The 71,732-nt window shown below is 41.0% G+C and overlaps 5 protein-coding genes across 5 annotated transcripts in view; 3 read left to right on the plus strand and 2 right to left on the minus strand.

Annotated features, from left to right (window-relative positions):
- Positions 1-19,450: 19,450 nt before the first annotated feature.
- On the plus strand, positions 19,451-28,070 carry znf598 (zinc finger protein 598). Its single transcript, XM_048246840.1, has 12 exons — positions 19,451-19,777; positions 20,808-20,920; positions 21,048-21,177; positions 21,298-21,509; positions 22,104-22,321; positions 22,816-22,933; positions 23,299-23,594; positions 23,755-23,815; positions 24,092-24,969; positions 26,051-26,213; positions 26,500-26,644; positions 26,956-28,070. Exons 1-12 carry the CDS (start codon positions 19,604-19,606, stop codon positions 27,325-27,327), a joined length of 2,880 nt encoding a protein of 959 aa, XP_048102797.1. The 5' UTR covers positions 19,451-19,603; the 3' UTR covers positions 27,328-28,070.
- A 1,231-nt stretch (positions 28,071-29,301) lies between these two features.
- Positions 29,302-40,067, minus strand: syngr3a (synaptogyrin 3a). Its single transcript, XM_048245578.1, has 4 exons — positions 39,885-40,067; positions 38,098-38,332; positions 37,205-37,350; positions 29,302-31,253 (listed from the first exon to the last, which is right to left on the minus strand). Exons 1-4 carry the CDS (start codon positions 39,984-39,986, stop codon positions 31,047-31,049), a joined length of 690 nt encoding a protein of 229 aa, XP_048101535.1. The 5' UTR covers positions 39,987-40,067; the 3' UTR covers positions 29,302-31,046.
- A 488-nt stretch (positions 40,068-40,555) lies between these two features.
- Positions 40,556-42,610, minus strand: gfer (growth factor, augmenter of liver regeneration (ERV1 homolog, S. cerevisiae)). The gene is made up of 3 exons (XM_048245579.1): positions 42,203-42,610; positions 41,281-41,495; positions 40,556-40,952 (listed from the first exon to the last, which is right to left on the minus strand). Exons 1-3 carry the CDS (start codon positions 42,407-42,409, stop codon positions 40,790-40,792), a joined length of 585 nt encoding a protein of 194 aa, XP_048101536.1. The 5' UTR covers positions 42,410-42,610; the 3' UTR covers positions 40,556-40,789.
- Positions 42,611-42,649: 39 nt separating this feature from the next.
- On the plus strand, positions 42,650-49,014 carry drg2 (developmentally regulated GTP binding protein 2). Its single transcript, XM_048245576.1, has 14 exons — positions 42,650-42,730; positions 43,000-43,099; positions 43,233-43,393; positions 43,503-43,592; positions 43,700-43,760; positions 43,883-43,973; positions 44,671-44,743; positions 45,533-45,623; positions 45,806-45,903; positions 46,097-46,173; positions 47,423-47,511; positions 47,915-47,973; positions 48,090-48,143; positions 48,229-49,014. Exons 2-14 carry the CDS (start codon positions 43,036-43,038, stop codon positions 48,313-48,315), a joined length of 1,095 nt encoding a protein of 364 aa, XP_048101533.1. The 5' UTR covers positions 42,650-42,730; positions 43,000-43,035; the 3' UTR covers positions 48,316-49,014.
- Positions 49,015-53,512: 4,498 nt separating this feature from the next.
- Positions 53,513-71,732, plus strand: part of myo15aa (myosin XVAa) — a 61,836-nt gene continuing 43,616 nt past the window's right edge. The window contains exon 1 of the mRNA XM_048244929.1: positions 53,513-53,564. Within this exon, the coding sequence (XP_048100886.1) occupies positions 53,547-53,564 (18 nt within the window). The 5' untranslated portion in view covers positions 53,513-53,546. The remainder of the gene's footprint in view (positions 53,565-71,732) is intronic.

The raw sequence follows: 71,732 nt of genomic DNA on the forward strand, positions 1-71,732 counted from the left end.
AAATCTCATGCCTGGTTGCCAAGCTGATAACCGCTTTTAAAAGTTAATGTTGAGCCCTGGTATAGTGTTTTTGATTGACAGATTGTTTATAGCTTAAACATATAGTTGACAGATCGTTCAAGCTTAAACATATAGTTGACAGATCGTTTATAGCTTAAACATATAGTTGACAGATCGTTCAAGCTTAAACATATAGTTGACAGATCGTTTATAGCTTAAACATATAGTTGACAGATCGTTCAACCTTAAACATAGGCTATAGTTGACAGATCGTTCAAGCTTAAACATATAGTTGACAGATCGTTCAAGCTTAAACATATAGTTGACAGATCGTTTATAGCTTAAAAATAGTTGATTGCCGATGAGTGGCCATGTGGCAAACGGGATTTTTTGACTGCTTTGACGTCAAAAACACACGGGCGTACACCTTGTTATGTGCAGCAGCGTATGGTCAATTGGAAGGCTTGACGAGTCCTCACAAGGTAGGAAAATTCGACCAGTTGAAGGCCCCCCCCCCACACACACACACACACACACACACAAACACACTTCTACCCAAAGCAATGGCTCTCAGTAGATATTGCCGCATTTCCTGATTAGCCCCTGAGCAGTTGGCATTCATTATGCTGTGATTAAGAGGAACCAGACTGACAGAAACGAATGCCAGGGCCTCCGAGCAACATTTGTCAGCACAGCGTAGAGGGTGCTTTTTTGTTCATGAAACACAAATTTGTGGGGGGAAACAAATTCCTATTAATTCTGATTCTTTGAGGACAATTTTGAGCCCATCTTCTGTTCCAGAACACTGGCACAGGAATTTTGATGGGTTGTGGAATACATGAATTTGAAACTGCCCAACTAGCTGCCATGTCTGGAATTTCTATCACAAGTATTGAGAGGTCTGCAACCAAAGAGTCCACAGAACTCAAGAACATGTTAAAAGTACTATCTTGGTTGGAGGGTGTTTAATTAGAGTGGAATTGCTCTTTATCCTAATGGTCCACAGAAAAAAAAGATAAAAGTGATTTAGCTGCAACATCAATGGGCCTCGGAAGTCTGACTGACACACACACAGTCACACATTCGTTCTACTGCCATGGAAGTCCAAGTTTGTATGGTGCAGTGCATTGTAATGGATTTTGACCAAGGAAAGTGCATAAACAACGCATCTGCACACTGATGATTGTGCCGCAATCTGCCTCCACCTGGTTCTGTCTTCACATTCAGCTGCATCCCATGTGTGGCTCATCACCTTCAGTTCATTCCTCCCATCCCAGGTTGCTTTGTTTTGCGCTTCCCAGGTGGTGCCCATCTTAAGAGCAACCTTTGGTATACGGTTCTAGACAAATAGATACTTTATTGATCCCTTTATTGAAGGGGAAATTCAAGGATCTGATTCACTCTGAGGACGAGGCTTTAGAATGGACCAGACGACCAAAATGGCCAAGTGTCAGTGTTTGATCTCCAGCACCACTCCAAGCGCTTTGAGAAACCCAACTTTTCAGGAGTTGTATGTGTGGAAAGTTGTGGATATCGGTGGGGTTGAACTGTGATGTGAGCATCTGGCTGTGGGGAAACCAGGACAGCGAGTGGGTGGGGTGGGCCGGGGTGTGAGCCCTGGCTGTCTCCACCCACCCAGTGATGCCTCAGCCTGGCAAGCTGTCTGCGTGCCACAGCAGATGACACAGACACCTGGGCTCAGGGCCCCATTGCAGGGCACCCAGGGATCAGCTGCTTCTTATTAGCCTGGAAATATATGTGTGTGTGTGTGTGTGTAAGAGAGAGAGAGAGAGAGAGAGTGTGTGCATGTGTAATACTTTGGGTTAACTTGTGTTATGTATGTATGTGTATGTATGACTTGGGGGTGTGGAGAGAATGTCCATGTGTCTGTCTTAGGTGTGTGTTTGTTCATGTGTCTTTATAACATGAACTCTCTGGCAGATGTAATTCCTTAAGTTAATTTCTCTCCCTCTCCCTCTCTCTCTGTGTATGCCTGCATGCTTATTTGCGTGTGTTTGTCTCTGCATGGGTTTGTTTGTATCAGAGTGGATATGCATGTATGTATGTACTGTATGCATGTGTGTTTATTATTTGCATGCATTTGTATTGCTGGGAGTAGAAAGGGGATGGGGGGTTGGGGGTGTAGTCCTTTAGGAGTGCTGTCTGTCTGCCTGTCAGTGCTCATTATCTATCCCCAGTCCCCATAGCAATCCGTCCTGCCACTTAACAAGGCTTACTGTGCCACACAAACAAGCCAAGGTCTCATACGCAGGAAGGATACAGAAAAAACACAGAGCACAAACATCTGGCTAGTTTTCACTGAACCGTGGGGGATAGACATAGACTGCTCACTTTGATATCCCAATTACCATCTTTAGCATCCCCCCTAAGATTAGGCTTTTTCCTTAAAATTACTTTGACTGCATTGGGAAAATGCAGTCAAAGTTTTTAACTTTAAATAGCGATGTCTTGTGTATTCATTTAAGTGTTCTTCTTTGCCATCTTCCTGTAATTAAGTTATTTAATCTATAATTAAATGTCTGATGTCTGCGCTATGAATCTATACAAACTAAAGGGCAAATTCCTTTAGATGCATTTAAATGTACATGTAGACACTTTCAAAACACAATTTTATTAGTGAAATACAGTTATTTAAAATATACTGGTGCACCTGATATTTTGTAGCATACTGTATATATCATCTGGCATCAATGGAGACTGTAAAATGTACACAGCTCACAATCGCATAAAACACATTGAAATATTTTTTTTATTTGCTGAAAAATACGTCTCTGAGCCCTGTTGCCGCTGGCAACTGAAGAGTAATATAAGACGCGATGTTCAGAAACAGCAAAATACTGGAGCGTTGTTGGAAAACATTCCCATTATTTTAACTACGTTTGCACAATGTGTCTATTGTTCCTGTAATGGATACTCTATACTTCAGCACTACTTCAGCATGTTCACGTACTTATGTTGGGATGTTCATGCATGCACATTCCTTACTTCCCAGCAGAAAATTGATGAGGACAAAAGTAATCTAAGAGGAAGTGTTTCCCTCTGTGGTGACTAAAACAGAAAAATCACTTCACACACAGACCACTCTATGGTCGCTCCCATGGTGTCTGTAGGGTATATAATTTTTCTTACAGATTTATTTTTTCAGTAATTTTGTATCAACGACTCCCCGGGATACTGAAAGACCAGGGTGCATGGAGCCCCACATGGATGAAATGGAACCATTGTTTTTCGTTTTGAATATCTCAAAAACCGTATAGGGCCTAGAAGGATCACATTTTTTTGTATGTTGGTCTTAAGCGGCCATGTCAACCTATCCCATAACCACTCATTTGATGTGTAGCGTCACCTAATTAAAATTGAAAAAGCAAAAATTAGATGTAATCGCAGGTATCTCTGGCTGACATGGTCAAAAATGCATAAAATCAAAGGTGTTGGATCAGACCCTGTGAATGCATGCCAAGTTGTGGGGAATTCTGTTCCTGGGGGACCATAATAAATGAATATATGTGTACATTTAGACCCAAGTAGTCAGCGAGCAGAAGTGGTAAAATATAATATAGATTAGTTGTTTACAATATTGAACCAACTTGTATGTAAATCCAAACAGTTCTGCAACACTGCCTATTTAAGCTATGCCAGTTTAAATTATATGAATCCTCTGACACAATAAGCAAGGTGCAAAGACAATAAGCAAGGTGGTTCAATGAGTAGGCCTATTGTGTAATATTGTTGAAGTAGGTCTACTTTTTTTTTTAGCTAGGTGGTCCGTGTTTTTTTTATTGGTTAAGTGGTCCTTGGTCTGAAAAAGTTTGAGAAACACTGAGCTAGAGCCATGTTTCCTATGGGAACTGTTCCATCGTAGACTGTGCTCAGTTTTACAGAGCGGACAGAACCACTACTGCATACTACAAAGTCACATTGCCCACTAGAATGGGGGAGTTGGTATTCGATTAATCTGGGTAGCCTACCCAGAAGTTCGCATCAGTATTCGATAAAAATCATCCATGAAGAAGGCGGCTAAATAATCCATCCATTGCATTGACTTCTCAGCTGTTGTACTTGACTGCTGTTTGTTTGCATTTATGTAAGTTTACAATGCATCATGATCAATGAGTCAAATCTAAGACATTTATCCTTTATTCATTACAATAATTAGCCTAGAAATCTAGACGCACCCTAGCGGCAGCCCGGGCTAATCTAGCAACTCTCCGTTGGTTTACGAGCTGGAAAAATTAAACTTCGATTGGGCCAATCACATCGTGTATATAGACGTTAGGCGGGCTTAACATAATGATTGATGGCAGAGTTGCAACAGTTTGGCTTGAATTCCCTGCTACTTGAAAACAAAGAAGATGGATGTTGCTGTTGGCGAACAGCATGACACGAGTTAAAGGAGAATTCCGGTGTGATATTGACCTAAAGTCTGTTGAAACATGATACCCAGTGTGAAGTGAACGTATGTCTCATAGTTCATCTCGGCTTGTCCCCTGCACTCCGAAATCTGGCGCTAGTTAGCCGATGCTATCAACAGGTTTTCAAAGGCGGTGCCTCGGACATCGGCCTAGCAATGCAAATAAATCACTGTTTTACACCATTTACGAGGCTCAAAGTAGCTCCACACTTCATTGGTAGACTTCCGAGGGCCCTGACATTTAAAACGAGACATTGACAACTTTGAAAAAGCACTGGTAGTTTATTTACAAGACGATTTATACAGACAGTACCTTCAGAAAGTTTACCGTTCGCCTCCATCTTGAATTTATTTAAGATAAATCGAGCAACGAGTATGAATGAACAGGTATGATAAGGGATCAGATTCCAAAAAGAATTCCGTGGAAATGCATGGATTCCAGTTGCTGCTACTCCGCTGGTGGGAAATCGCATGGGACTCATAAGTTGTAGTGGCGTAGCGTGCAGAGGGAATTTGAAAGACAACCGATTATCCCGCTCCTCGGACTGAGCACTGCCAACGGTGAGAGTTAAATGGTAATGGTAAAGAAAGGCTAGGCAATCAAGGACATGGGTAGATGGAGGAGAAATCAAAAATAATACATAAAAAGTGTGCAAAAGTTGGAGAAAGTCAGATATGTGTGTGTGTGTGTGTGTGTTTTGACGTGTGATGAAATAAGAAAATAAATAAAAGGTCTGTAGCATAGGGAGAGGGATGTAAAAGTGCTAAAAGTCTTGTAGGTGTGTGTGTGTGTGGGGGGGTCATGAGTGCTGAGGAGGGAATGAGTGCAAAGTCAGTATAGTGTGAGTTCAGAGTTGGGAAATGTTTGAGAGTGCTGAGGAGTGAATGTGTGCAAAGTCAGTATAGTGTGAGTTCAGAGTTCGGATGGCCTGGGGATAAAAACTTCTCCTGAGTCTCTCAGTTCTGGCTTTGTGACTACATAGGCGTCTTCTTGATTTCAGCGGTAGGAATAATCCATTGTTAGGATGAGAAGAGTCCTTCAGAATCTTTTTGGGCTCTTATGAGTACTCTTCTGGAATAGATATCTTGTAGAGCAGGGAGTTGAGTTCTTATAGTACGCTCAGCTGAGCACTACTCTCTGCAGAGTACTACAATCTCTAACTGTGGAGTTCCCATACCAGGTGATGATGCTACCAGTTAGAACACTCTCAACCGCTGAAGTGTAGAAGGCCTTCATGATGGATGTAGAAACTTTGAATTTCCTTAGCTGACGAAGGAAGTAGAGTCGTTGTCTGGACTTCTTCAGAACATATTGAGTGTTAACAGTCCATGTTAAGTCTTCAGTAATGTGGACACCAAGGTATTTAAAACTTGTGATTCTCTCTACAGGTTGCCCGCTGATCATTAGTGGGGTGTAACTGTAGTTCTGCTGCTGCCTTCTGTAATCCACTACCATTTCCTTTGGTTTTATTGATATTCAGTGTCAAGCTGTTAGATTGACACCACTGTGCCACCTCATCAACCTGATCCAAGTAGAACTGTTCATTGTTGTTACTAATCAGGCCCAAGATCACTGTGTCATCTGCAAACTTGATGATGGAGGTATGACTACTGTTGGCTTTGCAGTCATGTGTGTAGATGTTGTACAGCAGTGGACTCAAAACACAGCCTTGGGGAGCACCAGTGCTGATGGTTAATGAGTCAGATGTCAGACCCCCCACTCTAACCACTTGTGAACGGTTGGTGAGGAAGTCAAATATCCAGTGACACAGGGTGGTGTTCAGTCCTAAGGCCTTCATCTTTGTGACCAAGGTGAGAGGTACTATCGTGTTGAATGCTGAACTAAAGTCAATGAACAGCATCCTCACATAATTCCCATTCCCCTCCTCCAGGTGAGTTAAGGTGGTGTGCATGAGGTTTGAGATGGCATCCTCTGTAGACCTGTTGGCTCTGTAAGCAAATTGGAGGGGGTCGAAGGAGGCTCCCCAGAACAACTGCCTTGCTCAAGGAGACTGTGAATGAACTGAATAGTCTCCTCACATCCCTGGAACTGAGGAAGGTGCAGCTCTTCATTGCAGTATTGGAGGGCATCTGCTACACTGTGACTGAATATTTTATTTATGAGCTCCACCTTCATCACCTGCATTCACCACTCTGTGTCCCATTTTCCCATCGTCTGGTTGACTCAGTCCTCTTTTTAGGGTTTACCCAGTTTCACTATGTACTGCTATCTTATTTGCCCACCTGCTGTCTGAAGCACTTTTTTCTTAGCCAAAGTGTACCCAAGCAATTTTAGCAAGGTGGGAACATACAAAATTACATGCACCAGTTATCGAAATCATAGAACCAACTGCATGACAGTAACCTCTGTCTCACTGAGCCTGTGGAAGACACTCCCGATTCTTTACTGATTGCAATGAACGGGCTGATCTTAGCAGTTTCTAAAATGTTTCTTAATTCTTATTTATTTAATCTCTTCATTGGGGCTGAAAGCTTTCTGTGAACTGTAAATAACAGATGCTGTTGATGAACCCATTGACACTGTACAAGGACAAGTCACCTTTTGTCTTGAATTGATGAAGTTACACTTACTACGCCAAACCAATGTCTGTTTTTTAAGGATCAGAAACAAACCTACAAACTTGCACTTTACAATATTTATGGAACTTGTCTAACAAATGCTGTTGATATTGAACCCAGTTACTCCATTTCCTTTACTTATGCCACACCAATGTCTGTTCATCAAACTTTATTTTTGATGGCACTGAACTGAAAATGTTAATGGATTTTTTCTGTCAATTTAACCCATTAAAACTTGTATCAAACCAGTTTCTGTCTATGCTGTCAAACATGGATTAGTTATGTTCCCAGTGTTTATATTGGATGTCATCACTTTATAATATATCATATATGAGAATATTCTATTACTATTAAGCCCACTATGAATATTAAAATACACACAACCATGTTTCCTGTATACAGCTTTTCTACTGGAAGGTTTACAACTTATTCTGTCAATTTACCCAAGTTTATCACTAAACCACATAGGCCTACTTGGAATACCCCTCAGATGTCTGAATGGCACTGATCTCACTTAAATGTTTATAGAACCTTTCTGTGAATAATGCTGTTGATGGAACTTTTCTGTCAACTGTGAACTATATTTAACTCATTAAACTGGTATCAAACTAGTTTTGTCTATGCTGTCAAACATGGATTATGTTCCCAGTTTTGATATCGGACGTCAGGTCACTTTATATCATATATCAGAATATTCTATTACTGTTAAACCCACTATGAATATTAAAATACGCTAAATCATGTGTCCTGTATCATAGCTACATGTATGACCTTTGCAGCAAAAAAAAACCGAGTGAGAATCTGTTGGTATTCAGTGAGATATGATTAATTAAGTGCGCTGACAGCTCATCTCACAGGCCAAACAGATTACACTGAGTGGAGTGGATGACCGGTCCAAGATGGCGGCTCCAAATCTCGTCAGCGCTAGTAAGGAGTAGCGGTCGATGCGGCGTCTATGTATATTATGCCTATGGACAGGACCACGGGGCGGGAATCGTACCCGGGTCGCCGGCGCACGGTGCAGGTGCCCCAGCCTGTTGCGCCACAGCTGGGGCCGTCAATATCAATAGTTGAATGTAAAAATAAACTCACATGGTCTACTGTGACAAAGTAAAGTGACAAAGTAGCCAACAGTAACAAAGGAAGCTTACCCAAAAGCACAGAGGCAAACTTAACCAGTTAACATAAGCATTAACAGATACACCAGATATAAACCCGAATATTAAAATATAAGATAGAGAATGAATGAGAGAAAGGGATTTTAGTAGGCTCTATGTAAACAAATAACAGGCAATTGTGTTTTTGATTGACAGATTGTTTATATCCAGCCCAGCAATATAGCCTAATGCAACTTAGGCTTGGGCAGAGACTGAAAACATGTCATAATGCTATTTTATACATAGTCTATGATCCTAATGCATCAATTAAGTCAATGAAAGACAAAATTGAATCTGAACTAATCTTAAGGTATCAGGGTGGAAACAAATCTATGGTCTCAAGGGCTGTAATCGCAGGTAGGCTAGCTCTGGCTGACAGGGTCAAAACTGCACAAAATGGAAGATGCAGGATCATTATGACACCTTCTCAATGCATGCCAGTGCATGCAGTTTCGTGGAATTCCGTTCATGGGGGACCATACGATAAATTAATTTATGTGTACATTTAGTGACTGCACTGGCCTGTAGATGGCCAGACACAGTTTTCTGAATATCTCAAGAACCGTAGGGCCTAGGATGACCAATTTTTGTATGTTTTTGCAAGTCAACCCATCTCATATCCACTCATTTGATAGCACCACCTTGTTAAAAATGAAAAAAGCAAAAATGAGACATTGTAATCGCTGGGATCTTTGGCTGACAGATTCAAAACTGCACAGAACTGTATATAGACTGTATATATAGAACATACAATCTATGATTTCGACACCCTCTGAATGCATGGCAAGTGGAATTCTGCTAGTTTATTCAACCAAATGTTGTTTTGAGTTGTCTTGTGTCTCTTTGTGTTGTCATCAGATATAAATCATTGTTTGATCCTTGAATCATCATTATACTCTTGAGTACCGTAGTTTAATTCAGCCATGGCCAAACAATGAAGTTGTAAAAGTAACAACTCATGACACATTGTCAAAATTATTTTCACATTTGGTTATCCTTTTTAAAGAAATGTGAATGTATAGTGCATGGGGAAACATGGTATATGGACCGTGTTAGACTCATTAGCAGTTGTTGATCTCTGTAGAAATCCTCCAGAGGGAGGAGAGGGGATTTTGGGATGTCATGGCAGCCCCTTGGGGCCTTAGGTTTGGTTTGGCTGGGGGCATGCTGTCACCCAGGTGTTCACCAGGGACCTAGAGCTCCAGCCTGCATGCCAAATGTTTTGCCCTCAGAGGCGAAGAACCCCCCGGCTGTCCCATGAGGGCTAGCTCTGTGTGCCAGGGTTGACGTTGCTCAGAATACTAGACAGCCATATAATAAAAAAGGGAAAAGGACAATTTTTATTATTTGATTTTTATCAAAGGTTGTCTTGAAAAAGGCACTTTTGAAAAATTAAACATTAAACAGTAAAAGATCAAATTTCATTATCAGTATTCATGTCCATTTGCCAACCTTTTGCAGGCCATTTCTTAAAAAGCTCAGGAGATAATCGGCAGTCTTCTGCCCATCAGATACCTCAATGCTGCTGTAATCGGCTCCTGTTGTCATTTTCTATGTGATAAATCATTCATACCTCATCATTCTCCCTTTAGATGCTCCCCCTAGGATCCGCTGTCACACCAGACTGTGTACTTATACAGTTCACTCGCAGCTCCAGGGGAGACAGCACCTACCTTTTCCTCGGGAGGCTTTTCGGGATGTTCTTCCACCAGCCCCAGTGGACAGTCAGCAAAGTTCTTCTGGAATGCTACATACTTGGCTTGCTTATGTTATGTACAAGTGTATGTGTGTGTGTGTGTGAGAGAGAGAGAGAGAGGGAGAGAGAGAGCTGCATGGACCTGTTTTTGATGTGCTGCTGTGTGGGAGGTCTGCTCCACACAATAGATCATGATTTCACACTTTCTCCCCCCCCGTGCATCCTTCTCTTTCTCCTCAAAGAGCACCTCTCCAAACATGTACTGATAACGCTGATTTTAATTACCTCCCAGGACTGCTGGGCTCGTGACTATCTGCCGCACGATGGGGGAGATCTTTTGGACTTATCTCAGGGAACACCTGCATGTCTCTCTCTCTCTCTTTCTCTCTCTCTCTCTCTCTCTCTCTCTTTCTCTCTCTCTCTCTCTCTCTCTCTCTCTCAGGAGGCAGATGTGGTTCAGCCAATTTCTTCTCCAAGTAATATTTTCTGTCTCTGATCCCCACATATGAAACAAGACGGATAAAAAAGCAGGATAAATAAAAGTGCTCTATTGCGATTAGTCATGCGATGCCATCATATTACATAACTTGACTTTTTATCCCCCTCTTCCCCTTTTCCATTGTACGCACACCTGCTCAGCTTAATAACTGGGCACAGGCTAGCTTGTTTTGTGAGTTGGCTGTTCATGGATTCATGGGTGTTTTTTGTTGCACAGAAAGTATTCTGTCTTGCCAAACGCGACTTGTTCACATCAAAGTACTTCACAGTTCACATTCACATCAGGAGTGAAATATGGTCAAAGAGGAACTGGTAGTGTGTGTGTGGTGAGCATCTAACTATAAACTGCTTACAATTTTGTACAGGAATGTAATTACCAAAGTTTGAGGAGATTGCACTGGTGCAGATGTATTAATTGTATTGAATCACTCTCTCTCTCTGTATCTCTCTCTCTCTCTCTCAAATGATTACACAGCTACAGCTGGATGAGGTAGGGCGCCAGAAAGGGTCAAAATACACCAACGTCACAACCGAGACCCTGGCACAGTGGAACAGCACAAAGCATGAACACATCTCCCGTGGGACTCATTAGGCTCAAGCAGTGGTTCATTAAGGGGTGTGTGGGGGTTTGCTTTGCAGCGATTGTTTGTGGTTGTTTAACAGGTTATTGCCTACACCGCCGCCTGTATATCACCAAGACTCCGCTTGTGGTAAGAGAGGCTGGCGGTATCACACACAACCCCAATGAGCCTCACACTTGCACTCTCTTTGGCAGTGGGTGTATTGATACAGTAAACATCACTGAGCCTGATTAACCAATGCAGCTAACCTGTAGCAGGTTAGATAAATGCTTGTGGGATAATGTTTTTTTTTGTGTATAAAAATCTCTCCATTGATGAATGGAATCTTTTCTATAATGGTGTTAAGAAATGAGTCCTTTCATTTAAGCTCAAACCTTTATAATTCTTCTCTTGACTTAAACATGTATGGGTGCATGGATTATATTTTTCTAAAAAAAAACAATGTGTAAAAAATACTGCATGAAAGCCACATGCCAATCAAAGCAAACGGTACGAGTTGTTTCATGTACAAATGACAATATTAATGACAATAGCTTAAAATGCAATAGTATTGGGTAATACCCAATCTATACGAGCAACTGGATCTATGGAAGAGTCAATGAAATGAACATTCTAAATTGAGTGCTGTATAGATGTGTCGTGAGCAGCTAGATTGCTGGAAGGCCTTCAAGCAAAGAATGTCATGCCAGCTTCAGAGGGGGAGGGAGAAAGGGCCGTGGACTAGTTCCACCAATTGTATGAGACTCCGTGGGTGGGTTAAGCCTGTACACGTCAGTCATGGTTTCAGTTGGATAGCTGCTGATAGGAAGTTGGAGGAGGGCTAGTATGATGCACCACACTCAGACTACTGGACTCGGAGGACCACAACTGGAAGAGATCTAGAGTCTGGTATTTTTCCCCAAAGGATAGTTGTTACATGGTTGGAATGCAGTTGCGACAAGTGTTTCCCAATACCATAGTTGGAACTAGGTGCAGCTTACATAGTCCGATGCATTGTTTTAGAGACAGGTGTTTCCCGATACCATAGTTCCAATGAGCATTCGAAAATACTGTTGTTAAATTGTGGGTAGTTTCACAATCAGGGAAAGTGCTTTGTTTCATGAGGTCTAAAAAAACTTCTTTGTTTAATCTGTATCCATAGAAGGATAAAAAAAATCATGGCAACTGTTTATTAACAATTATTAGATTTGAATACTTCCAATATTAAATGTTTTCTGAAAAAAAATGACATATGCCATTAATTTAGGAAGGTGACGGTATTTGCATTCAATATTTGTAATGTTTATTATTGTCACCGACTCAGGTACAGACAAGGGGTGTAGAAACAGCAGACAAGGAATTAACCGTTACTGTAAAACAAATTTCATCACCAGCTGGTTATTACAAAATATGAATAACGAAAATAAAAGAAAATGTAAAAGAAATGTATAAGAAGTATATATATGCAGTATAAACACCCGACACCACCACTCAATATGTGCTTGTGTGTGTGTGTGTGTGTGTGGCTAGACGAGCCAATTATGCATTTATGAGCTGCCACAAGCCAAGAGAGGCCTTAAGCTGTCGCTCTAATGACCTCACAGTGCCGTGGATCCCAACTGACCACACATTCCCCCGCTGCGGCCCTCCCACTCGCCCCCTCGTCACAACCTTTCGGAGCTCATCGGATCAAATCAAACATCCACCTCACAGAGAGACGTCACTGGAGCCACAAAGGCCTGCAGATGAAAGAACCAGTGCAGTTGTTTGTCTTGTGTGTGTGTGCGTGTGTGTCTCACAAAAACATCTAGATAGATTGAATGAGAAAGGCAGAAGGAAAGAGACAGGGAAGATGAGAGAGCCATTCATCATAAGAGAAACGAATGTTAAGCAAGTAGAGAGATAGATTGAGAACCATGGCACAGGCAGTATAAGGAACATTAACTCAAAGAAACAACACAGACAGATAATTCAAAACCAGACAGAAAAAGGCACAGCAGAGAATGACTCAGGGCCCAAAGAGAAAGACAGAGAGATTTGGATAGACAACAACATACAAAAAGACAGAGAAAGAGTGTGTGTGTGTGTGAGAGAGAGAGAGAGAGAGAGAGAGAAATAAATCAGAATGCATGACAGTTGATGAGGTAAATAGGTTTAAAAAATTGCACAATGTTGCACAACATGTTAGCTTTTGTGCATGATGGTGGTGAGTGTGTGTGGGTTAGGGGTGGGGGGTGCACTCTTCAATGTGCCTTGGCACTGAGATGAAGCAGCAACATGATCAGTCACTTTCACCCAGCAAAACCAGAGATCCAATTCTGCTTTCTGTCCTCTCCAAGTACTCTTTGATGAGTCAGTCACACAAATTTGTAATGTATCAGATCATGATAAGGACACACACGGCACATAAAAGCCATTCTCTTTCATCCTTTATATCTTTCTTGTGCCTTCGGAGCACAATGAGGGGCTAAGCCGGTGAAAGATAGGGCAAATCCCCACTCGGAGCCGACTTGTAAGAGAGGGAGGGGAGAGATGGAGGCAGAGCCAGCTTTCCCACAGAAATGCCTCTTCTCTATATCACCTCCACCCCCAACAAAAGAAAAATACATAAAATGAAAAATATGAGTCAATGGTAACATGGGTTACAAGTACTGTATGCCCAGACATACACCCTCCTCGCCAAACACACACACACTCATTATGTGATATTGTCCTCTCTGCTAAGGGGAGCCAGAGATCTTCCTCCAGTCGGCAGAGCCACTTCTGGAGTTGTGCTCATGCCAGAGGACTCACTCAGGGTTCAGTCGCAACATGTTTGCTCCTCTCCATCACTGCAGCCTCAGCAGCTGTTTGGATCATATGGGGCTTTTTTTGTGATCTATACGTGCACTACTTTGAGAGGCTTTCTATACTAGTTTGAAATATGTCAAGGAAAATATATGGTAGTGTGTTTGGTTATGAGGTGATAAAGATGTGCCTATATCTATATAAAAAAAACAAATTAATGCTGAAATGTAGCAAGCATTTATGGCTGGCTATTAAAGCTCAAGAAGACATGTAGGCTGCAGGACATTGGCGGTGATATGATATAATTAAAATCCAAATGCCCTGTAATTGGCCATTGTTAAATGGAGGAGGATACAGTTAGCATTCTTTATGTTATATGAAAGAGCCTAATGAGACCAGGAATGATGTTATCGCAAACCCCCAGTATTACCATGAGGTGTCAGCCTGCCATCTAGTGGTGATGAGATGAAAAGTTGACATGTACAGGACGTAAGATTTGCTTATTTTCAGTTTATTTTTTCAGCTTATTTTTATTTTCACCACCATTTATATGTGAAACATTTCAAGCAATTAGATGTTGTAAGCTGTGTCAGTAATAGCTTCACATAGGGCCTAGGAGTGTTTGTGGTTATTATGCTGTTAGCAGACCTCAACATGGCCCTGTGTTTTGTTTGTAATCATCATAATAGTAACCGGTGGAAGAGTTTGAAGATCTAAAAGGAAGGGACAGGGTTTCTTTGCTGCAACCCCTAATCATCACAAAGTACATGACTTCTGCCTTCTGCATCTGAATTCAGTTCAGAATGAAATGGGCAAGCAATCCTTCAGCACCTCAAAGGGTTTGTTGCTGAGATGAAGCCTAGCAGAATTTGCTCAGAGTTTGTGTACAACTCATTTTTTTGTACCCATAACCCACGTTACATCAATAAGTATTTTGTCTGCAAATAAAATATTTGATTAATGTTGTGCCCATACTGTACTTCAGGTATCCACAGCATGAACACAGAGAAATTGGATAAACTAACAATCAGCGCAGCCATTGGTTCTGTTGAATGCACTGCTCTATGTCATCATATAAAGCATGCCCCATACCGGATAAGCTTTCCTGGGTGGAAATTGGAAATGGGTATCAATGGCCTCCTTTAGCAAATTCAAAAATGCTGCAGGTTCGCTTGGGTTCTCCCAGCCATGTTGGAGTAATATCAGGGACTGAAACTACTTTTGGGACCCATTCATGATATAGACAAGTTTGAATAACATCTGATATGGTGCAGCAACAACCTTTTTAGATTTTACATTAAAGACCCTTACTCATCAACAGAACAGCAACAACAGATGCAGTAACCTGTAATGTGTTCCTATAAGAGCAGTTAGCTTCCCTTCAGGTCATACCTGTGAACAAGTAGCTCTTCTAACACTTCTACCCACAAGAGCAATGAAAGCACAACCCTTTACAAAACACTACAATGTGATTCAAATGTCAAACATCATCAAGCAAAAGTTATGGAAGTCCAAGGTCGTGCTGTTTGGTTTATGGGTTATTCCATATCAATTCAACACAAAATTATTGGATTCGACAGCATGGTCTCACATTTTTGCTAATTATGACCGCCGCGCAGCGAAGCGGCGGTCATATAGGTTTAGTCAGATTTTTTTTTTTTTTTTTTTTTTTTTTTTTTTTATGTCCAAATTTCCGTCAATGATTCCCGGGACACTGAAAGACCGGGTAGACAAAACTTGGTGGGCATGTAACCCCACATGGATAGCATGGAACCATCGTTTTTCGTTTTGATCTGTAGCCCCCACGCTGGACTGCACCCCCCGAAAAGAGGGTAGGGCAGACACAGTTTTCTGTGAATATCTCGAAAACCGTAGGGTTTAGGAGGACCATTTTTTTTTTGTATGTTGATCTCAAGGGGCCATGTCAACCCATTCCATAACCACTCATTTCATGTATAGCGCCACCTAGTTAAACACAAAAAGTAAAAATGAGGTGGTGTAATTGAAGGTATCTGTGACCTAACATAGTCAAAACTGCACGAAATTGGAAGTGTAGGATCATTATGACACCCTCTGTATGCACGCCAAGTTTTGTGGAATTCCGTTCATGGGGGGCCACACAATAAATTAATTTATGTTACTATACACCAACTGGCCTGTAGGTGGCCGGAGACAGTTTTCTGTGAATATCTCGAGAACCGTAGGGCCTAGGAGGTCCACCTTTTTTTTGTATGTTGGTCTTAAGGGGGCATGTCAACCCATCCCATTACCACTTATTTCATGTATAGCGCCACCTAGTTAAAAATTAAAAAAAAAAAAATTAGGTGTTTTCATCTCAATATCTCTGGCTGACAAGGTCAAAACTGCACGAAATTAAAAGTGTCGGATCATTATGACACCCTCTGAATGCATGCCAAGTTTTGTGTACTTTCGTTCATGGGGGGCCTTACAATAAAATAATTTATGTGTACATTTAGTGACATACACCAACAAGGATTCCCGACACTGAAAGACCGGGGTACACAAAACTTGGTGGGCATGTACCCCCACATGGATAGCATGGAACCGTCATTTTTCGTTTTCATCTGCAGCCCCCCCGCTGGACTGGACCCCCGAAAGGAGGGTAGGGCAGACACAGTTCTCTGTGAATCTTTTATGGTATGTTGGTCTCAAGGGCCCACATCAACCTGGCTCATAATCACTCATTTGTGATTTGCCCCCGGTAAAAAATGAAAATCAGTAGGATTAAAAGAAAGCCAAAATAAATATTCATCATCATCATCATGGCTGCATTTTCAGTATTGGCGAAGAAGTAGTCGTTTGTCCACTAGATGGCGATCGTTGCAGTGAGACGTAATTTTGTTGGAAGTTAAAAGTGGGTTGGAAAAACAATGGACGCTTCATACAAGGACTGTAATTTACTGCAGCCAACATCTAATAAGGATAGGGCGATGTTCACATGAAGTGTAATTCCCATTTCTTCTTGAAGCCGAAATAAATCTGAGGATGTTTATCGGACATGCTTGGTTTTACTGCAGGCACGTTAATCTTGTAATATCAATAAGGACCTAGGTAATGTTACCGTTAGCGTTGGTTGAGTGATGGAGGCATTTGATTTATTGCATTTGTAGAAAACTATAAATGCGGTTATACCAAGCAAATGTATAGCAGCACTGTTTGTATCTTTCGACTGTCATTTATTGCACGTGCTACAAAAAATCATTCTGTGCAATGGAAGATTTACCAACGCGTTACACCGGGTCTGATACAGTTTTGCCTATACATGTGTGAGACTGAGACGCTGTTTATTTTGTTTTAAGTGCGTGCAGGGTGTGAGAGGGGAATCGATGTGCTTTGATTACAGCTTGGTAGTTGTAGTCTGTGAAATTAAAAAGCACGTGTGTGTGAAGTATCCAAACAATGACACCTTCATTTCATTATGGCTGCTTTAGCAAAACACCTTAAGCTACTGTGTAGTGGGTCCCATTTAGAAGTGGCTACTTCATTCATTCGCTTTCCTTGACTCATGGAGCTGCGTGAATGTTATTACAACTTTTCGCCACGATATGACAGTTTAAGTCCGCTTGATACTGTAAGGCGTAAGCCATTGGTTTCCAAAGGAGATTTTATTTGTGTCGCCAGCATAGCCTATTGACAATTTATGTTGTCAATAGGCCTACCTTATAATCCTACCTGTAGCTTAGGGAAGCTAACAGCTTTCTATTAGGATCTAGTTTGTTAGTTACCGTTTTGTCATAACTCCCTGATGCATTTTTGCATTTAGAATAGCCAGAGCGTGTAGGCTATATCTCAATCGGAAAATTAAACAATATCGGGTGCCTATGGACTAGGCTGGGTGAACCCAGCCTGATCTGCCGCTATTTATTTTTTGATTTCTTAAAAGATTGAGCTTGGTCTGATGAAAGCCAGACTAGCCATGGACCTCAGTTAAACAATGCAAGGGAACATGAATCAGCCTATATTTGCACTAACAATAACGGACAAAAGCTCTTCAACTTTGGCCCGTTAAAATGTGTATGAACAGTCTAGCGACGCATTTCATCAAGGCCCATTTGGACATGTCAGTTATTTGCACCACTGGTTAGATGTAAAACAGCATTTCGTTTCAGACTAGGCTACTGTTACTTAATTTGTGCATTAACAATAACGTTTCAGACTACTGTTACTTAATTTGTGCATTGACAATAAAGTATTACATGAACTAAAGATGACTAAAATCTTATGTAGAAGAAGAAACATTCACAAAAAAATCCATCCATCCAAAAATGACCTTTGTTTTTGATAGCTGTTGAAAACGGCATGGAACTGACAGAGATGTTTTTGTTTAAAAATACATAAAAAATAAATAAATAAATAAATAAATAACATTATGCTGATACCTTTTGCTTTTCCCAAATACAATGTAGCCTACAGGTGTAAGTGACCTTTCATCAATCCAGTTGCAATGGATGAACTGTGATGAACTGCCCTACTTGTGATTGTTTAGAGATTTTAAAGGTTTTATAACAATTCTACATCTTTGGCTATTCTACAATCTATTCACCTTTTCAGCACCAGTAGGGTACTTTCTGTGCAGCCAAGACACACACACTCAGGCATGCCAAACAAGCATACACAAAAGTTTCAAGAGTGGGGGATGGAGTAAAATATGGAGACAAATTGAAGTGTGATTTATTTTCGCAGAACGGATGTACAGGACTGAGCGGCGGTCATATTTTGTACCGCTATGCGGTACATCTAGTTTTTGTACAAACAGTCCCCTGTGTCATGTGAACATTTCAGCCTTATCTTATTTTGTTGCTGAAATATCCCCTTTCAATTATGGATGGACAAACCCAGAAAATTGCCCCAAATATTTTATAATATTTTTTCCCCTCTCTTTATTCCTCTCAACAAAAGACTTATTTTTTGCTGGAAATTTGCACACTGGGCTAGTATCATGTGCACATTTTTAATCTCACATTGAAATTACTGTCCTACCCACAACTGATGTCCTGATTGATACAAACTGGATATGTATTTGTTTCTGCAATTGGAAAAATGCATATTTTTGTTCTCAAGTGATTCAGAATCACTTGAGTGGCTCATGGGATGTCAAACTGTGCAATAGTAGGCTATTCACATCAATTCACATCAATCACAATACAGAGCAAATTGTAAAGCCCCCCACCAGGACAGGTGTGGGCCCTAAGCCAATAGACACAACTTGAACAAATGAAATGATCAGCAATACATTTCAGGGTGAATTCTGGAATAGCCTATCAAATCTCATTCAAAGGACATGAGTCCAAAACAGTGGCGGCTGGTGATATTTTTTTCTAGTGAAGCAGTTCTGAAATTATGATTTTTTTCTGAATCAATCAGTGTCTATTTCGTTTTTAAATGGTAGTTGAAATTTAGCTTCAAGCAGATTGTTCTGAATTGTCTTTGACAAAGTTGAGGATTTAAAAGCCAAGACTTCCACACAAGCACAAGACACATCCATAACATAGGCTAATGTTATCATAACACATCAGTGAACTTACAGGACGGCTACGTTGAGAAGCTGCACTTTCTAAAATAAGACTAGGAATGCACTGAAAAATCTAACATAAGACAGCCATACATTCACCATTCAATTCAATTCCAGTGAGCTTTATTAGCATGACATATTTTTGAACGCCTGTAGATAGCACGAGATTTAATTGACCCACAATGCATTGGTACATGCTGTTACGTAAGCAGGCACATCGTCGTCAGCCACCCAACCACCCAACACAAACTTAGCATAACTAGCCAACAACGCAAGCTTGAGAGGCCCAAAATTCTCGGGATTTCAGAGCTAATACTTGGATTTCACATCTGTAGACCTATCTGTTTGTGCCTTTACACCATGGAATCAACATCTATGAAAGAAACCGAACGCACATGTGTGCTCTGCTGTCAAGATATCGAGATTTTCGCTCTAGGGAAATGTGATCACCCGGTGTGCTACCGTTGCTCCACCAAGATGAGGGTGCTATGTGAGCAAAAATACTGCGCCGTCTGCCGGGAGGAACTTGACAAGGTTGGTAGCTTACTAAGACATGCTAAGTTAATAATCATAAAGACCTCTTGTTTCCAGTGATTAACTGCACTAATGAAGCACAAGGTTACTTAGTGAGTTTAATGCCAACGTTAGCGGAAGGACACTAGGTATCTATAGCTAATGTTTGGCCCACATAGCTAGCTTGCTACATAGCAATGACAGCTTGGAAAGATAAGCGTTACAGCTTTACCGCTAGCTCTATTAGTTACTTGCCCATAATAGTCTTTATTGTCAAATAGATGAGTAGTCGGTCACACGAAGAGAATAACTTACGTGATTCATATTTGCATAGTTACACACTGTCAGCTAAGTTAAAAACTTAGATTGCTAACGTCAACACCTCTATTGTGAGCTATTATCGCTAGTTAGACCCACCTATATAGAGCTACGTACATATCTAACGTTAGCCATCATTTATGACATGATTTATGTCTCTGTGTCGTTAAGTTGTTGTGTAGGTTAGGTGATAAGTATTTCGTCTTCCTCTCAACCAAACTACAGGTTATTAATTGTCCAACGTTAAGTGCTTAGATGATGGTGAACTATCTGGCACACCTATCGATAACTCATCCTGCTAGTAACATCAACTTCAGTGGTTCAGAGTTGGTAGGATTATGCAATCACTTGTAGTAAGATTACTTAACAACCAGGTTGGGCTGTTGTACAACGTGTCATTCCTTTATTATCTTTGTGAATGCATGTCAGCCTTGGAACAGCGGAATGATTTGGAGTGGAAATGTTAACTCACTCACGGCGGCACTGCATAAACTTAACACCAGTCTTTACCTGAACGGCCTTTTATCCACTGGAAAAGAATGACGTGTGAGATTCTTATGAAGCGTCAGTTGTATTTGAAAAATGACATAGCGTTGGGCAAATACCAAGGGTGAGAGAATTATTCCAGTGAAGGGTAACAATTGAGTAGGAAGCAATTCTGTGGATTGTTGTGTTTGGCTTGCTGATGTCCCTATCAATCCATGAATTTAATTTTCTACCGTTTGTATTCCAGGTTATCTTTGTCAAAAGACTCCAACCTTTTTCATCACTTTCAACTGATCAGTTTCAGTGTGAGAAGAAGAACGACATCTATTTCAATGATGCCAAGATCTATGCACAGTACCGGTAAGTGTGGTTGTGTATTCTTTGATAAATTATGTGAGAATGTCTTTCATTGATTTCTAACTGTGTTTTGTATGCTATATGCTATGTGTGCCAGTGTTTGATAGGTATTTCTCAATCCACATTGCAGGCGAATTTTGTTATCAGAGTGTCCACAGTGTCAGGAACCAAAGGTTTTTTCTAAATTTGAAGAGTTGGAACAACACATGAGAAAACAGCATGAACTATTTTGCTGCAAAATCTGTGTCAAGCACTTGAAGGTAATTAGGCTATACTTCCGTGTTTTTATTGCTGGGATGGTTGTCGTGTTTTGGTGCCACATGGAATGGTTGGGGTGGTTGTCCTGTTAATATAACTTATTTTCTGTCACATTCCCTCAGATATTTTCATATGAGAAAAAATGGTACAACCGCAAAGACTTGGCTCGACATAGAACACAAGGGGACCCAGACGACACATCTCACCGAGGGCATCCCCTCTGCAAATTCTGTGATGAACGCTACTTGGATAACGACGAGCTCCTGAAACATCTGCGGAGAGACCACTATTTCTGCCATTTCTGCGATGCAGATGGAGCCCAAGAGTACTACAGGTGGATGATTAGAAACTTGTTGGTGTATACTGACTTCAGTTTTTTTTTTAAGATGCACTATTCTTCTCCGTGGTTACAAGTCAGAAATACAACACATCCTCCTCTACATATGTGCTGTGGTCCTGTAGTGCAACCCCCAGTAGGGGCAGGGGTCTCCAACCTTTTTTTTCTCCGAGAGCTACTTTGACAAAATGGACATGGCCGTGAGCTTTTATGTTAGTAGTAGCATGCCATGTATTCACATAGCTGATCTCCACCCAAAACCGCTGAATAAGATTTGTATGCTTTTTATAGGTTTCTTTCAACTCCTTTACCTTCTAAAAAATTAAAATTCATAGGAATTTTAACATGTTTCCCAAATGACTGGGTTAAAGGTTATCAGATTTATAAACATCTTCCTCAAACCATTGGCAACAGGAGTAGGGATACTGTAGCTACAGAAACATGACATGAAGTGGTGAAGCATCCAACATTATCCAAACTATCCAACATTGGAGAGTAATGTATTTATGTACTAGTAATTCCCAAACACACACATTATGTGATTGTCGTCCTTGTCGAGCTATTAAGTTAAAACGGGTTACTTTTCTACAGCGATTATCAGTACCTCATGGAGCATTTCCGGGAGAGCCATTACCTTTGTGAGGAAGGCCGCTGCAGCACGGAGCAGTTCACCCACGCCTTTCGCTCCGAGATTGACTACAAAGCCCACAAGGCTGCTGCCCACAGCAAGAACCGGGCCGAGGCTCGTCAGAACCGACAGATTGACCTGCAGTTCAGCTACGCCCCTCGTCAGCAGAGAAGGAATGAAGGTGATGGTGACAGCGGTTGCTGTCCTCCCCCCATGATTTTGTTAATGAACTGAGGAGGAGGAGAGGGCAACGGTGTACTTCAAAGGCAGTGTTTGAGGATGTAAAAGTGCAATTAAATGAGGCAGACTATAATGATGCCATCGTGTTAAGACAGGGAGGGAAACAACAGTTTTGATTAGTATTTTGTGTATTTGATACGTAATGTTTCTTTGCTTCATGTATTATGCCTTAGTATTCATTTGTCAGGCTCTAAGAGATGTAAATAAATGCAGTAGACACAGAATCTCCTGGGACACCTGAGATCAAGTCCAAGATCAAGTTGATTTTTTGACAACAAGAGCTGCACATTACACATGTTCAGGGTCTTTATCTGACTATTCATTGCTGTGCGATCATAGGTGCAATTTTACCTAACAGATTCCTGCTGAGGATATGTTTGGCAATGATTTAGTTTCCCTCCCATTCACTGGCTGTCATTGTGTTCTTCTTTTAAGGTATGGTAGGGGGTGAAGATTACGACGAGGTGGAGCGTTTCAATAGGCACGGCCGAGGAGGCAGAGCACGGGCCCCAGGAACTCATCAGAACATGAGGAAGAGCTGGAGATACAACCGGTAAGAACTTAGTCCCATTCGCCGCATACCAGCCCCTCAGATTCAGAGAAAAGTGTTGTCACATAAATTATTGCAGTGACTTGGTTAGTATTACTCATTTTGTACACATTAAGTATATGATCAAATTCTGGTTGGCATTTATTTTCTATGGACAACAGTTTAATTCTAGTACGTCCCCCTGCTCTGTGCCATTGCCCATGGTAAATGAGTGATGACTGTTGAGAGTGGGATTTCCTCACGCATGACTGAAGGTGGTGTCAAAGTCGTAGTGCATGGCATGCTGCAGGGGAAAAGCTCTGGTGGTGAAGAGCTGGTTGTACACTAAATGTGAGTGTGTGTGTGTGTGTGCGTGTGTGTGCACACAGAGAGGAGGAGGAGAGGGATGTGGCGGCGGCGCTTCAGGCTTCGCTGGCCATGCAGGAGGGCCAAGCAGGGCCAGGGCCAAGCAGGAGGGGGCAAGAAGAGCGAGGGCCAATTAGGAGGGTGCAGGAAGAGCGAGGGCCAATCAGGAGGGGGCAGGAAGAGCGAGGGCCAAGCAGGAGGGGGCAGGAAGAGCGAGGGCCCGCTGCTGAGAAAGGCCCGCAGAAACCCCGCGAGAGAATGGACCCAGAGGAGCTGAGGAACGCCAGAGGCACTGCAAAACCGCCCAGTGAAGCGCAAGGTGAGGACTGAGAGTGTGAAGTTGGCATAAAACGCACTCTAGCTACTCTAGTCTTGGTTCCATATTCTTTTTCTGTCCTTGAGTCATTAGTTTCCTGCTCTTTTTGCTGTGCTTTTCATGCTTAGGGAAAAGGGGGATTATTATTTGCTTTGTTTTTCAGGTCGACCGATGGGAAACATTTCACTTACAGGAGATGACTTCCCTGGCTACCCCATTATGAGGTAAGCATGTGCTCTCAGCTTGGCATACCTTTTCTGTTTCCTGGGTTTGGTGATGGATCACACATGATATAACATAACATAACATAACATTATGTTCTCTCTCTCTCTCTCTCTCTCTCCCTCTCTCTTGCTCCCTCTCTCTCTTTCTTTCTTTCTCTCTCTTGCGCTCCCTCTCTCTTGCTCCCTCTCTCTCTCACTCACTCTCACTCTCACTCTCACTCTCACTCTCACTCTCACTCTCACTCTCACTCTGACTCTGTCTCTCTCTGTATGTAGCAGCTCAATCAAACCCGCTCCAGTCACTCTGAAGGAGGATGACTTCCCCAGCCTCTCTAGCGCGCTGCATTCCGCACCGATGACGCCTGCCTACAGTGCGCCGCCCCGAAGCAAATCATCCTTTCAGGAGGAAGACTTCCCTGCGCTCATCTCTAAAATCAAACCCAGGAAACCGCCCGAAAGCTCTGGGTCGGCATGGGCCGGAAGCAAGACAGTGGTCCTGCCCACCAAAACCCCCGCCGCTCCCCCTGCGTCCGCCCACGGCTCTTCAAGTGGCCCTCAACCTCTCTTGCCTTCATCCTCCTCCTCTTCCTCCTCTTCATCCAAACGCAAGAAGAAGCTCGGCACTACCGAGGCTCCCAAACCCGCCCCGAAAATCAAGTCGCCGTGTTCGTCAGACGAGGAGGATCCCCTCCCAGGCAAGACGGTTAAGGAGATCCGGGCAGTGCCAACCATGCTGGACATCTCCTCGCTCCTGACCGTGAAGGGGGGCCCTGCTCCCCAGCCTAGCACCACAAAGGCGGGCAAGAAGAAGAAGCCATCCGGCCCCTCCCCTTCTGGTCCTCCGGGGGCACCGACGGACCTGGGCGGAATGGCGTCCAGTGCTGCTCACAAAGAGAACGTCCCGCAAAGCAAGCCACCGGACACCGGCGTCCCTAAAGCCTCTGCACTGAACCCCAACGCTCCCGCTGGGATGCCCAAGTCGAGCGCTATGATGAACGGTTACACGGAAAGGCCCATGAAGGCTCAGAGCAGCGGCTACACCATGGCCCCTACTGAGCAGCCTCCTGTTACCAAACCACTGCCAGCGTCAGACTCTCCGCCCCTGCCCATGGAGGAAGAGTTCCCTGCCCTCATCTCCAAAAAACCTCCACCTGGTACAGTACCTCTAGGTTTCTCTTTTGGATGAGTGTTAAGGGATAGTTTATCCAAAAAACTAGTATTTTGCTTGAAAGCTCATTTGGTACTGCACGAACAAGCAAGCATGACGCTCAGTGTGCCCTGTTCATTGTAGTCATTGTTATCGGAATCATTAGATAAATGCATTTTAAGCACTCATTTGCTCGTTAACTTAACAGTCTATCGTGTCTCAAATCTTGAATGTCATTGATTGTATTTGTAACAGGTCATAGACTAGATCTATCAGGATGTTAAAAACATCTTTGACAACAAGGCAAAGTTCCACCTTTAATTCATTTTGAGTGAAGAGATTAGGGCTTTGGCCCGCAGGGTGTTGATCAAAAACGATAATGGGGACTGTGAGCTGGGCTGGACAGCGACAGGGAGGTTGGGATGGTTGTTGATGGCCATAACTAGCCTAGATGTACACTTTTGTGTTCTAGCAGATCCAGTTTTGGAAATACAATGGCAATGCAACTTAATGGTACAATTTTATTTCAGTTCACGAGGTTTCTGTGTGTGATGAACAGATATGATGTTGTGATGAACTCAGACAAATACCAGTTACTACAGGAACACAAAAGGAGAGTTGAATATGCTCTTAGAGTAGGCTGTCATTTGCTGACACTCCTATCAGCATTAAGCGCTCTGCAAATAGTTACTTGCCGCGCATATCGGCGCCGAAAATACATTTTGAAGCATTGGATAAACAATGGATTTTACTGAGTGGAATCAACAAAAAAAAAAACATAAATAGTCATAATCCAAAGTTCAAAGGCAAAGTTCGCCGCTGCTGTGCGGAGTTGCATTGAAAGCAATGAAATCGAATGTAATGGAAAGTTGAAAGCAGAGTACGCCGCACTCATGTCAGCACCTATGTGCGGAGCGCTTTAGCCACCAAAGAAATGTCATTGATGAAGAGTTCCATAAGATGCTCGTTTCAGTTTATCTGCGAGTTGATCCAATTAACTGTTCTGATAAGAGAGAAAGGCCCACCCTATTGTGGGCGTATGTCAATACCATACCGTGATGGTTTGCTGATGTCCTTCCACCCCCCAGGTTTCAAAGGCGCATTCCCCTTGAAGAGTACACAGACTGCACCTCCACCTCCACCGCCTGGGTTAGGGGGTGTAGCAGCCATGGTCACCAAACCTCCCCCTGGATTTACAGGTGTTCCTCTCAACAGTAATGTTGTGGATCCTCCTGTTACTGCTGCCAATCGGTGGGTGAATCCTGTTTGCCCGGTTCTGCTTGTAAAGATGCACTCTGTGTTTTTTTTTTTTTAGTGTTGTGAAAGGTTGTTGATATTTGCACTAAACAGCCAATCAGATTACACCACCTCTACCTTCTGAACTTAGCATGTTTGTTTAGTGGCTGGTATTGTTTATGCTCCATCTCAATGGAATACTTAGTAGTCCATGTGCAGTGACATAATCTTGATTGTTGAAAGCAGACAGTTAAATGGTCTGACCAGCCATACATTTATATTATGTATGTCTCTTCCACAGACCAACACAGTCTCTTGGGACCTACCTCAAACCTGACAATTTCCAAAAGAGAAACATGGACCTGATTCAGTCTATCAAAAACTACCTTCAGAACGATGAGTCTAAGTTCAATGAGTTTAAGAATTACTCTGGCCAATTCCGACAGGTAACAAACGCCTCCATTTGTTAAGATGACCCTAGTCTCTGAAATATTTTGAAATGATTTGAGAGTTATTTTTGATGTGAGAATAATTTCATAAGATTTAGTTTTTGTAGTGTTTTGTGTATTGCCTTATATTTTCATCATACTGAACTGGAATGGTGAGTGTTTTTGTATGTGCCCTCCTACTGAGAGGTTTTCTATTTTCTGAAGAAAAGAGCACATCTGCTTTGCGATATATCAGTGTAATTGGTTTGTGTGAAGTTAGTGGTGTGCACTAATAATGACCTGTCCTCGTTTTCTCTTAACCTTCCAAGGGTGTGATTTCAGCGGCCCAGTACCACAGGAGCTGCCAGGAGCTGCTGGGCGACAACTTCAACAGGGTCTTCAACGAGCTGCTGGTGCTTCTGCCGGATACGCAGAAGCAGCAGGAGCTTCTCACTGCCCACGGGGACTTCAAGGCCCTGGAGAAGCAGCAGGGTGGCGGTGCAGCCAAGGCCAAGAAGAACAAGAAGAAGACGGCCTGGCAGACCAGCTCGCCCAGCCCAGGGTCCGAGCTGGACTGCCAGGTGTGCCCCACTTGTAGGCAGGTGCTTGCCCCGAAGGACTTCAACTCCCACAAGACCTTGCACATGGGGGGCGAGGAGGACTTCCCCTCTTTGCAGGCCATTAGTAAGATCATCAGCTAATAAATAAAGCCCTTTTTGCCTGCGCTCACATGCACAGCCACACAGCTACAGCCACAGCCAGCTCTGTCTGCTAGTTCAGATGACCCAGAGCATCTCCAGAGTGTTTTATTAAAAGGCTTGAGGAGAGTGATTGAGTGCTTCTACCAGTGAGGGTGTGATCTTGATGTAAGAGTGAATGGGGAATGCGAATAAGCCTGTGTTGGATTCTGGGAAATGTAGGCCCTATGTTACAGAAAGGAGATAACCTGATCAGTCCAGGGGTCCTTCATTTCCCCTTCCAAACAAGCAGGACTAACAGTTGTTTTGTTGTTTAAGCAAAATAAGTCATCTTTACTTGAACATTTTTGAAAAGCTAAAGCAAGTCATCTTTTTTCTAAAACCCACATGGTATAATCCATGCTAATCTTGCTGTTCATTGGGGGGCCGTGTTTTAAAGAGGTGAGTTTGTCACCCAAATGTTATGTTTAAATGAAAACGGTGGCAAAATTAGCAAGTTGTTAATTTTAGCCGAAGTCTTTTCAATTTGCTTGCATTGATTTATTTTCTAAATATGTTTAATTTTTGAAAGAATTTTATCGAGTTTGCCTTTTGGGAAAACTAAACTGTATTTATTTAAGCATTTTCCCCACCTGAACACAATCATCCCTCACAACTCATTACATTAATTGAAAAACAAAACAAAAATGATGAGGTTAACGTCATGTGAACAAAAATGCAAACAATTAAAAGGCATACAACATGAAGAGCAGGGTGTCCGTCTAAAAAAGAATTATGGCAGACCATTGACTGTGTTTAATTTCGAGAGCTTGTTGAGTGTAATTTTACTTTGATAGACAGATTTCATGCCTTTACACAAAGCACCTTTGCACTGGTCATTGTCACTCTATTTCCGTGGTTGCTAGGTTAAACTCTTCATTCACAAACAATAGCCAACCTGTCATCACTGTTTAGTACGCATAAGCACACATATTTAGTACACATTTTTTAAAGAGTAAATGTGCAGTCTTGCACTAACATTTGATATTGCACATATTGCATATGTTTGGCTCATACAGCTGTGAGCAGATTGCATCCATATTAAAATCAGTTTCATCCAGGGTTAGAACATTATATATTCCACATATATTACACACATTTTGAATAATCGCACTTGTTAAACTCTCGCGGGGATGAAAAAGTCTGAAATGCAGACATTTTCCTGAACACACTTTTGTCCTCTGCCTTCAAGTGGATACTGTGATCTCCGGTACGTGAAGGTGGCACACTTAGATTTTTGCTACCTCAGAACAATGCAATGCAACTTGCCATAGTTAGCTTCAATTAACAACCGGATCTTCTTATATGGGCAAAGACTTTTTTGTAGGCGAACTTCAGAGGTGTATTAGACTGGCTTTGTGGAAGCATTGGTTGACTTCAAATTGGTCAAAGTGTCCCAGCTGCACTGCTTCAGGTAGAAAGATTTCTTGAATGCCTGATTACCACATTGCTGAATAAGATGCTGTTAAAGCTGCAGTTGGCAAGATTTTTTTTGATCATATTCACTGAAACCAACACTATGCTCTGACAGAACAACATAAATCAGCCAGTTTAGAAAAAACCCTGCACTTCTACCTCCACCTAGAGCCTATTATTTGTTTTACAAAAATCCACAGCTCCCGGGTCTTCTGGTCCAATCAGAGCAGGGCTGTGTGAGATCTGACTTTCAATCACAGTCTGGTGCGCACTGACGAGCACAAACTCGATGAGAGTGGGGATGGGGCATGAGAGTTGTAAACATTCAACATTTTGGCTAAGTACCCTCAATCTGTCAGATTTGCCAACTGCAGCTTTAAGCGAGAGTGTTCCAAAGTAGCGTTGTGCAAAGCCCACTAAGACATATATACATGTAGTGTTGTGACTGATTGTGGGGGAAAGGTGAAGTAAGAGAGGAAGCATGAGGCTACTGTGGTTTCACATCACAAACTGACCAACTCGTCAAAAACATTTTTTTTTTATTTCCATAATGTCAGACACCTGCAGTCCAAAGACATTCAGTTTGACAACAATAAGTCCTCTATGAACAGCATTTACAGACAAGATGGGCCATCACGCCTGAGGATATTATGTGTTTACAAAATAAAAAGAGAACAGAGAGCTGTAAAAAATTGGTCCATGAAGCAGTTTAACAAGAGTGCAGTGTTAAAACAGGAAACACGAGACCCTGACCAGATTCACAAACGTACTCCATTTATAATGTACTGTGTCACAATCAATTACTCTGTGTACATTGGCCTCAGAACATAGATACATTTGAAATGATCTACCACATAAGACTAAGCACGGATGATTTACCAAATGCCTTTGAAACTTAGTTACACCCATCTGCAAAATCTCATCTTTTAGGGATGCAAGAACTTATTTTGAAGAAGGATTTTTTTCTGAGCAACTTGTCTCGTCACACAACTATATTTACTGGGTTGATCTTGAACATAAATCCTGTGTTGAAGCATCATAGTGAATTAGCCTCACTGATCTATATTCCTGACACTTAATCTGATCAGCTCTTGATATTTCTGCTGCCTTGAATTGAGCAGGGACAAGTTAAATGTTTTTCAAATACTGCATGCATCTTTATATTTGTCACTACACATTTTTCCAGGAGTGCACAAAAGGTAACAGAAGGCAGTCATGAGTGTGTCAGAGAAAAACAAATCTCTACCTTATCAGCTAAACCTTTATGCCATACTCGGTTTATAACACCTCAATGTTTAATACTGAGCTCTTGACCCAAAACGTGTTATTGTCAACACCGGATCAGACTGACCACTCAAGTTCACTGAACACCACCACACAGACAAGAAGAAAAAAAGAGAAATCGCAGCTCCCAGTTCCTACACAGGTCTACCGAAAGTACATCGACTGCACAAATAAAAATTCCCAACACTGAACTTGCAATGTCTACCTGTTGACACTGAATGACCCTGCATCACGCCACAATGGTCTACTCCGTAGCATCCGGGGGCAATAAAACGCCCCTTGGGAAGACTACTCCTCACGCACAGAAAAAGAAAAAAATAATTGTCAACAAAATTGGACAGTTTGGCAGCTTTTGTAAACATACTCTTTAAAATGTATATAATAGTTTTAATTTGAGGACTGATTTCAGACAGTTTGATAATTCTCTATTTTAAGTATATTGCACGTGACCGCATGTCTACAGCATATGGAGACCCAGTAGTTCAAGATGTCCTGATGCATGGCACTTCATGTGTACATTTTTAATACATGCAACACAAATAATATTCTCTCCCAAGACCCAACAGGTTGGAACACTTGAAATAACATTATATCACACATCAAATATACTTCCTTTTATACCAGGTCAATTTAATTCCACTTTGCCCTAAGGTCTGATGCTGTCAGAGAGACCCTTTGATGGCTTTTTTGCCTATGGGTAAGATGCGGAGTGTGTGTATATTTATTTTCAGGTACCACCTAGCATAGCAACGCAGAACTACCTAAAACAGATCAGGATGAAAGTTGACACCACGATCGAAAAAAACCTGCACAGAGGATCACAGCACAGCACTACCTATGAACACTGTTACACCACCGTGAGCGGGTGAGCCACCCATTCCCCCCACCCCCACCCCAACCACCCGCACGCTCACCCAAACCTCCCCTTAACACAGACACATTTGGTTGGACCTGCTCCACTTTGATGCCACTGAGCTCCACCTCTAGTAGATGGGCACCTGGTAAGGGGCGGTAGAGTCCAGGTTCTCGGTGAAGGGGGGGCTCTGGTATGTGTCAGTGGTCTCAGCCCCGGTGACGGTGCCGGCAGGGTATGGTTGGATGGTGGCGTTGCCATCCAAGTGTTCCGTGGTGAAGAGGCTCATATCGGTCCCCAGAAGGAACTTCTGCACAGCTCTCACTGTCAAACCAGCCTAGTGAAGAACAAAAAGGCATGTAGTGGGCGTTCTGACATTTCAATCATCATGTCCTGTGGCCTTAAGGTTTGTAACTAGCAGGTTTGTGGAATCAGGTCTCAGTACTTTTGGAGGCAGAATGACTACCTAACAATATTTTGTCCACAATAATGACTATCACATTAAAGTGATTCTGTTGGTAAATTACAAGACAATTATATCATCCATACATGTTCTCATACATACATGTTATCATCCATCCAGTACGTGTTGGCAACAATACCTCAAGCAGCATCACACTGAGCACAGGGGCCCCCCAAGGCTGCGTGCTCAGTCCGCTGCTCTTCACCCTGCTGACGCATGACTGCACTGCAACCTACAGCAACAATCACATAGTGAAATTTGCTGACGACACAACTCTGGTGGGTCTCATCACCAAGGGCTTAATGAGACTCAATACAGGTTGGAGGTCGACCATCTGACCACGTGGTGCAGGGACAACAACCTCCTGCTGAACGCCAGCAAGACCAAAGAGATTGTTGTTGACTTCGGAGAGGTCACACCCAACACCTGCCACTGACCATCGACGGTGCTGTGGTGGAGAGAGCGAGCAGCACCAAATTCCTGGGGTGCACATCAGTGAAGACCTCTCCTGGACCACCAACACTGCATCACTGGCTTAAGAGAGCTCAGCCCGCCTGTACTTCCCTGCGAAAACTCAGGCGAGCAAGTGCTCCACCAGCCATCATGACCACATTCTACCGAGGCACCATTGAGAGCATCCTCTCCAGCTGTATCGCTGTGTGGGGCGGAAGCTGCACTGAATACAACAGGAAAGCCCTGCAGCGCATAGTGAACACAGCTGGAAGGATCATTGGTGCTTCACTCCCTCCCTGAAGGACATTTACACCACCCACCTCACCAAGAAGGCACCAAAATTGTGAGTGATGCAAGTCACCCCGCTCACAATCTGTTTGATCTACTGCCCTCTGGGAAGAGGTACAGAAGCCTCATGCCTCCCCGCACTACCAGACTCACTAACAGCTTCATACACCCAAGCTGTAAGGATGCTGAACTCTCTCCCTCCTCTCCCCCTCCACCCTCAGCTACATAACATCCTGGACATTGGACCCACAATGGCCGCCTGCACTACTCCACCTGCACACTTGAACACTTGCACACTTGTACACTTTACAACTTGGTGTTGTTGTCCTGAAAACACAACACTTCTGCTGCTCTTACATAACTTGCACCACTATGCCACTTTCTTTATTACTTAGGTCAAACAGTATTTTATAGTATTTTACAGTATTTGCACTAGTATTTTATTGACTGTCTATGCACAATGTCAACAAAATTTTGCTGCTCTTATTTTTTCATTATTATTATATGTGCCCTCTTATTTACTTATTTACTTACTTTTTTGTTTACTTGAATGTTATGTTTGTCTGTGGACTTAAAATTGGTCAAATATGTCTTGTCTTCACCGTGGGATAGTGAGAAACGTAATTTCGATCTCTTTGTATGTCTGGAACATGTGAAGAAATTGACAATAAAGCTGACTTTGACTTTGACTTTGACTTTGACATCTGTGTAACTGAAGGAGAAAAAAAATGCACCTAAAAAGAAAACAAATTATGTATTTATTCCAAGTGTTAGTTTTGCCTATACATTTGATAGTATCCTCATGAGATTCCATGAAGTAGTAGTGAGTGCTAAGTCAAATGGAGGAAGCTTTATCGTGATATACAGTAGATATCTCCAGTGATACTGTCTCACCCCAAGTTATGTTTACATTAAACAAAGAAAAAGCTGAAATGCCCATTTACAAACCCAAGATGGAGCTCCAGTTTCTCTTGTGTCTACAACTGTGTGTATTCCTGATGTGTGTAGGACACTGTATCGTGTGTCCAACTAAACACAAATACTAAACCACCATTATCTATGTTCAATCAGAATTTCTCCATGAAAACCCTGTATCTTTACACTACACCTGATTGTAAAAATAAAAGAAAAAAATTGACAAAATATCTCTAAAATCCTTAGTCTAGTGTGGTCACCTCTTCAATTTTAGCAGCCACATTTTCCTTCAAATGATATCTCCATAATGAATGTTTGATTTGAATGGTTTCATATGGTAGTCCTTGGTAATTTATTTGTTGGGATATCAGTAAAATAATCTCCCGAAATGTTAATACATTACTTATAAACAGCATGTGGGCTGCCTGAAACTGTGTGTTAATGAGTAATCAGTATCACATCTCCTCCACACAGTAACGCATGTCTCTTCGGAGATCTCCAACCTTATCTGCCTGAGACGAGTGTAGTCTTAACTGTGCCTGCAAACACAGCAGGGGAGATGCAGCCCATTCATAAGCCTAACCTCTTCAGCCCCATCCTTCCATCTCTGTTGAGCCGCGATAGAAAAACGGGAGTAGCGCGCTATTGTGCGCTTGCTTCCATTCCCTGGTGTCAGACCCCAGTATGTGGAGCACTATTTTTCCACTAATGTAGTTCAGGTTTATGTGGCAAAGATGGGTCATGATGTAATGGCTTATTCTTAGCCCGAGGACAGCTCTTTTTCTGTCGTCCATGTCTTTGTGTACTCGCCTTGCCTTGCCTTCCAAAGCCCGAGGCCTAAAGACTACATCAGGATGTAAATAAGCTGAGAACAGAGTGCGGTGGCTCACACGGCTGTAAATGCAGGCCTTGGGTTTTCTTTCCTGCTTGATGTTTGTTTTTGATTAGAGTACCTGCAGTTGAGAGAATCACTTTTCATTCATTAGTTTCCTCCAGTAGTACGGAAATGGGTTTGGCTGTCTTAGGCAAAGCGTCTTACTTCACTCAATATGGATTTGTAGTGAGACTACATAAAATCTGTGTTGAAGTTAAAAGCTGAGGTTAATCACCAAAAATTCCAATTCATGTGATATGAAACCAACCCCAGGACACAAGTTTCATTTCTAGAGAATAGAAACACCAAAACAACCATTATACCCGTAAAAGGCTGCTTAGAGGCGAACTATGCAGGTTTTTTAGTTTAATATGCAGGTTTTTTAGGTTAATTTACCTTAACTTAACAGCTTCGGAGTCATTAGAATGGTTATATGACTTTTTTCGGGTTGAATGGTGGCTGTCTCGCTTCTCCCTAGCGCCTGTGAGCGGAAAAACCACCCTTGCAACTTTGGGCCGGTGGGCCGACGGCCTCAGTGTCAGGAAGTATAACCCCTATAACGAGTGTAACGAATTGCTTTACTGTATTTAATATACACGCCAGGCACCGGCTAGAACAAGGTAGCGATGGATTTTCTCAGACATTCGTCATGACAGAGCCGGAAAAAAAAGCAAAAACCAAGAAAACTAAGTCACTGAAAACAGCTGTTGTAAAGCCACTTCTCAAGAAGAATAACCTGGATGCCTCCATGCTAAACAATTACAGGCCCATATCCAATCTACCTTTTATTGGCAAAATTATTGAAAAAGTAGTCTTTAATCAATTAACCACCTTCCTAACATCAAATGGGTATTTTGATTACTTTCAGTCTGGTTTTCGGGCAAATCACAGCACTGAAACAGCTCTCATTAAAGTTTCCAATGACATACGCCTCAACACAGATTCAGGTAAAACATCAGTCCTAGTGCTACTGGACCTTAGTGCAGCATTTGACACTGTTGATCACAATATTTTACTACACAGACTAGAACACTGGGTTGGATTTACAGGCATAGTTATCAGCTGGCTAAAATCATATCTACAAGAAAGGAGCTTCTTTGTTGCCATCGAAACTGTACCTCAACACCAACGCCCTTGACCTGTGGTGTTCCCCAGGGTCGATCTTGGGGCCACTATTATTCAACCTCTATATGCTCCCACTTGGACAAATCATTCAAAATAATTTGATTTCATATCATAGCTATGCAGATGACACACAAATTTACTTAGCTCTATCACCAAACAACTATGGTCCTCTTGAATCTATGTGTCAGTGTATAGAACAAATCAACACCTGGATGTCTCAAAATTTTCTTCAGCTGAACAAAGAAAAAACTGAAGTAATTATATTTGGTAAAAATGAGGAAAGACTTAGGGTTGCCACTCTCCTTGACACAAAAGGGTTGAAGGCAAAGGATACTGTTAAAAATCTTGGTGTATTAATTGACAGTGATCTAAATTTCAACAGCCACATGAAAGCGATAACTAAATCAGCTTTTTACCACCTCAAAAATATTGTCAAATTCAGAGGGCTGATGTCAAAATATGACTTAGAAAAACTCATTCATGCATTTATCTCCAGCAGGGTTGATTACTGCAATGGACTGTTCACAGGCCTTCCTAAAAAGACTATTAAACAGCTTCAGGTGATACAAAATGCAGCAGCTAGGACTCTAACAAAAACTAAAAAGAACTGACCACATTACTCCAATTCTTAAGTCCTTGCACTGGCTTCCAGTAAGTCACAGAATTGACTTTAAAGCACTATTGCTTGTTTATAAATCAGTAAATGGAGCAGGACCTAAATACTTGTCAGACATGCTTCAGCAGTACACACCTTCTCGTCCTCTCAAAAAAAAAAAAAAAAACCTGCTAGTAAAACCTACAGTTAGAACTAAACATGGTGAAGCAGCTTTTTTTTTGCTATGCGGCTCAGCTGTGGAACCAACTTTCGGATGACATTAAAAAGGCCCCAACTGTAGCCAGTTTTAAATCTAGACTTAAGACCAAACTGTTCTCAGACGCTTTCTGCTAACTGTGCCGAGTTACAAATTCTGAATCTGCCTCGATAATTATTCTACTTTGTCTTTTATTACTTTTTTTTACTACTTTCGCACACATACACACACAGACACACATGCATGCACACACACACACACACACACAAACAGGCACGCACATACTATCGGTAATGGTAATTATAACGGGTGATAAATAATTACAAATTCAGCAAAGGAAAACGCAATATTGATCCTTCATTTAGGCTCCATTTCAAGTATTGGTGCTACCAATACTTGAAATGGAGCGTCTTGTTGCAAAACACACATGCGTTACTAGACTTGTTACCACTTTACTCACTTCCTACAAAGACTACGCAAGAGTAGCTTATGGTTTCACAGCTTTGTGTGAAAAAGTCTTTACGAAAAAAATGCCCACTACACCCTCGTTTCAGTCTTTAATTTCTTGCATTTCAACAAAGTTGTTTCAAGTAAGGAAGAGCATGGTTTAGGCTTCAAATGCTTAAAGTAAAGTAACTGATCATATTTGTAAAATGTTTTGCTTGCATAAAGGGGGTCAACTGCTCACAATATAGTTTGTGGCAATGTGGTTATCACAGAACAAAGACCTCTTTTATTTTTACTATTCTTTCTATTCTATACCCTCTTTTATTTCCTAAACAAAACTAATTACAGTATATGAAGAGCCTTTCATTAGGAAACTCGATAGTTAGGCCTATTCAAATACATAATGCCCCATCTTGATTAGCACCTTGTTATGGGAGAACATTTTTATATTGTGTTTGATAAAAATGACTATCGGCTGATATGTCGGTTATCAGTTTTTGAAAAACTAAAACATCGAAATCGGTATCGGCCCTAAAAATCCCATATCGGTCAGGCTCTTGGAGATGGAGACAAATTGACATACACACACACGCATGCACACACACACACATCCACACACACACACACACACACACACACACACACACACACACACACACACACACACACACACACACACACACTCACACACATGCATGCACACAGGGACACACGCGCGCAGACACACACATACAAGCCTACGAAAAAGTTTCAAGAGTGGGGGATGGAATAGATGGTGGAGCGGCTATCATATTTTGTACCGCTATGCGGTACACCTAGTTTAGTTAACAATACAATTAAGTTTGTACTGTTTCACTTTCAAATCACTGTATTATGTCAGTAAATAGATTTTGTGGCTTTTAGTTGCTCACCCAGGTGAAAATGGAGAAGAAGGAGAAGGCAATGGCAGCACGGGCAGCATCTGCCCCCTGGTTCAAGGGCAACTCGTCTGGGGTGGTGCGACTCCACTGGTTAGCCAGGAAGCAGAAGCTGACAAACCACATGAATGTCCAGAAACCTGTAACCATAGAACAGCCATGTTCAGCCCAGCGCAGCATTGAAAAATGAATGCTGTCCAAAACAACAGTGCAGGACAGCATAGAAACTAATTTCAGTCAAGCAGTCAGTCAGCCATTGTCTATTGTGACTCAGATTCTAGATATGGCTAAGGCAGCCCAGTGGCTAATCACTCATTCAGTCACAATATGCCTTATGAAATCTCTCAAAATAAGTACTGTATGGACAGCTGTTTGCTTTGGCAGGTGTATATTAAAGACTTTAAACACAACCTTTTCCATCAACCTTTTCCAACAGTTATGTGTTAGTTTTCCCCTTGGCTCTGTTTAACATAATTTCAGTTACAGTGTACTATTCCGTTTTTGATTGATTCAGAGTGCACTCTCATACACATTAATTTCCATTAGAATAGCAAATGCATTAGCCATCATGCATAAGTCAAGAGGAACTGATTTCAAGAAGCCTTTAAAGCCCCTTCAACCCCCTCGTGTATAACATCCCAGTTCTATCATGAGGGTGACATGTTTTGTGCATATGCTTAACATATAACATATTCTGGAATAGCTGGAGAGTCTGAAGCAGGAAAAAGTTTAACTTAAGAGTAAACCAAGTCAGACACGGAAGCAGTTTCTCTTCAGTGGTTCATTCACAGCAGTGGTACTGATTAACTGAGCGGTGCAGCTTCCCCCATGCTCCACCTATAGCTTTGCTTTTCGTCTGACTACAGGTCTTGGGAGAGGAGCTTTACCTGAAAAACCAATCTCAAGCATCACTGCCTTCTTCCTGTCTTTGATACTGCTGATCTGCTGGAACTTGACGTCCAAGGCGACGAAGAAGAGGCATGCCAAAAAGGCTATGAGGCCGATGGTGATCCCGAAGTTGCAGGCATCGTTGTTCTTGTTGTAGACGCAGTACAGTCTCTCGCTCCCAATGTTGATGTAGCCCTCGTTCACAATGGACCCAAACACAACTATGGAAAAAATCTGCAAAGACGACGCAAGGCGATTTGGGTTGAGTAGAGCGTGAATATATTATGAAGAACAGTGGAGTCCATAGTGATGTAGGCCAATTGATTATGTGAGGTCTCACATGGCACCAATCACTAGATCAATATTTAGACATGATAATCAGGTGACTGATGGGACATGGGATAGATGGAGATCACATGACACTGTTGATGGATGGACAGTTTGATGGATCAACATGGATGCGCTGTGTCATCTGAAGTGTCAATGAAAGGCCAGCATCAGTGGAAAAATCTCAGCTGCCATCATCCCATTATGTTGTAACTGTTATCTGCAAACATGTTATATGCAATGTATATCTGCATAAGACTAAGACTATTTCTCAGAAATAGCCACTTCAGTAGGGGAACACCAACCAAACTGCGTTTTGTAAGAATGCATGGGGGTCAAGGTTTTACTCAGGCTAAATAACCTGGCAAGTTTTTCAGTTCATTAATTCCCTTAATATTACATTTTACAAATCCGAAATAAATTAGTCCACTCCTTACATTCACCACATAAGCCCCTATAGGCCTACAAAAGATGTGTGAAAGAATTGGTTCTCCTGATAAGTTTGTATTGGAGCTAAAAATGCATAAAAGCCTTTGAGGTTTCGACCTCATTGTGTTTGGCCACAAAGAACTGGAATATACTATTGCTTGCAAGCCTCTTTGATATCTAACAATAGAAACAGAGTTGTACAGTATCAACAAGTGAAGAGATTCACATTCAGTCACTATTCACAGAAATACCATTCATCATCCCCCATGAAATGCTTGAGCTATGGCTATAATATATTAACACACACACACACACAATGTCGCGGTACGCAAAGAATGTAGATGTTGCATGGGTACATTCTGCAATTTCTTGTCGTGTAGCACACAAGGGACGCGCAACTAATAGGAGCTTTTATACTGACATAACTGAAGATGGTAGGGTGGTCGGATAGGCGGGGATTGTGCCCTTTTTTAGTCCTGATGCAAGCTTCCAGCAAACCAATTTCATGCAGAAAAATAACAATAAAGAAATAACGAGACATTGTCACGATACTTCATATGGATATGGTTAAGATATAATATTAGGCTATACGACTAAAATAAAATATCTCAAAATATACTTCATATCTACTGTATTGTTTAGGTGGTATAATTAAATAAAATCATGTATATCGAAGGTAACCCAAACGGAAACGTTCCAAAATGGCTAAATAAGCCTTCATCAAAGGAAAATATATGTGTATCAAATTCTAAATAAGCATGAAGAATCTGAGCTAATCAGAGAAAATTAGCCAGACGAAATCAAATGAATCTTGATTATTGAAACCTCAATAGCCTACGCTATTATGCAAGACGAAAACAACTAGAGGCCGGAACAGAATATCGTCTCAAGAGTCAGTTTTGGCGATGTGCAATTTCAATTTAGAGCATCCATCAATAACAATATGGCTTAGACTTACACATCTTCACCTAACGAAATATATGTAAAACATCACAGATACGCCCTATAATGGAAACAAAAACAACCTTACCCAGGCTACTATTCTGAGGATTGTCGTCGGCTGTTGGACATAAGCAATAGGGTCGAAGGCAGCCCCTGCTCTACCAGCGCCAAAGGAGCCTACTCCGTCCATCTTTCCTCTCGCTGCTCTTCAGGCTCCAGCCTTTGGTTTCCAGATAGGTAGGATATGTTGTGCACACACCCCACTGCCTGGCAGCGGCGAGTACAAGACTCAGCGCACGATGTTGGTCTCTTTAGCAACCCCTACTGACCACTTGGAGAGTAGGTCTGTCCGAGCAATTTCGCTCTTTTCTTACAGAAATGGAGTAACATGTTGAATGAAATATTTAGCTGACTTTTCAAATAGCACTATATTTCATGTGCCACAGTTACAGCACAAAATGCATCATGGCACCATCATACAGCAATACCATTATTCTGTCTCACGGTTTTCTCTATCATTTCACAAACATTCAAATATGGCATCACACAGAGAGAGGTCCTATTTTATGTTAATCCCATTTCAGTCCAGTACTGGCCCTTTATGGAAAAACAAAAGCATACAATTGAGTAAATGGTTTGTGGAGTGAAACAATTTTCAAAAACATACATTGTGAATAAAGTCAACACTGAAGGGCATGTGTGAATGGGAGAATTTTAGTCAGCAGTTTCAATTAGCAATAAAGACAAATGGTACAGTTATAATACACATAAGTGGACCTTTATTTTTATTTTTCAGAAAACACAAGGAAATGAACAGACAAGATCAGTGAAAGTGCTGGGATGAGCTGGACCCTTATTGCATTTGTAAAACCATATTCTCTGCATAAGGTTGTAAAAGGCAAATACACATTTAATATGCATAGCATTGTAACACACACATAGCATTACATAGAATTATTCTCAGTGTTTCCCATTCCCTGTAGTTAGTGAGTGTCAGTCACAAGATCCATCCTTCCAGCCATCTCTCCATCGCTCATCGACTTTGGAGCAGTCAAACTCTGGCTTGCCTAATCTAACATTAATTTGATTATGGAGACGACACAGCCACTGCGAGAGGTTGTGTCTGTTGCTGGCATCAGGCTGATTTGTTTTCAATCTGATAAAAAAAGAGAGGTAATGTGTGGATAAAAAATAATGTACACAACAGCAGTCAAACAGCCACATTCCCACAAAAAATGTGTGTGTGTGTGTGTGTGTGTGTGTGTGTGTGTGTGTGTGTATGTGTGAAATTATTGACCATTGCTAGCTGCACAATTAAGTGCAGGCTTTGGATTTCCTAATTGCATTCCTTCAAATTGCAATGTTGATTCAATTTTAATTAATATTCCAACCCTACTTTACACCACTTTGGCCCTGGCTGTATGCCTTCAATGTGTGATATTAACATGAACTTCCACATACATCCCAACCTAAATGTTTATTACCTTCCCCTCAAATCCTCTGCACATTCGTCACAAGGGAAAAACTTTGAAAAAAGGTTGATGAATTGTGTCATGTCTTTCTGCTGGCTGGAGCTTGGCGTCTCTGGATAGTAAGCAGCCATTGTGTGCAGGAACGACCATGAACATTTCCCTAGCTCCTCTCTGTCCAGTGGGCACTCAACTGGCTTTTCACTCTCACCCTCTGATGGTGTTGTCACCTACAGAAAGATGGTCATACCTTTGAGAAGCATATTAACATAGGCCTACTTAGACCTAACGAAATTCATCTGGCGAGAGTCAGGTTAACTTAGACCTACTGTAGCCTATAAACTGGGACACCCAGCATTTATTATTAAGCATAAGTTAGCTAAATAAAGTAAACAATCACAACATGAACAAACCCAGCTATAACCACAGGGTTGACTAAGCCTATCTCTGTTTATATTGCATTTACTGTATATGTTTAGCCTACTTTCCAACATTTTAAAAACGATTCACTGTTCATTTTTAACTATTATATTGTTTTTGTAAACTGGTTTTGACAAAAGCATCTGCCATATAACCATAACACTTTTCAAGGAGCTTCAAGCCTATAACAGCAACGGTGCATGTCCTAGCGTACTATTGCTTATTACAAGTAGATCTTGAATTACCCCTGGGGATCAATAAAGTATCTATCTATCTATCTATCTATCTAGAATGTTTGTTGCTGTTTGCTAGCATACGTTACATGTTATATGATGTTACATCATAGGCCTACAAGAAAAGACTAAAACAGTCTTACTCGGTTACATTGTCAGTTGTTGCTAGCATACGAACATTAACTGTATAGCTTCTACAAAATCACCAAATAAAGAAAAAGATAAATTGCCTACCTAAACTTATGTTTAAGGTTAATGGAGTGCACTATATGGACCCTATTCACCTGAGCTGACGGAGTTTGTGTCTTCTGCGTTTTCATCCACGATTTAAAATCTGTACATGCTCTGCACGGTTTCTTCTTTGGCTCCTCCGTCTTTGCTTGCTCCGTGCCAGAAGTGTCATTAGCCGGTTTGCCTGACACATTGAATGGGAATCCTTGAAAAGTTCCTGCATTTTCGCCAGATGATCTGGATCCATACGGCGCAGCCATGTTTATGCTTGCATTGTGGGATTGATGCCCTAACAATTTCTGAAGGGCATATTCATTTATTTGAAGGAAAATGATTTGAAGTCCAAGACTTATGAAATTGTAAGTCTTTAGTAATAACGTGTATTTTATTACAGATTCACCATACAACTACGTGATAAATAGAGCGCAAACGAAATTACACAAAACAGTATCCTTCCTACTAGGAACCATTTCCAAAGTGAAATGCCACTTCTTTCTAGTCGGAAACCTTTGTAACCGGACCATGCACTTCCGGTTATTGACGTCATTTTCTCGGCATGCTGCAGACTTCGAGCAGAAAGTGTAAATAATACAATGTTCGGAATTTGTTATCATTTAGCTGAATGATTCAATGTACAATATAAGCTTAATAATTGGAATTGATTATCATAACCCCTCTTTTCTGCCTAATTAACGAATGTTATATTGGAAAAGTAGTTAACTTACGTTAGCGAAGTTAACGTTAGCTGCTGTACCTCTGCCACATCTCAACTTGCTATGTCAACGTTAGCTGTGTATAAAACAGTTCTGGAACGTTTTTCTTGCATCTAATCAGAATGTTTATCTTTTAGGAATCCAAGAAAATAGATCTTTAGAATCCAGAAATCATGGGGATACTCGAGAAAATAGCGGAAATCGAGAGAGAAATCTCTCGGACTCAAAAAAATAAAGGTAAGTACAACTAAAATATGAGTTTTACTAGGAACTAAAACATGGTATTGTGCAACCCGACTAGGGGTTTCAAACATAATATGCTCTAGACTGTTGCATGTCTTTTCACCGGATGAAATATTATTTTCCGCAGCTACCGAGTACCATCTAGGATTATTGAAGGCCAAGTTGGCCAAATACAGAGCTCAGCTTTTGGAACCTTCAAAATCTGCTGGAGCCAAAGGCGAAGGCTTTGATGTAATGAAATCTGGCGATGCCAGGGTAGCGCTGATTGGGTTTCCATCCGTGGGTAAGGTAAGTGAACCTGTCATTGTGACCACGTGAAATATCATTAAGGTGATCAGTGTGGTCATTATGAATGTATTGGACGTGTTTACATCACTCAATGTACATTTTTTTGCAGTCCACTTTCCTTAGCTTAATGACATCAACTGAAAGTGAAGCTGCATCATATGAGTTCACCACATTAACGTGCATCCCGGGTGTCATTACGGTAGGACTTGTGGAGTTTTCATTTGCACTTGCTACTTCCAGAAAGTATTTTAAGCGATTGCCGGCATTTGTGAAAAGGGGCTCATCCTATTTCTTTTGTCTCATCAGTACAAAGGTGCCAACATACAACTCTTGGATTTGCCTGGAATCATTGAGGGTGCTGCTCAGGGTATGTAGATTCAACATTACACACACACACACACACACACACACACACTTATTCTTGATATTCACTCTTCTCTCACTGTCATTGGAGTCTGTTGGCATAAGTTTGCTGTCTTGTTCTGATAGGTAAGGGTAGAGGTCGGCAAGTCATCGCAGTGGCTCGAACAGCTGATGTTGTAATCATGATGCTGGATGCAACAAAAGGGGATGTCCAGAGGTGGGTAACGACTACAAGTTTTTTGTCATTATGTTAACGCACAGACAGTGCTCACTCACAGAGAAACAACAGAGGTTATCAAATGATAACATACACAGAGTGCTTCACCCATTCCCTCTAAAATGGATAGTTGCGCTCTTTGATTATCAGTGGCTCAATCGTGTTCAAATTGCGTTCCATTGCAAAACACTGCCAGTCACTGACCCCATCACATTCAATATTACTGTGCCACAAATTGGCGACCCTGGGTAGCCCCACAAAGCCATAGGTTCCAGTGTTGTTAGAGCACCTTAGGGGGCTTTTAGGCACTCCGCATTGTTGTTCTAAAATCACTGGAACCTATGGTGTCTCGGGGCTTATTGCTCAATGGTGCCAGGAGTCTAACTCTCCTGCAGGTCCACTAATAGGAGGCATAATCACAATCACAAATGTCTGCATCACTCCACCAACTTATGATAATGTAGAGAAGGAAGAGAATTAGTCACTGGTAATAGCCATGAGCTGCAACCTCATGACCAAAGGGCCAGGCTTTGAGATAATGCAGTTACAGGTTACATCCAACTATGGTTATGGTACCTTCCACCACAGTAACAGATGTTTTGTAAAGTCAGGTATTGAAGGCCTCAAACTGTATTTGACTGAGCCTTTTCTAGAGACTTGTATTCTTATCCTTGATCTTGTCTTATTACCATTCTAGGGTACTGCTGGAAAAGGAGTTGGAGTCTGTTGGCATAAGACTAAACACTTCAAAACCAAATATTTACTTCAAGGTACGTTATTCTGTTAAAGGAGAATTCCGGTGTGATTTTGACCTAAAGTGTGTTGAAACATGATACCGAGTGTGAACGTATGTCTCCTAGCTCGACTTTCGGCTTTTCGACGTAATTTTGTGGAAAAGCATGGATTCCAGTTTCTTCCAGTAGCAGCAACTGGAATCCATGCATTTCCACAGAATTATTTTTGGAATCTGATCCCTTATCATACCTGTTCATTTATACTCGTCGCTCGACTTATCATGACTAAATTTAAGATGGCTGCAAACGCTAAACTCTGTGAAGATACTGTCTGTATAAATTGTCTTGTAAGTAAACTACCAGTGCTTTTTCAAAGTTCTCAATGTCTCGTTTTAAATGTCAAGGCCCTCGGAAGTCTACCAATGAAGTATGGAGCTACTTTGAGCCTCGTAAATGGTGTAAAACAGTGATTTATTTGCATGGCTAGGCCGATGCCCGAGGCACCCCTATCGAAAAACTGTTTGTAGCATCGGCTAACTAGCGCCAGATTTCTGAGTGCAGGGGACAAGCCGAGATGAGCTATGAGACATACGTTCACACTCGGTATCATGTTTCAACACACTTTAGGTCAATATCACACCGGAATTCTCCTTTAATGCATGACATTAATTCACAAATAGTAAGTACATTTCCCTTCAAAAAACATATTGATATTGGAATGTCATAATATTCTAATCTATCTTATTACTGCCACCCCTCTCTCCACCCCCCCCCCCACACACACACACACTCACACTCTATTTGCATATCTTATTCCTCTTTCAGCCCAAGAAAGGTGGTGGACTGTCCTTCAACTCAACATTGCCTCTCACGCAGTGCTCTGAGAAGCTGGTGCAACTTATTTTGCATGAATACAGTATCCTTTACTCATGTCCTGACGGCTCACTCAGCAGAGTGCATTGGAGAAGAACAGAAACATCTTATTGTTCTTCTTAAGTTTTCTTATTCTTATTTCTTACTTATACTTATGTACTCATAGCCTTATACTGCAAAACATTAGAGGCTGACAATAGTTATTGAACTTAACCATATCTGTAGAAATCTTCAACGCAGAGGTTTTGTTCAGAGAGGATTGCACACCAGATGAGTTTATCGATGTCATTGTGGGAAACAGAGTTTATATGCCTTGCTTGTATGTGAGTATCAACCTGGCCTCTGACTTCAAACCCGGTGTCATCAGATGTAATTGCCATGGGATGTAATCAAAGTGTGATTGGCTAATATTAATTCATGATGGTGATCTGGGTCTGAGAAATCCATTGCCATTGCCTATCTATTGTCAGTCTGCTACAGGTGAAATTGTGACTAGATTTTCTTCATTGCTTACAGGTGTACAACAAAGTGGACCAGATCTCAATCGAGGAGGTGGACCGATTGGCTCGCAGACCAAATAGTGTGGTAATCAGGTAATTCCTCAAAGCAAACTGTTGTGGTATACCAAACAAGACGCCTGTCATGATGCCTGTCACAAAGTCCAAACATTGTAAAAGCCCCCCTATACACCTGGGGCCGTATTCACAAAGAATTTTAAGGCTAAAAGTAGCTCCTAACTGGTGAATTTAGGAGCAACTCCTAAAAATAATGGGCGTGTCACTCCCAACTTTAGGACTCCTAATTTTTCTCACTAAAAGTAATTCACAAAGCATTTTAGACCTAAAAGTAGCAAGTAGCATAGGCATATAGTGACAGATTAATTTAATAATGTTGCAAAGATACTGCATCAATCCGTATGTTTCATTAGGCTACTAGGCTATTTGTTTTGCCTTACTCTTTATTGATTTAGGATAGTCCTTTTTATTCAGTTATTCATCATCTTCCGTCCTTTGCACTACTTGTGTAGCACAAGCATTCTCAGATCTGTCACTTGTCACTCATCATCGTAAGGGAGGTGTTTGGAATCATTCCCGCGTTACAATCATCAGCCAATCAAGGTGGCCACTTCAGTCAAGCTCGTGCATGAGTAATGACGTCATCCATAGCAACGAAGACTCACTCTTAGTTTAGGAGTTGTCATGTAAGGGATAATGTATAGAACGCCGGTCATTATTGGGAAAATAAGTCCCGACAGGGCGAACCGGACCCCGACGCGCAGCGGAGGGGTCTTGTTCCGCCCTGAAGGGACTTATTTTCCCGATAATGACCGTCTGCTTTCACTTTTGAATGAAGTTCCAGTCCTTGCGCAGTAATGAAAGACGTAATTTAGAAGCACAAAACCCATTTTCCTTGACGGCGGTCTGTTATACTTAGCAACGGTCTGTTATTGAGAATTAGCAGACTGCCGAACATTGGGAAGGCCCATTCAAGTGAATGGAGCATTCTGCAGCATTATGAAGAGCCGTGTAATCATTTTCCTTACTAAGAGTAGGTCTGAAAGGCTTTGTGAATAACTTTTACGAGAAAACTTCTAGCTAAAATTTTTTATTGCGATTTAGGAGTACTCCTAGTGGTAAGATGAAAGGCTTTGTGAATACGGCCCCTGGTTTGATACACCTGGAAGATGCATGTTCTATATTAGTTTCTGCCATCTTGCCATCTATTCAGTTATGAAACAGCAGGCTGACTCCCAGTATTGCAAGACCCATCAGGTTTTGATTGTTTCATTTTTTTTTATAGTTTATTTGTTTATTTGTGTGTCTCTTTGTTTGTCTTTACTAGCTGTGGTATGAAACTGAATCTCGACTACCTCCTGGAACAGCTGTGGGATTACCTGGCTCTTATCTGCTTGTACACCAAGAAGAGGGGAGGTATACTGCCTTGTATACACTTATCCAGCCTAGTATTGCACTATATGGATACAAGTAGTGGGGCACTTGACCGTTGACTTTTATGACCTCCCATTCTAAATCTGTAGAGATGATCGCTATAACAGCTTCTGTTTGAGAGGAGGTATACTGCCTTGTAAATGCTTACAGAATGCCCTTAAACATGTGCTGTTGGCTGAGTCATTGTGTTGCAAATCGAACATTGTAGGTTTAATGAAGCTTATGCTAAAAAGAAAAACTGTTTATGCCAATTAGAAAATGGCAGCAGGCACAATAGGCTCCATATTTCCAGAGTTTTGTATGGTCCAAAGCAATATTGTGGCCTGTAAATTGCCACTTGTTACCCTATAAAACATGTAGCATTTCATTTCCTGTCTTATTTCAGAACGGCCCGATTTCGGAGATCCCATCATCATGAGAAGAGGGGCGTCAGTAGAACATGTGGTACGTTTGTTCTACTCTAAAAGAAAACAGTAAAAAAAAAGAATGTTGTTGGAGTTTTGGACGATAAAGGCAAGTTGTTGGATGGTTTATTCTTTTAATCATTATTTGTCTTGCAGTGTCACCGAATTCACAGAACATTAGCCAGCCAGTTCAAGTATGCCCTGGTGTGGGTACGTTATTTTCTCTGTCATCTTAGTAGGTTATGGCTGTTTTTATTTTTTAATGAGGCCTTTAAAAAATGTTGTGAACTTTCAGGGAACGAGCACAAAGTACAGTCCACAAAGGGTGGGTCTGACACACATCATGGAGCACGAGGATGTCATCCAGATTGTGAAGAAATAAGCATTTCCTTCTCAACTCCCCACAAGAAACTCCTGTTGTCGAGGACTCTAAAGGAAATACTCTTGAGCTGTGTAATAGGCTCTGTCGACAGTTTCAGGTTTTGTGATTAAGATCTAAGAGGTCAGATACTGGACATATCTGAGCAGATGAGAAAAGCAAAAGAAATATGAGCATTGACACATGCAATGTGTTGACAAAAGGACTGTAAAAATAAATTTCACCTAATTTGGTTCTCTGATTTAAAAGTGAATTTTTCTCTACTGTACCCGTTTCTACCATGTTGATATGACTCTTAAGACATGATTCATTATCTACAAATACTGATAATAAGTAAGCCAAGGTGGTAAATTATGGCACCTCAAAAGCATTCAGATCCACATATAATATGCTGCTTCGCTTTTCTGGTTCACAGGAAAGTAGTGAAGAATTGCTCTGATGCATCTGTCATGTGCATCATAGTGCAATACACATACAGTTAAAATGTTCTATTTTTGCCAAGCACAAGGAAGACCATTGCTGCGTTCTATGTAGATAGGATGTCAGACCTGCACACACAGAAGGTCAGTTCCTTGAGATGCTCTACACACTAAATTGACACACAATACACACAAATTATATTATGCAGTACCCATTGTATTTTAAAACCATGCAAGGAGCACCGGGCTGATTTTGTCAAGTGTCAATAAACAAGAAAAAGAGTGTCTGATGTATTTGAAAAATGACTGGTAAAGCAAATCAGATCCCATGTTCTTGTGTCTTTGATCAGTTGGGTTACCTCTTTTCGATTGTGTGTGTTCAGAGGATGAGGTTCGTCACAGAAGCCCTGTGATCACTGTGTTACTCGCATTTGGCTTGAGACCATTTGAGCGGCTTGCTAAAGTAGGTCTCTAATCTTGCCTGAAGGCTTGCCTGGAATGCCATGAGTGTGCCAGGACTCCATTGAATTTTCATAATCTATCCATTTACATTACAAACTAACAAACCAACTGTGTTTGAGTCTATGAATACCCTGAGGGCCTTTCAGGTATTGGGTTATTTGCCGATGTTGCTGCATCATTTCAAACTATCTGTGTATGAACTGGTCAATAAAACGGGAAGACTGTTACGACATTTGGATTGTATTGCATGGGATGGCATTCAAGCTGTTACCCCTACCTCTCTGCTGTTACAGTATAATGCATTCTGTTCTTGTTCCATTCTTATCCCATTCTATTTAAAAAGATAAAATAAGCTAAGACATTTAATCCCACACTGGAGAAATGTACTTCTTGACAAAGATTCATTGCATCACGCATGTGGGTCCTGAACAATAAGAATACTGGTCATCTATATTAAAATACCTTTGATGAACCCCACTTGAGGCTTAGAATGCAATCTAATAAACTCCACTCTCTATTTAATCACCTCAAATTAATCATAAACTAGCAGTCTAGCCTAGCCCACTCCAGTCTCTGGTAGGCTGTTACATCACACTCCTCAGGTTAAGCTCCCAACACTTTTAAAGAGCGTGTCCTCTTTAATGCTCACACCATGCCAATGCCATCCTCTAACGGTACTCATTTGAAACCTGGAGCTGCCGCTTCTATTCAGGAAGAGAAAACAAGCATAATAGGCCTCATTAAAAATTTATTCGAAGCCACTCGGGCTTTACAACCCGCTGGGCAAGTGTGGAGCTTGGGAGTTGCAAGCCTCCGGGAAACGGTCACATTGTTGGCCTTTCTCTGCATGGACTCGTTGGTAGTTCTGAGGTGTGCGTGTGCTTTTTTTGCCGGCTAGGCACAATGGAGAGGCATTGCTTTGGAATTACCTGATGGGACGCTCGTGATGTTATGACGAAAGTGAACTGAAGGGAAAGGGGTTACTAAGGTAAGATCAGTTAAAGCCCACAACACTGTCCTCTATTGTAGGCCGAGGCATGATACTTGATGCTAGGCCCAGATGGCTCATGCCCCGTGTGTGTTGGGGAGAGTAGCCTAGGCCTTGTGTGCACTGTGGACCGTTAAAGAGATGCACTGGAAAGCACATAGCCTATTTGCTGTCATAGTTTTGTTTTATTACCGAGGTGAAGTTAGTTTGATATTCGATATTCGGACATTCGACAGATATTCAATTTTGTTTTAATGCAGCCGGTTTCACCCCGTGTTTGCAGACAATGTACAAACAGATGACCTGTCTACTTGCTCCCAGCCGACCTACTTAGGGACCGTCTATAAAGTACCTTCTGAATTACCTTCATAGTCTTTTTTGTCAATGGCTTTGACATCATGTGACCTAGTGACTCCAAACTAATGCAGAATAGTTATCCTATATGGGACTCATCAGACACACCTCTTTCTATAACCATTGAATGCACACTCTATTTTATATTAATATTTTAAAGACATCGTTTCCTATGGAAACTGTTTTTTTCTCAATACCTTCCATATAATAGTAGATGCCAAATAATTTTAATATTGAGGTGTGTCTGATATTTATTGATCTGTGTTGTCTAGGACCCCGCATATGGCAGCTATTGAGCAAAAAGCTGTTTTCCATGGGAAATAAATGTGATTCTTAAAAAAAATTAAATATAATAGTTCATGCAAAATATTATTTCACATTGACGTGTGTCTGATTAGTATCACATAGCAGAACATTGGTATTGTTATTGAGCACAAAGCAGCTTCCATAGGAAACAAATTGGTTTTCTTTAAGAAATTAATATAAAATAGTATGTGCAAAAATCATAGTAATTTGAGGTGTGTCTGATTAGTCCCATATAGGATAACTATTCTGCATTGGTTTGGAATAATAGGATAATTATTCTATATTGGTTTGGAGTCTCTAGGTCACACGGCTTATTGAAAAAATGAGACCATTCATGATGGCAAATAATGTATTTTCTTTAAAATATTCATATAAAATACAGTGTGCATACAGTGACTATAAGAAGAGGTGTGTCTTATTAGTCCCACATAGGATAACTATTCTGCATTGGTTTGGAGTCCCTAGGTCACATGGCTTGGGAGGTATTGAAAAAAAGGAGACAGTTTCTTTGAGATCAACATACGCTGCGCGGCGGTCATCATAATGTATTTTCTTTAAAGAATTTAAGAATTATATGAAGGTAATTCAGAAGGTACTTTATAGACGGTCCCTAAGTAGGTCGGCTGGGAGCAAGTAGACAGGTCATCTGTTTGTACATTGTCTGCAAACACGGGGTGAAACCGGCCACATTAAAAAAAAAAAGAATATCTGTCCAATATCCGAATATCAAATATCAAACTAACTTCACCTCGGTTGTTTTATTTAGGCAACAAAGAGGAGCTCATCAACTATTGTGTATCTCATGGGTTGACATGGAAGATTATTATGTGTATGAAAGGACATATGAAAGAAAAAAAGAATATGACTATTCCATATCTTCTTAAATTTGTAATACCAGTTGTCTGCCTCGGAAATTGTAGCCTACCCAATAATTGTCATTATGATAAGTCCTAGCTAAAATCTATGCAGTGTTGTGTCAGGCTGTTTAGAACTTATTACTTATGCTGAGGTTGATTTCCTTTGCACACCTTTCAGAGGTTAACGCAAGATACAACTCATGATATGGGAGCGACCTTACCTGGTTGATGCTCTGTGAAAGAGTTTGTTAGGTTTCTTTCTGTGTGTGTGGCATGAAGAAAAGGTCAACACAGCCTATATTTATATGAACATGCAACATGGGTGTGTTATCTTGATGATGGTAAGCTTGCTTCTTATGGTCCTGATGAACTTTTAACATTTTTTTTATTGACTTTGGCGGCCTAATGTTGTATACAAATGGAAAGAAACAGACCATTTTTGTTATTTATCTGAAAGCAAAACAGGTGTGTGGTATCCACCTCAATTATTTATTTTTTTTAAATGAACACATCAGTACTACAGTAATAAAACATCAATAGTATAAATGTGTGATGATACATTTTTCAATTTCTGCAGAGGTTTGTGGCGCTTTCTACAATGGATATTTTTGTAATATGTTTGGCTTTGTAAATAAATGATTCATGATGGAAGCGCACATATGGCGTGTGGTTTTGCTGCCACCTGCTGCATCTGCCTTTGGATACATTCTGTCTGTGGTCTTCCACTGGGAGAGACATGAGTCAGAAGGCCCCAGGTGTGTTTTAAGTAATCTTGGACACATTCACTCATTTCTTTTTTTCCATCCATCCATCCATTCATTCATAAAGCATAAACTGCTGCATGTGGATTTTATGGCATCTTAATAGTTTTTGTGTCTTGCTGGCATCTGGAACTCTGCTAACTGAAACTAACTCCAAAATGCTTCTGTATTTTTCTTTGTGATTGTTGTGTACATGTACGCTTATATCAAAAGAGGACAAGAGATTATCCGCACACCAGATAGCTCCCAGTCATAATCTTTTTTATTGTACTTTTATTGATACTCTCCTACTGGATCCTACTGGAGCCTCCCTTTAATGTCCACTCAATACCACTCAAGCCATCTGCTGCTGGGCCCCTTTGTGTGGATGCAAAACTAGGCACTTGGGCCTTTGTGTTTTTTCCCCTCTTTCTTTCAGGGCCTCTGTCGTGGGCCTTTGAGAAAAACAAATCATGGTTAGTCAGACCTGCGTGACCATGGCTGTGTTGTCTGCTATTCAGACGGCTATTAAGCAACAATAAGAGCTGCCTCCTGTGTGATTCTGTTGATTATTACTTACCTGAGAGCAAAGGCCTGTGGGCTAGTGGGGATCACGTCTCAACTAATGAGCCACAAAGTGTCCTGTTTGTTTAGCAACCTGACTAGACTGTGTGCTACTGTCAGTGATGATGCTCCCAGAGAAGAGAAGAGACCCAAGTGTGTTGTCGTGTTTACTCTGAGCTCTTATGTTCACCATCTATCCCTAAATGCCATAGATGCACATTTCGCTCTGGTTTTGATGGGAAAGAAAAGAAAGTGTGTTTGTCCAGGCCATTGTGTCGTGGTGGCGTTTTCATGTAATGAATGTGAGTGTGTAGGCTGGCCGAGGGAAGGCCCACGTATTGCTGAAGTCATTCATTCAAACAGAGAGGGTGGACTCAAACGTCAAATATATTTTATTGCATGGCACATAAAAGAAGGAGAGTAGGGGGCGAGAGCCTGTCGATTTTACACAGCAGTGAAAGAGTCCATACAGAGCTATATTGGCTAATAGGGTCTTCTTCTTTTGCCGTTCTGTTTGGTTTTGTGAAAAATTTGACTGGACTTGATGAGTGAGAACACTAAGGTAAGACAGAGGGAAGATGGGGGAGATTTTACATGTAGATTGTATATGTATATTTCTAGGTTAAGTCTCTGATTGCAATTGTGGCAGACAGTTGTGTCTGAATGGTGAGAAGTGGGCTGACTTGAACTTGACAGACAGATGATATAGATTTGGTGCATTTATGAAGGCAATTATCATACTTCATCTCTAACATGAGTATATGTACAATCGGGTATGTTTCCATATTCTTTATGCATTTTCATTATGTGCTAAACAACAGCTTACAGTTCTTCTCTAAAAAGGATTTCTTGAAATGATGCATCCATTTCTCAAAACTCTAAACACCATAACTACACACTGAACTCTGAGAGTCAAAACTAAACTCCACTCAAAACCATTCATTCATGCTGAAAAACAAATGTTGCCTTCAGACTTGACGCACAAAGCACACACTACAACATAGTCTTACACATTGGTGAGATCAATTTAAAACACTACTGCATGCAATGAGTATGGTCCTTATGTTTTTTTTCCCCACACAACAACCTCTTCACATGATGCACATAATAAACAACACAAATAGTAAGAATTAAACAAAAAACAGTAATTCAGTGGAAAAAGTGCTACGCTACTGTACAGGTACCAGTGTTGTACCGTAATTTCCCAACTATTAGCTGAGATTTCATAATTTCTTCAGCTGTGAGGTTAATACATGGGGCAGTTAATATGGTATTGATATGTTTTTTTTTTAAATTATTTTTGCATAAAACACTGTCCTGCGGTTCATACCCAATTTGGCTAATACAGGAAATTACTGTACTCGAGACTGGTCTTGGCCTCAAGATCACTTTTACGTGTTGTCGGTCTGGTCTTGGAATTGACTTTATTTTGACTCTGCCTTGTCTTGGTCTCTTTACAAAGAGGAGTTGTGGGGTTTTTGTATTTCAAGTTTTTTTTTATTTCAAGTTCAGGCAAGACCGCTCATCACAAAGCTTTAAGATAACGCAGTACTACGATTGGATGTATAACGTCCTTCTTCTGATGCAACTAATAAGATGCATTTAATTAGATTTTTTTTTCTAAATGGCTGTTTCTTGCGCTCCCAACATCCCTTCACCCACACACACTCAGTCAGTCAGTCAGTAATTAGGATCAAGAATGTCAGCAAAATTGCTATGTTTAAATTCACATTTGTTAGTCATAAAGAATTGATTTGCAAACTCACACAAAAGAAAATAAAAAAAACAGTAATTACTGTAATGCAGTTGCTATACCAGTGCTTTTCACCAATTCAGAGGAAATGTTAAGGACATACTGTATGTCCTGTGATGCATATTGTTGAAAGTTTACCATGATGATATAGATTTTAGGCCATATAGGCAAGCCGAAATATGTTCCATATTTAGTAAGTCATGTCATCCCATGTAGACTCAAACATTAGTCTGTTTCTGGTCTTTTTCTTCTTATTCTTCAGTCTTAATACCTTCTAGTCTCAGTTTAAGTGGTCTTGACTACATCACTGAAATGTAATGCTAACATGTGATTTATATGTAAAGAATGTGTAAAACAGTCAAACAATTAGCATAATATATTTTCCCATATACAATAATGGAAAAAACGATCATACCTAACAAAAGATTAGGATTGGTGTATCTAGAAATGTGTCTGTCTTTTGGTAAATGGTGGTGGTTTTGAATTTAAGCCTGGTAATAATGTTTTAAATAATCGAGAAAACTTTTATTAGTGTGATGAGCTTAGTTGTACAGTACATGTAAAAATGAATGGTACATGAATATATATATTGAAAACATAATGGTGAGCCTGGCCTGGCCTTACCTGGGTCAGTGACGTTTTAGAATTTCAAAACAGTAAAAAAATAAAAATGAAGACAAGTTAAATATGGCGTTTTTTTGCGTAAATCTATATGTATATATTTTTATTTTATAAGTGCCCTTTATAAAAAATAGCAATATATGGCATTTTAATGTGTTTCATTGTATACGGTCCTTGAAAATGTCATACGGTAAAACACAGTTATTTTTAGAAATAAATTAAATTTGATATTCATGACAGGGTCAAATACAACCAAAAATGCAATAGTTGATCTGTAAGTATTCTATAACTAGTTGCCAAATATAAGCACTTTCACCACAAATACTAGATATGTTGTATTTTAACGACTACAGCATGTCATCTTTTAACATTTATTCTATTTTTTTGATAGAAATTAGTCAAAAATGCCTTGAATTTAACTAGATATATATATCATACTAGCTCTCCTCCATTATTTTCTTTTAAAAAAATGTTTTACCGTACGACATATTTTGTTTTACCATATGACATAGTACAATTTCAATGTTTCATTGCATTTTTAAAGGGACACCAGGGCTTTTTCTCTACGAAACTCCCCCTTGCTCGGTCTGAAACTCTTTTCCTTTTCTTTGCGTCTTCCGTCAAGGGTTTTCACTGCTTCTTGTTAGCCTGCCTCTGGCTCTGCCATTATACACACGCTTTGCAACAATCTCTAGCCGTTTTGTTAGCCTGCCTCTGTGGCCTGCCTCTGTGCTGTAAACTGATCCTGCTTCGGGTCGGGCGGGTCACCGGACTTGTGGGATTTCTTCCCACAAAGGGGGGGGGGCGAGAGTCCTTCAGAATGGTCATGGTGTTCGTCCACAAAATAGTCCTCAGACACCGGTGTCAGATTCATCAATGCCTCCACAGCCCAGGTGGTGAGGAGTGTTGGGATGGCCCAGGTGGTGAGGAGTGTTGAGACAGCCCAGGTGGTGAGGAGTGTTGAGACAGCCCAGGTGGTGAGGAGTGTTGAGACAGCCCAGGATGGTGAGGAGTGTTGAGACAGCCCAGGTGGTGAGGAGTGTTGAGATGGCCCAGGTGGTGAGGAGTGTTGAGACAGCCCAGGTGGTGAGGAGTGTTGGGATGGCTCAGGATGGTCATGGTGCTCGTCCACAAAATAGTCCTCAGACACCGGTGTCAGATTCATCAATGCCTCCATCTGCCTGTTTTTCTCTGCATCGTCTCTGGTCGAGCCTCCACTGTTCCCTCGTCTTTGCATGTGTAGTTTCTATCAACTCTTTGATGGCATGATAATAATCACCCTGTCCAGCTTGTTTCCTTTGCCATTGCCTGCGTGTATACATATATTGATATTTATTCATAAATATACATACAAATACACATACATTTATATATATATATATATATATATATATATATATATATATATATATATATATATATATATATATAATGGCAAATCACTGAAGCCACTTTCCAGAAACATTCTGATGTTGTGATGCTGACTTCAACTCAGGTCTATAGATAAGATACTGCCTATACTGACAAAACTGGCACATACTGATATTACTGACATCATACACTCTCACAGTTATACCTTTCCCTCCTCTTGGCTAGGTTCTCCTCTCTAGCTGCAGGATCTGCCCTTAGCTGTGCACGGAAACGTGCACCCCTCTCCTTACTAGAAAGAGCCATCTGTAAAAATGTCATTTTTTAAAATGATAGGCAGAAATATGTTTATTTTAATTCATAGTAGTTGTACCAAATATATATGTGTGGTAAAACAATTAAGAAATAACTAAATAATTCAGTTAAATGCTCTGTGTCATACGGTAAAACCGACATTTTTTGTTTGACCTTATGACAGTTTCATGCTTTGTCATGTATAACAGGCAGTTGCTTGGCCACCTCCTTCCAACTTTACCCTTGACCTTGATATTTCAACTGTAAATCAATATTTTTTTAAATGCATTAAACCCTACCTAAATACCTCATTTAGATTTTTTTTCACACAATTATAAACAGTGAAGAGGACAAATGATGTGAGATTAAAGTGTATATAGAATTTTAAACCTATTTTATATAAATATTTAATATTTATTACTCCTGGAAGTCCAAATCAGTGCGGCACGTCACTGACCCACCTGCATTTTTAAAGTAACACAATGTAGGTAAAGAACTATTTCATGTTGCTTTAATAACATATAGAAGAGCATCACTTCATTATTGGTTACCAAAGTACACTGTTCATAAGGGTATTTAAAAGAAAATAGGGCCTTAAACCTATTTATGTTCTAAATGCTAGTTCTATTATGTACAAATAGGATTAGAATTTCTATTAACACTTTATTTGAAGGAGTGTGCATGACATGACAGCTGCCAAGAACATTAAGGACTCTTTATGACTCGTCATTAAGTGACATTCCTTTTTTATGCAATTTTTAAGTCAAGTTGACATTGTTTGAGATGTATTAATTATGACAATTTCACATTAATCAAGATGGCATAACTGCTGCAGCCATAACAATTTGACAATGAAGACAAGATAAACCTGCTATGAACATCACATGGCTCGCCTAATTATCAATCATATCAAAACTATAAGCTTTATGCACTGGTTGGATTTTTATATGTTATACATATTGTGCTTTTACAGTCTAGAGTGAAGAACAGGCATGACATTAGTGGTAAGGAGAGGTGGAGAGATTTACCAAGCCAACCAAATGGCCTTATATTTGACACTTTAATATCATTTTGACACACAAAGCCGAATAGTTTCATTATGTTCAATAATTAGCCATGGCATGTCATGGTGTGGCATGGTAGTTTATGTTGTCTTGGTTACTGTAGCACTAGGGTAACCTAGGCTAGTTTTTTTTTTCAAATAACGTCTCCTATTGCACTGCAACTTCAATGTTATGCTTTGGAAAAAAAACATCAGCTAAACAGACATTGTCAGTATTCCTCTGTCGCACACAAGCTATTTGTTTATCTAGCACCAGCTTTGCAAATAACAATGTCCACAGACACGGTAGAGTATGTTTTATGCATGATTTAATGAAAGTATGATATATTGCGACATCAGAAGCAAGTCAAATTTGTAGTTTCTTATGTCTCATTCCATCAAACCGCTACCCGATCTGGCAAACTTAGTGCGGTTATAGCCGATAGAGGGCCGCGAAGCGAATACAGAAGTGTCGTTCACCCTGTTACGAGTTGATGAACCACTGAAACGATTTTGGAAACATTAGGCTATATTAAGGTACAAAATACTCTTTGGTGTTGCTTTAATATCAAGTTGTCATAATAAAGACTAGAGATGCACCGATATGGAATTTTAGGGCCGATAATGATAACCGATATTTATTGGTTTGTTGTGGCCGATACCGATACGATAACCGATAATATTACTTGAAAAAAAATCGTGAAAAGTGATTTGGGGAAAGCATTTAATAAGCATAATTTTATTGCAGTAATTTTACCTACCACCAAATGATAGACAGAACTCATAATAGTCCTCAATAGTACGGCAGTCAACAACATAACAGTAGCCTAGCCCTACAGTATGTGTGGCTCCTTTAAGTGAGCTAGAGAGTTTTAATCGTTTTCATTTAGGACTAAACGCTCATAAACGGCTCAGCTTGGAATAAGCTACAGTATAGCGACCAAATCAGAGTTTGTGAGGGAAACTTAGGTTTAGTTTCAACTGCGGGTAACTGAATAAAGCTGCAACTCCTCAGACTGTATCTTATGTCCGTCTACTCTGTTATTGCACAACCTGCTGCAGCAGAAATGAAAGGTGTTAGCCCCGGTTTTAATAACTTATTATGATGACCTGTCGAACTGAAGCACGAATGGTTAGCATATTTCTAGGTAATAATACAAAACCCAAGCTAAAGTAATGCAAATATAATACTAAAACACAACTTAGAACTAGGCCTACTTATGTACTCGTCCCCACTAACGAAGTTTGTTTATTTGTTTCCCCGACCAGCGCGGTAAAGTGCAAACACACCAGCACAAGACGGCTCTAGATAGGGCTAAGCTCCGCTCTGTTAAGGTTAAATGGCGGATCATTCAAGAGAGGATTTTGAGATGCACAGATTCCCAAATGAACGCATATCCACAGATTTTGTTAGAGTGGTGAAATACATTCACACCGCTGACATTATATTGAGGAAAAAGTATAGCCAACCAAGCTCAAGTAGGCTAGCTCAGTGTAGCCAGTAGGCCTATATTAGGACTTTAAAAAATATTGGCGCAAATTATCGGCCAGAATTCTGTTATCGGACCGATAATAATATTTTCATTTTTTCACTTATCGGCTAATAATATATCGGCCGCCGATATATCGTGCATCCCTAATAAAGACATCCAACATCTTGATATTAAAAATTAACAATAAAAAGACATGACACCAGCCATGAACATTCACTCCTTAATTCATGACAGGTGTCATGCCTTGGTTATGAAAGTGCCATGTTAGAATTGTACCAAAGTTTAAGAAGTGTACCATGGAAAATAATATGCTTAGTCAGGAACAACTGAACAAAGAATGCATTAGGCCTACATACTAAATAGTTTTATAAAATAGTTTTATATACACATTATTTGCATGAAAAAAGAACACGTCACAAGCATGCAACATCCACATCCTCATCACACTATTATACTATTAAGTTACGCACTGCGTCTTGCCTACTATATAGTACGCTAGTATGGGTATTCGTATGCACCTATAGGCGTATCTAGAACAATTTTTATTCCAACAGCAGAAAGCGCCATATCGAACCTTTAATGGATCTTTACTTAGCCATTTGCAATTAACTGTTAACTGTTACAACAAAATGTTATTGTAAAATGCATGTGGAATGACATACATGGAATAGTTATGGTACTGTATATAAATCTTTATTCTTGTTCAGTAAAAGAATATCAAACATTATAGTTTGACAGGCAGTATTGCATACCCCAACTGCAAATAGAATAGCAAAAAAATAATATAACATAACAAACAAGCTTACCAACGAATAATGAATTTGATTCATTTGATTTAATTTATTTAATTACATTTGAATTACGGCAGTAGATTTGTGGCAGAATATGTATGTTTTAACAAGGGCTTATGTTTTTTCAATACAATAAACAAAAATATGAAATGATGGATTTTGTTGAAGTCAATGTCAATACACAAACACATATGTTCACAAACACACAGACAGACATCCACACATTTAAATTTGAAGAGGGGTCACACTGTTCAGACATAACAAAGAGACTGAAATTTAAGTCAGCTCTCCCATGCTACTTGACTGTAACCCTACTCTAGTTCTGGTCGCGGTGAATAGTGTGGCCTGGATCACAGCTAGGTTCACTTAGGGTTTGAGCCATTATGACGGTCGGTCGTATGCATCTCATTGGCAAGATTCACTTGTTGTTGTTTTTTTAAACCACTATTTGGATTTGTTTCTTTGTCTTACAAATTGTTGCAGCAATAAATCCTTCATCTAGTCCTTTAGACATTTTACCAGCCACTCTTCTCAAAAAAGTGTTTAGTGTTATAGGCCCTATAGTCTGCTCAATCTTAAATAATTCTCTTTCCTCAGTGTGTGTCCCTGACCTTTTCAAGGCAGCCAGTGTCCAGCCCCTCTTAAAGAAACCTGGCTTTGATCCTTCCATTCTAAAAAAACATTCGTCCAATCTCTAAATTGCCCTTTATCTCCAAAATTCTGGAAAAGGTGGTCTTGATGCAACTTTCTGAAGTGTTAAAGGGCAATAGCATCCTGGAGAAATTTCAGTCAGGTTTTCGTCCTATGCATAGCCCTGAAACTGCTCTTATCAGGGTAACTAATGATCTACTGATGGCAGCTGATTCTGGTGAGCACTTTGTCTTGTGTTGCTGGATCTCACCGCTGCTTTTGATACCATTGATCATGCTATATTAATCAGAAGACTAAGAGAATGGGTTGGCATAACGGGTCCTGCTTTGGACTGGTTCAAATCCTATTTGTCCAACAGGACATTTTTTGTTTCAATCGGAAATTTTACTTCCTCTACCTCAGCTATTACTTGCAGTGTTCCCCAAGGTTCAATTTTAGGACCAATATTGTTTTCCCTGTATATGTTACCTATAGGCCACATAATTCGCCGCCAAAACATATCATTACACTGCTGTGCTGATGACACACAGCTGTACATCTCAGTCAAACTAACCATGCTTAACAAGCTAACTGTACTGCAGGAATGCATAGCTGATGTGAAAGACTGGATGTCACAGAATTTCCTACAGCTTAACTCTTACAAAACAGAAGTCCTTTTCATTGGTCCTGACAAAGTCTATAGTCAAGCTCAGACTTTTCTTGGAAATTTAGTCTCAAATAACAAGACTACTTCTAGAAACTTAGGGGTTTTATTTTATACAGATTTAAAATGTAAATGTAAAATGTAAAACTCCTTGTCCAGTTCTGTTATTATCAACTGAGAAACATTTCCAAAATCAGATCAATGCTTTCTTTAAAGGACACAGAGGGCCCTATCATGACATTCTAAAGTGCATCGTCACTCGTCAAAAGTCTGTTCAAATTTAGTAGGATGTCCAGTTCACATTGGGAGGGGTTTCGTTATTAAAAGTGGAGCGCATGGCGCAACAAGGTGTTCCTAGGTTTTTTAATCAGTCATATGGGTGTGTTTGGGGCGTAACATCATTTTAAACCAATGAGAATGACATCTGTCATTCCCTTTAACGGCGCAAAGCGCGATATGTCAAATAAATGCATCGGTATTTTGGCATTCAACGGCGCATTTGAAGGAGGCTGCTTGCGAGACCGTATGGAATGGTCATTCTTAAACCATGCTTTACTAAAACCTAGCATAGCCTTCACGCATTTGCACTCGTCTATTATTTGAACTCATTGGCAAAGTAAAACTAACTTCACCAAGGAGTCAGTCAACGACAAGACAGTTATATGCAGTTACTTTCACTATTGACTGACAATGGGTTACCACCGAAAACATAGGCTGGAAAAAGCAACACTTACCCTAATGTTGCTCAAATGACTGAATAAAACAACATATATCCTGCAGAGGAGTTGCTTATATCTCGTGACAGTGCGTCTTCAGCTGTGCTCCATACGTGTCTCTCGCCTCTCCCCTAATCACTTTTAACCGTCATTACCAATTTGCAAATGATGGTGAAAAACTACTCATCATGAGATGTACAGCATTTCGTAATATCTTTATTCTAATTATGTTTCCCATTGTAATCGTGCAATTTGTAATGCTTTGCATGGACGTGCGCTGGTGTGCGTTCATGAATGATAGAAAGATGGTGCGTGCACCTGCCAATATGACTGTTGACATGCGCTCTTAAAATAGCATATGAACAACTCGCCATTGACTTATGACCAGGTTTAGGTGGTGTATGATAGCGATTTTTAGACAACGCGCCAGGCCCCTCCCTAGGTTGTTAATTGCCACACCCCTGGGCACAATGTTTAAAAAATAAACGTGCAAAATACCGAATTAAACTTTGCGCGGGTGGAAAACGAACTTTACGCCTGCAACGCCTTATTCACCTGTCTAAATCGTCAATCCATCTCTCGTTTACAGACTGTTCAGAACTCAGCAACCAGACTTTTGACAAAGTCTAAATTTAGGGAACACATCACCCCAGTTCTGGCCAATCTTCACTGGTTGCCAGTGAGTTTTACGATTGATTTTAAAATCCTCCTTATAACATATAAAGCGTTACATGGTTTGGCACCTGACTATTTAAAATATTTATTAACCCCCTACTGTCCGGCGTGGCCCCTCAGACTAGGGGTGACCGATCGTTTGCAGTTAGAGCACCCAGCTTTGGAACAGCCTCCCTTATAACATCAAATCTGCACCATCAGTGGCTGTTTTCAAATCTAGTCTAAAGACCCATTTATATACAATTGCTTTCCTTAATTAGTAAATGATGCCACTCATGTCTCTGCTAATTTATTATCATTATTATCATTTCTGTTTGTTTATTTTGTCTTGGGTACTATACTGTATATTTTTCCTTTTGTTTCTTATATTGAGTTAAGTTTGTGTTTGGTAGTTTGTCCTTTTAGTTATTACTAGTATTTTATCATTATTACTATTATTATTATTATTATTATTATTATTATTGTTGTTATCATTACTATTGTTTTGTTTTTTGTTTTGTTTTGTTTGTTTGTTTGTCTGTAAAGCACTTTGTGCTTTGTGCTTGAAAAGTGCTATATAAATACATTTTATTATTATTATATATTATAAATTGAAAAATTATTTTCAAACATAGGACGATATACTTTCAACCTAAAACAGATTTAAGTTTTCTGATTTGACATTTAACACAACACAGGGTAATTAAACATAAAGACATGTGGCATGGTTGTCTGCTTTGTTTGAATGGCTGAAATTCTAAAATGATGTGAATAATTTTGGCATGTCTTCCTCTTACATACACTGTAGCAATACGCCCTAGACCTAAATATTTTCCACTGTATGGATATGCTAACTCTGGCTTTTTAATTATGCTGGGTGGCTTTTATGAAGCTGTATCCATGAGTGCTTTTGATGAAAGGACATTGTCAGTGTGACGGAGGTGACCTGTCATTGTTCCCTTTGATGCATGCAGGCAGGAGCTCTACAAGATCTAACTGTTGACGTCCCCCTCTATGACTTGTGACTGCAATGGAAATGTGTCAGTATGACACATTCAGTGTAGTACCATTTTAAAATACAAAGTGAAAACAGTAAAAAGAAGCTCGATGTCCCATTCCAACTCTTCCAAAATTCTCTTCCGTAATTCTCTGTTCAGACGTTCGCACAAAAAAAAGGTTTTATAGGATTAAGCAAGTTTACTCTAGGTGTATTTAGTACTTTTCTGATTAATGTTTCATTATTTCTTTGTGAACAGAATACAGACCAGACATTAAGTATTGATAACTGGTCGTGTCATGAACTCCAGGAATATTAAGTCATGAATTAGCATAAACCATTCAGGTCATGCCTTGTACATTCCAAACATGTTCACTACACTGGTTTGAACAAATGTGTGAAAACTTCTTATAACTTTTTCAGCAGTTCTCACACATGTAACATACCTGTGTGGGTTTGTTTGGATATTGGCATGAAATCATACAGGGACAAATGGAAGGAGAAGCCTATGATAGCATATGGTTCACTCAGCAGGGTTTTTTCACTCAAGTAAGCCTACAGGTAAACAATATGACAACTGACGTTTTGGCTGCTGTTTCCCATGCAGCTATGGTTCACAAATCTGAATATGTTTGACATTTTCTCTAATTAGAGATCATCTTACAAGCAACATGTTAAAGACAACACTGTTTCGAAGCTAAACAGAGTGTAGAATTTCATTCATTAAGAACATAATAAATTCATGCACTTATTTTTAGCGCACGACTGGAGCAACACGTTGCCAGACATGCTCCTGGAAATCATTGCTGAAATAATAATATAATGAATTGTTGAATGTTAGCCTTTTTTAAAGCGTTAAACATACACAGTGTGCATAATTCTGAGTTTACTGCACTATAGAAACAGTGGATTCTTGTTGACATTTTCACAGTTTGTACTATTGTCTTTTTGTTGTTATTATTAGGGGTTTGCACGGACGTCACGTTCTGGGCAGTAACCATGGTAACCCAGCACGCGCGGCCATATTGGCGCAGTGAATGAAGTACAATGGAGTATTATGCACTTCGGATATCTTACGTGGTTATAGCCGTGTCTAAACAACAGAAAAGCTCATGAAAATGCGTCTAAGATGCAAAGGCATATAGGGCAGGACTTGGACCACAAGAAAAGGCGGGTTATTTCGAGAAATTACGGTTTATTGGCAGCGCAGATCCATATGAGTTGGGTGAGGGAGACGAAGTACCATGTTCAACCACAAGCGCCCCCCTTCCTATGATAACTTCTGGCATTATTCTCCTTTCTCCCTGGTTTTTTAATAACTTTTGGAAGTCGATACCTACACCAGATGTTTTTCTCAGTCTGACCTATTGGTACAACCTAAAACACGGCAATAATTAACCATTTTCCTTGACGATGTTAGGGATTTACTTCAGTGCCTAATGCTTTCTAATAAGGCGAGTATCTCCAATATGGCGACTTCCAGATCTGATGACATGCCGTGCAAACCCCTAATATGCTCACTTTGCTGAAGTGATGCTGAACTCACCTGTTGAAGTAGAGAGAGGGAGCGGCAGTCTGATCGATGGCTATATGCATGCTCCTCTTTGGATATGCTTCTCAGACACAGTTTAGTAACAGCTCAGCCAACCTGCATAATTTATACAGGAATGAGCCAAAGAGATAAAGTTACCCTAAGTCAGTATAGTTGATACATTAAGGTGCCCTTTGCAACTATAACAGGGACTCCTCACATACTTTCAGACACATGCTTGCACACCAGTGGCAGGAATTTGCTTTCGTGCGCTCACAGGACATTAATGTAACTGGAGCGCTAGAGCAGTGGCAAAAGGAGGAGCATTATTAGCCTGTAACAAAGACATGCTGACATTTGTGGATACCTGCACCTGAAGTGAGAGACAGAGAGCCTCTTTGTGTGGGGGAAAATCTCCTGCCAAAAGTAACTCTACGGCCAAGGCAATGGGACATTTGACAATCGGGGATTACCTCTCTCCATAAAAGTGATGCTTTGTCGGCAGTGACATCAATTTAGCGTACACCCAAAAGAGAAATGGATCTGGATTGCATCAAGAGCAGCTAAGTTTTCTCTTAAATGCTGTTTATATTCTCGAGTTTTCATTTTGTCCCTCTGTGGAGCACACTGTTTTCTTGCAAAGGTCAATGTAAACTGGACCACATCCTGATTGAAATGATATTATTTATGTTGATATGCTTTGAGAGTGATCTATATCATTTGTGACACAATGATTGAAACTAAACTTGCAAAGGGATAAAATGGCACCAAAGAAAGCAGCAAAGACAGAGGAACCGAAAAAGGTAGAGGCCCCAAAAGGAAAGGGCAAAGATGACAAGGCGAAAGGGAAGGGCAAGAAGCCTGTCAGTGAATCGGAGGAAGAGCTGCTGAGCAGCGAGGATGAGGATGACAAGGGGAAGAAGGGCAAAGGGAAAGCCGCCCTGAAAGGAGCCGCCCTGAAAGGAGCCGCTGTGGCTGCGGCTGTGTCTGGCGACAAGAAAAAGACAGAGCCCCAAGTCGGCAAACTTTTTGGATTTGGAGGTAGTAAACCATTTGCCAACGCTTTGGGGGGCACCTCTAAATTTATGACTGGCTTTCCAGGCATAGGGTATAAAAAGGAGCTGGGTAAACAGAAAACTGGCTCAGTCTTCAAAAGGAGGGGCTGTGCGTTGGGGAAGATTGCAGGGGCATCCAACTGGCTCACGCGCAGATACATTTCATCTAAGACTCAGGGACTACTGGCTGGGAGGGGCAATCCCCGAAGGTCAAACATGGGAAGGTATCGAGGTTATCTCAATGACGGATATTTGGAGGATGAATACATGTATGGCTATGAGGAAGAAGAATATGATCAGGGAGGCTATTATGACAGTTATGCGAGAGGGCGACCAAGACCTGGCCAGCATTTCGAAGATTATATGGAATACTATGATTACCCCTATGAGGACCCTTATGGATACTATGAAGATGAAAATGGATATTACGTGGATGAATATGATTATTATGAAGATGACTATTATGGAGAATATGATGGACCATACAGATACTATGATGATGGGATGGATTACTATGACTATGGACAAGATGAGATGTATGATTATCCATACTATGATGATGGAATGGAATATTATGATGACCCATATTATTACATGGAAGATGAATATGGGTACTATGGCAATGACATGGAATACTATGACTATGGAATGTTCCCTGAAGAGATTGGTTACTATCACCAGCATGGATTGTATTACCCCTCTGAAAATCTACCAAGTCCTTATATGTTACCTGCTGGATATCCTCATCAGTATAAACAATATATTTTGCCTTCTGTCTATAATGATGCTTCAGCTGTGTATCTTAATCCTGTGCTCACTGATCAACAGCAATATGTATTTCCAGGTGTAAACATAATAGAACAAATTGACCCTACTCCACAGGTTTACACTAATGAGCTAACAGGTTTCTCTTCTGATGGCTTTGGCATTGAGGATCCTTTCAGGTTCCCAAGACCTCAAGTGAAACTTTTTGGAAAAGAAAACATTGAAGTTGCAAATCCCCCTTCACCACAGATAGCTCTAAATGACTTTGCTATGCCTGGTGATGTGCAGTATGACATCCAAGCAATGTTCCCTCAAACTGTGGTGCTTCCAGAGCCAACAGTGATGGCTCAGAAACCCCTCTCTCCATCAGTTAGTCCTATATTAGTTCATCAGTCCACACCTTTTGTGCCCGGGAGCCCTATTCTTGTTAGGTCGCCAGTGTTTTCTACTGCTCAACAGATGAGGCCACTTACCCCTCAAATGTCACTACACAGACAATCTTATGGACCAATGGGACCCGTGGCATTTTCAGCACCACCATCTCCTGTTTTGTCAGCAAGAGGTTATGGCCCATACATGGCTGGACCTTATTCTGACCCAATGTTTTATAGATTTGAAAATCAGTTTACGCCACTTCAGTCTCCTCATCTTCCCCGGAGACCGTTTAGCATTGCCACAGGCCGAAGTAGGTTTGGTCCACAATCTCAAATGTCTCGCAGATCTTTTCACCAATCAGTTAATAACAATGCCCAAAGACCATTCTCACCACTCCAGAGAAGAAAATTCAGCCCCCCTCCTTCCCCCCAGCTATCAAGAAGAGGGCCATCACCCCAACCTTCTATACGAGGAAGATCACCTCCCCCTTTATCCCCACTACCACGGAGAGGAACCATGGGTTTTAGAAGACCTTACCCTCAGAGAGAAAGCTCTCCTCCCTCACCACGTGGATCCTTCAGAAAAACAAGTCCTCCAACATCACCCCGTCCAATACTGAGGCAAAGCATTAGGTCCCCACCACCATTTTCACCAATAGGTCCGACAAGGACTTTTGGTGAAAGGCCCCCAGAACGGCCCCTGCCATCAAGATCATTTAGAAGGAGGCCCGTGTCACCTCATCCATCATTACGAGCTAGCAGCCCCCCTCCACGTTCTAGATTATCATACAGACCTTCATCCCCAACTCCATCTCGTGTTGTGGGTGCTGGATCACCAAGACCAGCATCTCCTCACACACCTGGTCGCCGTTCATCTCCATCACCATCACGAGTGTCCAACCGAATGTCCCAGCCTGAGGGTTTTCCCACCCGTACGTCCACACGCAGGTTCAGGGGGGTAGGTCGTAATAAAGTGCCAATGAGAGCTGTAAAGCCAACAACAGGTAACCCCCTCATACGCAGAAGAAGTCATCAAGGCCCTCCACTGATGCAAAATGTTGCCCCTTTCAGGTCATCAGTTCATACTGGGCATGGATCGATTCATCGACAGTCACCAACTTCAACACCAGTGATGGTTGTCAGGAAAGGTTCCCGGCCTCCAGGGTTCAGAGAATCCAAGCGTTTTTTACCTGGAGCCCAAAGTCCGCAAAGGGGTTTTCACAAGCCTGTAGGAAGAGGACGTCCTGTTGTAAGACCTTTAAATTCACCTCAGACACTCAGACAGTCATTGAGAGGTCCAGGTCACCCCCTAGCTAGGAATGTCCAATCTCCCTTTCCTCAACATATTTCTCAATCACCTTATCCTCAACAAATGTCACAGTCTCCATTTTCTCAACAGATCCCTCAGTCTCCATTTGCCCAGCAAGTTCCTCAAACTCATTTTATGCAGCAAATTCCACAAGGTTCCTTTCAGCAATATGGTTCTCAGTCTTTTCAACAAGTTCCCCAATATCCTTTTCAACAAGTCCCGCAATCTCCATTTCCTCAACAGATGGCCTCATCTTCTATTCCTCAGCAATTCGTCCAGTCTACTTTTACTCAGAAAGTTCCCTTAAAACAAGCTGGTCAGTTATCCCCACAACTATCTGTGAGACAAGTACCAAGTAGACCTTTGTCACCCCAGCCTTCAGATAAACCTGGCTCTCCTCTGCCTGCAAGGTCACCCACACCAACCAACCTTTCTTCTCCAATGCTCTCAGGTGCTTTAATTAACCAGAACCTCCAACGAGCATCTTTTAGATCACCATTTCAATATAGTGGCAGTCCCGTTACTCAACAGATAGTAGATCAGACTGCTGTGCAGGGACCCTCCCCTCTTCTCTCCAATGCCCTCAATCAGAATCCTCAGCTTCGCCAGGCCTCTTATATGTCACCTATGCAGCGAGCTCAATCTCCACAAACTGAAATGATGGCACAACAAGCCCAGCAAATGAATTTACAATCATCTCTTGGTTTGGCCAATGCCTTGCAAAACCCTCTTCTCAGAAATGCTTCTTATATCTCACCTCTACAAAGGGCTCCATCACCTGCTACCCAAGTGGCACCACAACATGAACAAGCACAGATATCGTCTTCAGTGCTTTCAAGTGCATTACAGAATCCTTATCTTCGGAATACTTCACTCACATCTTTGCAAAGAACTGGCACACCATTTTCTCCAATGATGACACAAACAGCTCAAGTAGACCCACGTACCTCTCCCATGTTGACTAGTGCACTGATGCAGAATCCTAATCTGCGCAATGCATCATTCATCTCACCTCTTCAGAGGCAAAACATGTATGAACAAAACACAAGTCAGGTGGAGCAACAACCTCAAGTATCTTCTCCATTTCTTGGGAGTGCTTTACAAAACCCGCTACTACGTAATGCCTCATACATCTCCCCTTTGCAGAGAGCACAAGCAGAAGCACAAGTGTCCTCATCTCCGACTGGTCAGTTAGGACTCCTCTCAAATGCATTAAACAATCCTCATCTCAGAGGGAAATCCTTTCAGCTGCCAGATGGAACAATCGTAACACGCCCAGAGAACAAAACAGAGAAAGCCACACCATCACTTTTGTCAAATGCTCTGCAGAACCAAAATCTTCGTAAGGCAACTTACAGGCTCCCCGATGGAACACTTATTACAAGAAATGAGGTGGTGCAAACACCTTTAACTTCACCACTTCTGTCCAGTGCCCTTCAAAATGCCAGTGTTCGAAAAGCTACATACAGGTTACCTGATGGGTCCATCTTAACTCTTGCTCCTGAACAAACTGAAGAAGAACAGTCCTCATCAAAAATAGGGAGTGCATTGAGTGCAAACCTTAAGAGAGGATACAAACTTCCTGACATGTCTTTCCTTTCCAAAAAACAACCACAGCAGCCCTCTTCTCCACTTCTGTCAAGTGCTCTACAAAATGCTAGTCTTCGTGGTGCTACTTACCGACTACCAGATGGAACACTTTTGACACAACAGCCTGAAGAAGAAAAACAATCATTTTCTCCTTATCTCTCAGGTGCTTTGCAGAATGCTAACCTTCGTGCAGCATCCTACAGACTCCCAGATGGATCACTTTTGTTAAAAAAGCCAGGACAAAAAGAGCAAGCCACACCCTCAAAGCTCTCCAGTGCACTCTTGAATCAAAACATGCGAAAAGCTAACTATAAGTTACCTGATGGATCGATAATCACAAAGAAGCAGGCTCCCCAAACCAGTCAAGCATCATCTTCATTCCTGTCAAGTGCCCTGCTGAATCCTAATTTACGGAAAGCATCATTCAAGCTGGGAGGCTCACCATTAGACCCATCTGGAAGGTATGCTGTTGTAACACCTCAGGTTCAGGGAATGCAACCTGGGGAACACTGGGCCCACAATCATACAGTTGATACAGATGGTCAGCTGCCTGATGATGTTTGGTCTGCAGAGAGGGTCCTCCCTCATGGAACTGTGCAAAATCTCACAAAATGGTCCATGTACAGGGATGAAGAACTGTTGGACCCTAGCATTCCTCCATTCATCGGACAAGAGTCAGATGGCACAGTACCACAGTGGGCACCTGACAGGGAAGGGGAACCTGAAGGGCACTGGTATGACAAGGTAACCCACAAATGAGTGGTCAGCATTGCAGTAGTATCACTTACAGCTGATGGATGACAACTCTGTATACTGTATTTGCATTTACTGTGTTGTCATTTAACTGTAGTTAGAGATCTTCATCAAATATAAATGACAGATGTTATATTGGTATCAACTAATCTGAATTCAAGTTGTAAAGTATTACCAATAAACTGTGCTTACCTCAAGTTAAAGGCATCCTATGCAAGTGTTTTACTTATTAGCTTCAAAGCTTCAATGTCATTTTGATGGTAAATGAATTTGTAATAGGGAGAAAGGCGCGTCTTCCCAGCTGTACCCTACCCATCTACAGTACAGAGA

This window comes from Alosa alosa, chromosome 6, assembly GCF_017589495.1.
Source record: "Alosa alosa isolate M-15738 ecotype Scorff River chromosome 6, AALO_Geno_1.1, whole genome shotgun sequence".
Taxonomy (NCBI): Eukaryota; Metazoa; Chordata; class Actinopteri; order Clupeiformes; family Clupeidae; genus Alosa; species Alosa alosa.

Excerpts from the sequence above, each read along its gene's own strand:
- znf598 (XM_048246840.1), top strand. The coding sequence starts at position 19,604 with ATGGAATCAACATCTATGAAAGAAACCGAACGCACATGTGTGCTCTGC. Across the intron at positions 22,934-23,298 it reads AAGAGCTGGAGATACAACCG|AGAGGAGGAGGAGAGGGATG; the intron begins GTAAGAACTTAG and ends GTGTGCACACAG. Across the intron at positions 24,970-26,050 it reads CTCCAAAAAACCTCCACCTG|GTTTCAAAGGCGCATTCCCC; the intron begins GTACAGTACCTC and ends TCCACCCCCCAG.
- syngr3a (XM_048245578.1), bottom strand. The coding sequence starts at position 39,986 with ATGGACGGAGTAGGCTCCTTTGGCGCTGGTAGAGCAGGGGCTGCCTTC. Across the intron at positions 38,333-39,884 it reads TCCTCAGAATAGTAGCCTGG|ATTTTTTCCATAGTTGTGTT; the intron begins GTAAGGTTGTTT and ends TCGTCTTTGCAG. Across the intron at positions 31,254-37,204 it reads TCTTCTCCATTTTCACCTGG|GCTGGTTTGACAGTGAGAGC; the intron begins GTGAGCAACTAA and ends GTTCTTCACTAG.
- gfer (XM_048245579.1), bottom strand. The coding sequence starts at position 42,409 with ATGGCTGCGCCGTATGGATCCAGATCATCTGGCGAAAATGCAGGAACT. Across the intron at positions 41,496-42,202 it reads CACAAACTCCGTCAGCTCAG|GTGACAACACCATCAGAGGG; the intron begins GTGAATAGGGTC and ends ATCTTTCTGTAG. Across the intron at positions 40,953-41,280 it reads GCAGAGGATTTGAGGGGAAG|ATTGAAAACAAATCAGCCTG; the intron begins GTAATAAACATT and ends TTTTTTTATCAG.
- drg2 (XM_048245576.1), top strand. The coding sequence starts at position 43,036 with ATGGGGATACTCGAGAAAATAGCGGAAATCGAGAGAGAAATCTCTCGG. Across the intron at positions 43,761-43,882 it reads CATTGAGGGTGCTGCTCAGG|GTAAGGGTAGAGGTCGGCAA; the intron begins GTATGTAGATTC and ends TTGTTCTGATAG. Across the intron at positions 43,974-44,670 it reads ACAAAAGGGGATGTCCAGAG|GGTACTGCTGGAAAAGGAGT; the intron begins GTGGGTAACGAC and ends TTACCATTCTAG.